At 45.7% G+C, this 72,089-nt stretch overlaps 2 protein-coding genes across 2 annotated transcripts; both read left to right on the top strand.

Moving 5' to 3' along the window:
* Positions 1-744: 744 nt before the first annotated feature.
* On the top strand, positions 745-31,426 carry LOC142195094 (uncharacterized). Its single transcript, XM_075264650.1, has 5 exons — positions 745-886; positions 1,017-1,196; positions 1,275-1,394; positions 5,239-6,468; positions 30,808-31,426. Exons 1-5 carry the CDS (start codon positions 809-811, stop codon positions 31,402-31,404), a joined length of 2,205 nt encoding a protein of 734 aa, XP_075120751.1. The 5' UTR covers positions 745-808; the 3' UTR covers positions 31,405-31,426.
* A 17,449-nt stretch (positions 31,427-48,875) lies between these two features.
* On the top strand, positions 48,876-71,406 carry LOC142191022 (uncharacterized). The gene is made up of 7 exons (XM_075262329.1): positions 48,876-49,186; positions 49,317-49,496; positions 49,575-49,698; positions 49,782-49,875; positions 50,130-50,224; positions 53,474-54,478; positions 70,641-71,406. The coding sequence occupies exons 1-7, from the start codon at positions 49,109-49,111 to the stop codon at positions 71,225-71,227; spliced, it is 2,163 nt and encodes a 720-aa protein (XP_075118430.1). The 5' UTR covers positions 48,876-49,108; the 3' UTR covers positions 71,228-71,406.
* Positions 71,407-72,089: the final 683 nt, after the last annotated feature.

The following is a 72,089-nucleotide window of genomic DNA, read 5'->3' as shown; positions in this document are numbered from 1 at the left end:
TAACTTTAAACTGCCGGGACCTGTGGAGGAGGAGCGGATTTGCAGCATGGCCGGGCTACTGCCACCACTGGTTTTCTTCAGCGGCAGGAGCGTGGCAATCTGCAGGCCCTGGCAGCTAAGACAGTCCCCGGCATCTGCTGTAATAGACTGGCGGATGCCAGGGAGTGTTTTAGCTGCCGGGGCCTGCAGTATTGTCACGCTCCTGCCGCTGCAGAAAAGCAGCAGTGGCAGTAGCGCAGCCATGCTGTAAATCCACTCCTCCCCCCACATTCGGACTATAAGACGCACCCTCATTTTCCTCCAAAATTTTGGGGGAAAAAAGTGCGTCTTATAGTCCGAAAAATACGGTATATGAATGTGAGACAGGGACAGATCTACAGGCAGGGTTAGCTAGGGATTACCTTTATTTAGGGGGGAATGTCACTCACCCAGCTCTTTGGGGCTCTATCTTGTCGGGATCCCTGTCAGCTTGCAATATGCGCGAGCTGACTTTTTCCCATAGGAATGCATTGACCAGCGTTGATTGGCCGAATGCCGGTACACTGGCCAATCAACGCTGGTCAATGCATTCCTATAGCGAGATATAGCAGAGCCCTTGCGGTTAGCCTGGCTACTCCAGACACCGGAGATGAAAGAGACATCAGAAGTAGGAGGTGGTGATAATAATGGGACTCAACTCTTCTCTTTATTCCATGGGATTCCGTGTAGTGATTACATTGTCTCATCTTCTCTCCATTCAGGTTCCTACAATATAGAATCCTCTCAGTATCTTCTATATAAGAGAATATTCCTGATTGATCCATCAAGGATGGAAAGAGACAGGAACAAGATGGCGGAAAGTCTATTAAATCTCACCCTAGAGATCATCTACCAGCTTACTGGAGAGGTGAGAGATTCTGATGATGTCATCATGACATCATTCTTATCTATAGTAATAACAGATGATATGACTGGAGAGGTGATGGACTCTGGACATGTATGTAGTGAGATTTATTAATGTGTCTCCCCATAACCAGGATTACACAGTAGTGAAGAAGACCTCTAGTGGGCGCTGTCAGACTCTTGTGTATGAAGGATATGGAGGAACCCTGAGCCCAATCCCGGGGCCTCCACCTCACCCCCTGATACAGGAGGAGATCAATGGACAGAAGATCCTAGACCTCACCCACAAGATGCTGGAGCTGCTGACTGGAGAGGTGACACTGCTGGGAATGCTGGGACATTATACAGTAACTGGAGGGGTCGGGGTGATGACTGTATCATTGTGTTGTCAGGTTCCTATAAGGTGTCAGGATGTCGCTGTCTATTTCTCCATGGAGGAGTGGGAGTATTTAGAAGGACACAAGGATCTGTACAAGGAGGTGATGATGGAGGACCAGCAGCCCCTCACATCAGCAGGTAATAGACATGACTATATACACATGGACTTCCATTATTTGTATGTACAGAATGAATTCAGTCCCTGTCTGTGTTTCCTACAGGTAGATCCAGTAAGAGGACAACACCGGAGAGATGTCCCAGTCCTCTTCTTCCACAGGATGATGATCAGGTAGATGGAGATATTCCCTATGATGTGTAGACGGGCTGTGAAGTCCTTGTGGTCAGTCTTGTTGTATCCAGCAGTATTATATGGTTATATACATGGGCGGTGTCATTGAGCCGCCATCTAATATGTTTATCCGGCTTCTCACAGACCTGCAGCTACTGTCAGGACATCTTTCATCTTCATACGGATTAATGATCTAGAACATTCTCTGTGACTTCCCCAATTGTCCGGTGACTTTTACATTATTTGTTTCCCAGATTTTCCATCAGGATAAAGATGTGAGCGACATGAATGCTATATCTATGAGAATAAAGGAAGAGCCCTATGTGAGTGGTGATGAGGAGTGTGAGGAGGACATTCCTACAGGGACCCGCCCAGGTGAGGAGTCACCACTATATAAAGCACAGAAGGGTCACTGATTCTATTCAGACATTGTTTAGACTATTTGTTCCCCGATTCAGCTAAAATACTAATAATACATGAATATAAATGTGATACCGCTATAGGGGGTAATTGTCATGGTTGTGTTATTGCCCGAGCAACCGTGCCACTGAATGCTTATTGCACCACTTTGGAAATGTGTGTAGAAAAGCTGTCCTTGGCGCTACAATGACTGACTAGGCCCTGCTTGAGGGTGTTGGTCAGCTGTACCCAAGCTAAGCTTGGCCCCAACAACTACTAGCTCTTTAAACACGAAGACCTGATAGACAGGTCAGGTGAGAGCTGAAAGAGGCTAGGGATTGGGTGTTACGGTCGGCAGGATATATTAAAAACCCCAAAAAACTAAATAATAAATGTATCCTGGGGAGCCCAATGGGCTCAGAACTGCAGGGCGTACTGGTGTGCACGAGGCCTGACAGTTAACTTTACTGCCGGGCTACTCCACCAACTAAAGCGCTTCTCTGTAACTTCTCACTGCAGAACCAAGCAGCCGCTAAATGAATACTTCACTGCTAGACTACACAACAATGACCGTGTGCTCCCAGCAGCTTACTAGGCCGCACCCACACCACAGCCCCCTGCTATGGAGTACCACAGATACCAGCCTGCCTAAGGTACCGACAGACTTTGAAACATATAACAGTGCTGGGCCAAACACACAGCTGCAGCACAAGTAACAATAAAGACTAGAGGCTAGCTAGGTGGGAATTTCCTGGGCAATTCTTGGGACAATTCTAACTAAAGCCCTACCTAGCTAAGGCAGTACTCTGCCAAACTAAGTACTGCACTGACATGCAGCATGTGGTATTTTGAGTTTTAGGCTAGAGCACCGAGCGTCCAAACCGGCCTTCTTAAATGGAGGCAAGAAGTGACCGATCAGCCCGCCCAGCTGCTTAAGCCAGATGCCGATAGGCTGACACCAGTGTCAGTCAGCAGACTGACCATGCCTATTGGCTGCAAGGGGATTAACCCCATGCATGTTGTACTGAACAGTCACAGCGGAAGAGGCTGCGACCCTGATATCAATGCCGCACCTACTGCACAGTCCTAAAACTGAGATGCTGGAGGTGGTCACCCCTAACAAAAGAATAGGTGCAGCTGCAAACAGTAGCAACTAGGATGGGATGTGCTGGAGAACTAACCGGTGCAGCACAACCACAAACACACAACAGGAATTGAGGAGAGGAAAAGTGGAGTAATGAGGAAAGGGTATCACAGAACAGGAGCAAAATAAACCTGAAGCCCTTACAAAAACTCACCAAAACAGTGATCGGCAACCAGAAATGAAGGACAGGGGTTGAGTAGAAATGTTGAGGGTAAAACAGATTCTCACACAAAACTCACACCACTTCCAATTCAGGCTCCTGAGACCATGCAACTCCCACAAAACACTCCTATCAAACTGGGCCAAGAATCCTAGTTGGTAATAACAAAAACCGGTGAGGACTGAAGTCAGCAGTCAGCCTTTTACAGATCCTGGAAAGACTTGATAGGTTGATGAGAATGTCAAACACCTGAAGCCGCATCTGCAGAGACACCCAGCCAGTTCAAGTATATACTGAGGCAGATGCCAAAGCACCAACTCAAAAGCTCAGTGGCAAAAAGAATGACCAGAAAGCCACAGGACACCGTCTCAAATCCCCAAACAAACACCACCAGAAAATACACAACAATTTTATAAAACAACTCAGGTCCTGACAGTAATAAATGTAGTATAAAATAGAACATACAGCAGGAATATGGACCTTAGATCGATGTGAATGAGGCAAATTTCTTCATCACCGGCTGTCAGTCCTCGTGAAGGGAAAGAATTTACCAGAATTATATAGCAGACTAGCAGAAGGACTCGGCTTCACACAGGTATATTTAATTTTTTTGTTTGTGTTGTGGCCATAAGCGTCATGTGATCAAGTGTATCTCAGTTTGAATATCAGTAAAAAACCTGCGATCGGTTGTTATGGAGACCTGGAGTAAAGCTGTGTGAATGTCAGCTTGTGTAATAGTGTCATCTACAGCGCCATGCCCCTTTTAGGTTGACATACAGCAGTAAAATAAATGGCTGGGGTTTTATGGAAACCTGGAGTAAAGCTTTGATGTGTGGTACTGTGTGCAGATGCGCGTATCTAATCCTCTGGTGTGTGTTACTGTGTGCTGAGCCGAATATATCTAATCCTCTGATGTGTGGTATTGTGTGCAGTGGCGTGTATCTAATCCTCTGGCGTGTGGTATTGTGTGGAGAGGCGCATATCTAATCCTCCAGAGTGGGGAACTGTGTACAGATGCACATATCTAATCCTCTGGTATGTGGAACTGTGTGCTGCCGTGTGTATCTAATCCTCTGATGTGTTTATCTCAGTTTGATTATCAGTGTTGGATTGTGCAGGTGGAGTGACCGTGTGTATGGCAGTTGGAATATGAGTGAAAGACTTGCAGGTTTGTATTGGCTAATGGGGGGTGATAAATTTGAGAGTGCTGTATCTGAGCAACGGTACATCCGAGCGAGATGCGGCCTTGTCTTAAACCTTCCTGGACACCTGAAGTATCTGTGTGCCAAATTTGGTGAAAATTGGTCCAGTCGTGTGGTCACGCATAAAGAACAGACAGAAAAATTCTTCTTCTGAATTCCTGAAGCAGATTCTACAAATGTCACTGTGTAAACCTCACCTTAGACCCCAATCACACTATGGAATCCAGACTAGAAAATCTGGTCTGTACATCAGTCACATTTCCCAGTCCGAACTCTGTCCACACACCAGGACTCCCCGTATCTTAGTGATCTATGACGCTAGGAGTCCCTGCTTCCTTGTGACTCCACAGACCCTACTACATACTGTGTGGGACAGCAGATCCGCGGTGAGTTCAGGCTGGGAAATCCAGCAGATGTGGTTTGGATTCTCTTGTGTGTATGGGGTGTAATACAGTAAGATTTATGGCATCCTACAGTATTATTCTACATAAGTGGCCATATTTAAGCAGCCATGGATTGTGTACACCTCTACAGTGACCTAGAGCAGTGGTGGCGTCTCCTGCCCCGCTTCATTACTATTCACTATCACTGACCTCCATCTCAGCACAGTGAATACTAATGAAGTAGGCCACGTTGCCGTCGTTTGCTGCCTGTGCCACTGACGTCACTTCTTCACACGGTCTGAAGCGTCTCAGGCAGCAGCAGCTCAGTGGGGAATATACTTATAAGGTTATGTTATTCAATAATAGTAACATCAGTTTTCTTCTTGTCAGATGACTGTACCAGGAGCTCAGAGGGACATCTGATATCTACAGATTATAAAGCAGAGGATCATGGGATCACCCAAGAGCCATATGAAGAACATGTCATTACCCCAGACATACCATCAGCCCTTCAGAATAAAGGTCTTTCTCCTAATCCATCACAGTCTGTTAAGCAAAATGAAAGATGCAGAAGGGGTGCTATACACCAGAGAATTTACACAGGAGAGAAGCCATATTCATGCCCAGAATGTGGGAAATGCTTCGCTCGGAAATCACATCTTCTTGAACATCAAAAATTACACACAGGGGAGAAGCCATATTCATGCCCAGAATGTGGGAAATGTTTTACTCAGAAATCTCATCTTGTTGAACATCAAACCTTTCACACAGGGGAGAAGCCATATTCATGCTCACAATGTGGGAAATATTTTACCCATAAATCAAGTCTTGTTAAACATGAAAGAACTCACAATGGGGAGAAGCCATATTCATGTCTAGAATGTGAGAAATGTTTTACTCAGAAATCAAGTCTTGTTCACCATCAAAGGATTCACACAGGGGAGAAGCCATATTCTTGCCCCGAATGTGGTAAATGTTTTACTCAGAAATCAAATCTTGTTCAACATCAAAGGATTCACACAGGGGAGAAGCCATATTCATGCCCAGAATGTGGGACATGTTTTACCTATAAATCAGAACTTGTTAAACATGAAAGAACTCACAATGGGAAGGAGCCATATTCATGTCTAGAATGTAAGAAATGTTTTACTCAGAAATCAAGTCTTGTTCACCACCAAAGGATTCACATAGGAGAGAAGCCATATTCATGTCCAGAATGTGGGACATGTTTTACTCGAAAATCAAGTCTTGTTGAACATCAAAATATTCACACAGGGGAAAAGCCATATTCATGTCCAGAATGTGGGAAATGTTTTTCCTATAAATCAGAACTTGTTAAACATGAAAGAACTCACAATGGGGAGGAGCCATATTCATGCCCAGAATGTGGGAAATGTTGTACCTCTAAATCACATCTTGTTCAACATCAAAGGATTCACACAGGAGAGAAGCCTTATTCATGCCCAGAATGTGGGAAATGTTTTGCTCAGAAATCAAATCTTATTGAACATCAAAAGATTCACACAGGAGAGAAGCCTTATTCATGCCTAGAATGTGGGAAATGTTTTACTAAGAAATCAAGTGTTGTTCAACATCAAAGGATTCACACAGGGGATAAGCGGATTGTAAATGTATTTTCAACCTGAAGTCATTATCCCATCTAGTTATTATGAAATCACTTAACTTATATTAACTATTTTTTAAGGTTAAATTATTTATTTTACTTTAACCCCTACTTGCATTCTCATGTACATGTATAGGGGAGAACGTGGGTAGTTACCACATTACCTCCTAGCAAAAAATCTGTGTCAAAAACAGCCTCACTACTCAATATATTGAAATAAAAAAGAGAAAACGCACTTACATGCCCCGGTTAGTAGAATTGTAGGAGTGATGAGATGGTGCACGGGATGTCTTCCCCCGTTGGATAGATCAAGATCCGAAGGAGTAGCAATATTCTGAGAATTCCCAGCACAAAACACTCCACGATGTCAATTTGTATAAAACTTAACTTTTATTCTGTGTCATGCTACAACCAATAAAAGAGTTTCTGCCACCATGATATGAAGATGGAAAAGGGTTCGTACCCTATCAAGCGAGCTCACAATCAGAGCCCATGGGATCACCGTGGGAGCCCAGCTGTATTTGACAGCCAGGCTACAATTGCAACTGTGGGGACAGTGATAACACCGAAACCTGCTATTTAACCCTTAAGATGATGTGGCAATTTTTCCAGGAATACGTCATTTCAGTGTGTAATATGTTGTGCTCAGCTTGTATCAGGGACAAATGCTCCAAAAACTGTTGTGCCTGTGATACCCACTTATCAGTATTTGGAGTGTGTGTCTCTGCTGACACAAGATAGGCACAACATATCGAGCCCTGAAATGGCTTATCTATGGAAAAATTGCAATTTTCACTTTTCATTATAAGCTGCGCATTCATTTCTGGAAATTAAATTAATGCAACATTGAACGGTTAAAAATGCTGACTGCACCGTCTGATAAATCCCTTCAGGGGTGTAGTTTTCAAAGGGGGGTTATGTGTCTGCCGGTTCTACAAGTGCATCTCAATAAATTAGAATATCATCAAAAAGTTTTTGTTTCTTTTTTAATAATTTAATCGAAAAAGTCATCCCCATATATTATATTGTATTATATTTTACAGTGACCCCCATATATTATATTGAGTCATTATAAACAGAGAGAACTTTTTCTTTCTGTTAATGTTAACGATTGTAATCTCAGAAAATTAAAATATTAAATAAGACCAAGTGTAAAAAAATTATATAACAGAAATGTTGGCCAAATGAAAAGTCTGTCCAGTAAATGCCCTCAATACTTGGTGGGGGCTCCATGAATGACGCCATCAATGTGACAATGTGGCCTGGAGGGATCAGCCTGTGGCACTGCAGAGCTTGTGTTATGGAAGCCCAGGTTGTATGATAGCAGACTTCAGCGCATTTCCATACATGTGGCCATAAACTGCCGCTTGGGCATACATCAGAGTGCAGATGTAAAGGAGTGCTTTGTGTTTTGTTTTGAATCTGCAAATACAACTTGGTGCCCAGAAAATCCCTCTAAATCTGTACTCCAAAAGCTAAAAAGCACAGAACTCCCCTTCTGAGCCCTGCTGTGAGCCCAAGCAGCAGTTTACACCCACATATACTACTTCTTTCTACCTGGTATAGTCCAATTAATAGTTTTAGGAGTGCAGGTCTCTGATGACACAACCTGGGTACAACGTATTGGATATGGAAATGGCAAATTACTAGAGATGAGCGAACAGTGAAATGTATGAAGTTCGATTCGAGTAGCCACTCAATACTCGACTGTTCAATCGAACATCGAACCCATTATAGTCAATGGGGAATAAATACTCGTTTAGGGGGAAACCACTGTTCGACTCAGGAGGGTCAGCAAGTCCACTATGACACCCCAGGAAATGATGCCAACACCTCTGGAATGCAACTGGGACAGCAGGCGAAGCATGCCTGGGGACATCTAACATGCCCAAGTCACTGTATTACGTCGGGATCCCTGTCAGCTTGCGATACGCTGACTTTTTCGCTTAGGAATGCATTGACCAGCGTTGACTGGCCAAATGCCATACAGAAGTACAGCATTCGGCCAATCAACGCTGGTTCTGCTGGAGGTTCATCTGTGAGGAGGCAGAGTCTAAGAATGGACCAGAATGGAGAATGCTGAGGACCGCTCTTAAACTCCGCCTCCACCGACAGAACCAGCTTTGATTGGGCGAATGCTATAGCATTCGGCCAATCAACGCTGGTCAATGCATTCCTATGCCGAGATGTAGCAGTGCTGGCCGTGCGCTCAGCATTGCTACACCGGAGATGAACCGCGCTGAACCCTGCTGCAAACTCAGCTCTGCTGCATCGGACTGCTACATTGAACACTGCTACACAGCTACATCGGCCAGCACTGCTACATTGGGCCATGCGCTCAGCTTGGCTACTCTGGAGTAGTCGAGCTCGGCCAATCAATGCTGGTCAGTGCATTCCTATGCCGAAATGTAGCAGTGCTGGCCGTGCGCTCAACACTGCTACACTGGAGATGAAGAAGAGATGAGTGTAAGCTGAACCTGCTGCCCACTCAGCTCTGCTGCATTGGACTGCTATATCGGACACTGCTACAATGTAACATCGGCCAGCACTGCTACATCGGGCCGTGCGCGCAACTTGGCTGCATCTCCGGAGTAGCCAAGCCGAGGGCACGGCCCGATGTAGCAGTGCTGGCCAATATAGCAGTGTCCAATGCAGCAGAGCTGAGTGTGCAGCAAGTTCAGCTGAACCTGCTGCACACTCAGCTCTGCTGCATCGTACTGCTACATCGGACACTGCTACACAGCTACATCGGCCAGCATTGCTACATCGGGCTGTGCCCTTACACCGCTGGTAGGGACGACAGGGAACAAGAGATTATGAATAGAGATGAACGAGTAGTGAAATATTCTATATTCGATATTTGTTTCGAGTAGCCCCTCAATATTCGACTATTCAACTGAATATCGAATCCCATTATAGTCTATGGGGAAAAAATGCTCGTTTCAGGGGGAACCACAATTCGACTCAGGAGGGTCACCAAGTCCACAATAACACCCCAGGAAATGATACCAACAACTCTGGAATACAACTGGGACAGCAGGGGAAGCATGTCTGGGAGCATCTAACACACCCAAGTCCCAGTATTACCCCACTATCACAGTCTATCCACTAGACACTTTCCACACTCAATAGAACCTCTATGAAAGTTGAAAAATACTTGGAAACTTTCTTTCCTCCACAATGGTATGGACAGAAACACAAATTTTAAGCTAAAGAAACATTAGCATGCACCCCTTTAAATCACGTTGCCCATGACAACCACAGATGGAATAGGCAATGGGAAATCCAACAGTACCCACCCTGAACTGTCATTGTTTATGTGTGTGTGATGTGGTGAGACCTCCAAAAATTACTTTTCTGGCCCTTGGGGTGAGTCCTCCAAAACTTAGCTTCAGGCCCTTCGGGTGAGGTGAGCCTTGTAGTAGCAGAGTTTTAGGCCTTTGAGGTGAATTGAGCCATGCACCAGCAGAGTTTTTGTTTTTGGCCCTTGGGTTGAATTGAGCCTTTAAAAAGCAGAGATTTAGTTTTTGGCCCTTTGGGTGAACTGAGCCTCTAACCATCAGAGTTTTTGGCGCTTTAATTTAGTTCAGCCTTGCACCAGTCGAGTTTTTTGCTCTTGGGGTGACTAGAGCCTTGCGACAGCAGAGTTTTAGTTTTTGGCCCTTGGGGGAACCCCAAAAAATAGTTTGCAGGCCCTTGGCAGGAGCCCTAAAAAAGTATTTTGCAGGCCCTTGGGGGGAGCCCTAAAAAATTATTTTGCAGGCCCTTCGGGGAGCCCTAAAAAAATATTTTGCAGGCCCTTGTGGAGAGCCCTAAAAAATTAATGTTTTTTTAAACTATTTGTTTACGGTAAAGGTGGTGGTGGTGTTGGAGGAGGAGGAGGAACTGAAGACCTGAAGCACACACATCCAACTTCATGTTGGGGTGCTTGACATTGGTGGACATGCAAATCCTGGGTCAATCCAGTGGCTGTTCATTTTGATCAGCGTCAGCTGGTCAGCTGAAGACCCTTTCTGATAGAACACTGGCAGCAGAGCAGGAAAGGACCTCCAAGGCGCAAAGCGCAAGCTTCAGCCACAAGTCCAACTTTAACACCCAATAAGTGTAGGGCACAGAGGGATCGGAGAGGACAGGGCTGTAGTTGGCCAAGTATTCCCGCAATATGCACCAATACTTGTCCCTTGTGGTGACACTAGGCCCCTCAGTGGCGGTAGTTTGGCGAGGGGGTGCCATTAAGGTGTCCCACACCTTGGAGCGTGCGCCCCTGGTTGGTGTGGACCAGATGGCAGTTGTTAACCTCTTGGAGGAACTGTCCTCTCTGCCACCGAGAGTTGATGGAAACATCTCCATCATATTTTGTACAAGTTGCATGTGGCAATCATAAATGCGACTGTCCCTCCTCTCTACCGGAATGAAAGATGATATATTATGTTTATACCGGAGGTCGACGATTGCAAAAATCCAGTATTGGTTGCTCTCCAGGATTTTGACAATGAGTTTGTCACTGGAAAAGCAGCCCAACAAGAAGTCAGCCATGTGTGCCAGGGTGTTAGTTGGCATGACTTCACTGCCCCTACTGAAAGGGTCACTGTCCATTTCCTCCTCTTCTTCCTCCCCTTCGCCCCATCTACGCTGAAGTAATGGGATGCACTGAATTTCCCTGCTAGACTCGTGTGTGACAATCATCTCATCTGCCACTTCATCCGTCATTATACGCTGAGAAGTGGACAGGAGTGTGCAGTGACTATCCTGCTGGGATGGGTCTGCTCCTATGCCCGACTCCTCAGCATGCAATGCGTTATCCCTGATGGTGATGAGGGATTCTTGCATCAAACACAGGAGCGGGATGGTTACGCTCACTAGTGTGTCGTCACAGCTGACCCTCTTGGTGGACTCCTCAAAGACGCGCAAGATCTCACATAAGTCTGCCATCCATGGTGCAGACACTGTGGGAGTTGACTTTGGGGAACCCTTGGGTTTTGGAGATGGTACTCCATCAAGGGTCTCTGCTGCTCACAGACTCTGCTCAACATGTGATACGTCGAGTTCCAGCGTGTGGGGACATCGCACAACAGTTGGTGTTCGGGCAGATGTAGGCGTTGCTGGAGGCTTCAGAGGCTAGCAGCGGCTACTGTTGGTTTATGAAAGTGGGCGCACAAGCACTGAACTTTCACCAGTAGCTCATGAACGTTGGGGTAGGTTTTTAAAAACCATTGCACCACTAAGTTGAAAATGTGGGCCAGGCATGGAACGTGTTGGAGGCTGGCAAGCTCCAGAGCCACTACCAGGTTCCGTCCATTATCGCACACGACCATGTCTGGGCCCAGGTGCAGCGGCGATAACCACATTGCTGTCTCATTGAGGAGGGCATCCCTCACCTTGGAGGCAGTGTGCTGTCTATCCCCCAAGCTATTGAGCTTGCTGACGTCTCCCCACGCCTTCTCCTACACATCATACACACAACTCTGCTACATACACATCACACACAGCTCTGCTACATACACATCACACACAGATGAATCTGCAGAAACCTCTAATATCTGGTCATTTGACTCCTCCCACACGTGACATCATCTCAGGTCCTGTGAGCAGACGGCTGCTGTACCCGAGGAGGTAAGTGCTCGCTCCCAGCCCTTCTCATACATTCAGTCTCCCTTCTTGTGGCCCTGTTGGATTAGATTGTAGTCCAGACAGAAATGTGGGAGATCTATCTGTGACAGTTGTGGCTGTTCCAAGAGATCGATGGACGAACCATCACTTGTTGTGACTGAAGCTGCAGGGAAAGTCAGTGTCATCTGTACAAGTGTCAGCTCCGTATCTTTGGACTCTTCCTCACCTTCTTGAGGGTTTCTTCCCCTCCTTAGTGGGTAGCACGGCTCATTCTACTAGAGCTGCTGGAGCCTCCTGGGCTGTTCGGCATCAGGTTTTGCTTCTTCCAGATCCAGTTTGTGTTGCAACACCCCGGGCAGCACTGAACACCCCTCAGCCAGTACGCTTGACGCTGGTCACAAACTCCCATGGCAGAATGGGCCGGCTCCTTCTACTTCTCTAACCTAATTCCATGGGGTCAGAGTTATCTGCTGGAACATAGGAGCCCTCTAGTTATGTCTGTTCCTGCTGGTGCAGCCGGTGAGTGTCAGTGGCCTGTTGTGGGTCTGCTTGGTGTTGCTAGGTGAAACATTTCTGGTTCCTCATGCTCCAGATACTGTACTGGCTGCTGATGCTGCTGCTCCTCCTCCGGCTACTTGTCGCTGAGGCACTGGCAGAGGAGTCGGAGTGTCTCTCAGTATGAACACATCCCAAAATGGCCCCGTCCTCCTCAGCTAAAACCTTATATCATGTCTTTGGCTGCGAGGCTGTCAGGTGATGCGAGAACCCCAGCCCACGTCTCAGACACGTGTCTCCTCAGTATTCGCTCTCCGCAGTGCACATTACAAAGGACATTTTAGTAGTTCAGTATTTGGTATCTGTTTTGTTATAGAATGAACAATTTGGAATATTCGGATTGACTTCAGCTCATAACAAATTGGTTCACTCATCTCTACTATGAACCCGTTGTGGCATATGATTCTCCACAGTTTCCATGTTGGTTATTCCCAATGGTGCCATTTCTCCACTCACAATACACTTTCACCAAAGCAGCGCACGAACAGTTCACAACCTGCGCTGTTGGAGAAATACTGTCACCCATGGCCATACATCTAGAGATGAGCGAATACCGTTTGATCGAGTAGGTATTCGATCGAATACTACGGTATTCGAAATATTCGTATTCGATCGAAGACCACGCAGTATTTCACAGTAAAAATTCGATTCCACTCCCACCTTCCGTTGCGCTTTTTTGACACCAATAACTGTGCAGGGGAGGAGGGACAGGACTTTATAAGAATAGTGGGTGTCAGATCCGGTTCAGATGCGACTTGGATTTTGATAGGGAGAAATGTCTGCTCAGGGTTAGCTAGGAATTCGCTTCATTTAGGCAGGAATATTAAACCAACAGCTCTTGTAAGAGCTAAACTGCATAAAGAGTGTGTGTACACCATCAGTATATATACACCATCAGTATATACAATCTTCTTGCAAATAATTTTCTCAAAAGCCCTTATTAGGGCTCCAATTCCCTACCACCTTTTATACTTGCTATACGCTCTCTCTCTATATATTTGCTATACAGTATATACAGTGTATTCTTGCTATACAGAACACTTGTATACATGCTCCAGGGCCGACGTCACGTTGGCATGATAGCCGGGAGCCTTTACAAGGCTCCCAGGCTTGTCTGCAAATTCTCTCTTTTGCAGGCTGGTCTATGCAGCCTGCAAAAGAAAGGATGATTTTTTGCAATGCGTTAGCATTGTAATACATTGCATTAGTGATCAGACCCCCTGGGGTTCAACACCCCAAGGGGGTCTAATAAATGGAAAAAAAAATAATTTAAAAAAGTAAAAAAATATAAAAAAATATAAAAAGTATTAAAAATTCAAATCACCCCCCTTTCCCTAGAACACATATAAAAGTAGTTAAAAACTGTGAAACACATACATGTTAGGTATCCGAAATCGCCCGCTCTTCAAATCTATAAAAATATTTTTCCTGTTCGGTAAACGCTGTAGCGGGAAAAATAGTCAAAAGTGCCAAACCGCCGTTTTTTTACAGTTTTGATTCTGATAAAAATTTGAATAAAAAGTGATCAAAGCAATAACATTTCCCGAAAATGGTAGAACTAAAAAGTACACCCGGCCCCGCAAAAAAAGACGCCTTATGCATCCCCGTACACTGACGTATAAAGAAGTTACGGCCGTCGGAATATGGCGACTTTTTGAAAAAAAATTTTTTAACACAGTTTTGGATTTTTTAAGGGGTCAAAATGTAAATAAAACCATATAAATTTGGTATCCCTGGAACCGTACCGAAACACAGAATACAGGGGACATGTCATTTTGGCTGCACAGTGACCACCATAAAACCAAAGCCTGTAAGAAAGTCGCAGAAATGCATTTTTTCTTCAAATCCACCCCATTCTGAATTTTTTTCCTGCTTCCCAGTGCATTATATAGAATAATTAATGGTGGCATCATGAAGAAAAATTTGTCCCGCAAAAATTAAGACCTCATATGGCTCTGGGAGTGGAGAAATAAAAAAGTTATGGGGTTTAGAAGGAGGAGTGTCAAAAACGAAAATCAAAAAAAGCGGGAAAGGATTAATTTGTCTTCAATGGAAAACCACAAAAAGAATTGTCAAAAAGCCAAATTGGATATAATTCAACACCAAACATAAAAAGGGGGTGGACAAAAGTATTGACACTGTTTGAAAAATCATGTGATGCTTCTCTAATTTGTGTAATTAACAGCACCTGTTACTTACCTGAGGCACCTAACAGGTGGTGGCAATAACTAAATCACACTTGCAGCCAGTTGAAATGGATTAAAGTTGACTCAACCTCTGTCCTGTGTCCTTGTGTGACCACATTGATCATGGAGAAAAGAAAGAAGACCAAAGAACTGTCTGAGGACTTGAGAAGCAAAATTGTGAGATAGCATGAGCAATCTCAAGGCTACAAGTCCATCTCCAAAGACCTGAATGTTCCTGTGTCTACCGTGCACAGTGTCATCTAGAAGTGTAAAGCCCATGGCACTGTGGCTAACCTCCCTAGATGTGGACGCAAAAGAAAAATTGACAAGGGATTTCAACGCAAGATTGTGCAGATGGTGGATAAAGAACCTCGACTAACATCCAAACAAGTCCAAGCTGCCCTGCAGTCCGAGGGTACAACAGTGTCACCCCGTACTATCCAGTGTCAGCGTCTGAATGAGAAGGGACTGTATGGTAGGAGACCCAGGAAGACCCCACTTCTTACCCACAGACAGAAGCCAGGCTGGAGTTTGCCAAAACTTACCTGAGAAATCCAAAAAACGTTTTGGAAGAATGTTGTCTGGTCAGATGAGACAAAAGTAGAAAAAGGCATCAACATAGAGTTTACAGGAAAAAAAAGAGGCCTTCAAAGAAAAGAACACGGTCCCTACAGTCAGACATGCTGGAGGGTCCCTGATGTTTTGGGGTTGCTTTGCTGCCTCTGGCACTGGACTGCTTGACCGTGTGCATGGCATTTTGAAGTCTGAAGACGACCAACACATTGCGTAGCATAATGTAGGGCCCAGTGTGAGAAAGCTGGGTCTCCCTCAGAGGTCAGGGGTCTTCCAGCAGGATAATGACCCAAAACACACTTCAAGTTAGCACTAGAAAATGGTGGTGAGAGAAAGCCCTGGAGACTTGTAAAGTGGAAGCAATGAGTCCAGCCCTGAATCCCATAGAACACCTGTGGGGGAGGGGGAGAGATCTCTTGGTGGCAGTTTGGAGAAGGCCCCCTTCACATCTCAGGGGGGACCTGGAGCAGTTTGCCAAAGAAGAATGGTCTAAAATTGCAGCAGAGCCTTGTAAGAAACTCATTGCTGGTTACTGGAAGCGGTTGTGCGCAGTTATTGTGTCTAAAGGTTGTGCTACCAAGTATTAGGCTGAGGGCGCCAATACTTCTGTCCAGCCCATTTTTAGAGTTTTGTGTAAAATGATCAATGATTTGACTTTTTTTTCATTCTCTTTTGTATTTTTTCATTGCAAGCAAAATAAATGAAAAGAGTTTGTGCTTGTAATCATTTTCTGGGGGACACCGAGGATTATCTGACAGAATTGCAGGCCAATACTTTTGGACAACACTGTATATACTTGCTATACAGTGTTTACTTGCTATACAGTATGCTTGTATACATAGGTTTGTGCGCCCAATATACATTTCCCATCTCCTGTACCATACCGGTTGGAAGCAAGGTGTATACTTGCTATACAGTATATACAGTACTTGCTATACGCTCTATATTTATACCTGCTATACAGTATATACAGTGTATACTTGCTATACAGTTCGCTTGTAATCAATTAGAAATGCGTAAGGCTAGCACAAAAGGACGGGGCATGGAAGTGCAGCTGGGGGCCAAGGCCACGGTCAAGCTACTGTGGATCCAATGCCTACTGATGAGAGGCAGCCAGCATTGCACCTCATCCACAATCCTTGGCTTGATGGCTACATTAAGCAGGGTGCAGGGTAGAACTCTGACGTGGCCCGAGCACCAGGAACAGGTGTTATAATGGCTAGCGGATAATGCTTCCAGCATTTCCACCAGCCAGTCAGTCACTACCTCCAGTCATGTTCATACCCAAGAGTCTGCCCTTCTTCCTCCCAACATGCCCAATCTTCCCAGCAGTCATCCCACCCTTGCCGCCTTCCAGTAGCTGTTTTGGGTCCTTTTCTACTCTTCGACTTTGTTCAACTACTTCCCGAATCCCAGGAGCTAACAGACAACTTTCTGTGTCATGATCCCCAAACACTGGAGCATCTGCCATCTCCTGGCGATTTTGTGGTTGTGGACCCGCAATCAGCGTTTCTCGTCCTCAGTGATGATGATGAGGCACAGTTGCCATCAGGGCAGGTTGTTGTCATGTGCGGTGTGCAGGAAGAGGAGCAGAGTGAGGAATTGGAAGAGGAGGTGGTGAACGACAAGGCAACCAACCAGGACAGGGGTCATGTTTAGTGGGGAAAGCAGTGTACATGTGGAGTCAAGCACAGCACCAAAAATGGTGGCTAGAGGCAGAGGACAGTTGCTTCAGAGAAGCCAGAGCCAACAAGGCCCAAGATGTTCCCTGTCCTAGCCACTCGCGAAAAACTCCCCCATCGAGGCCATGTTCCTCGATGGTGTACAGATTTTTCAATGTGTGCGTGGAGAGCAAACTGAGTGTGTTTTGCACACTGTGCAACTCAAAACTAGAGGCTCTGAGAAGAGCAACCTGACTACCTCAGGCATGCACCATCATTTGGAAGGCAAGCACTCAGACTCAGACCTTCCGTGACCTGATGGCAGATGCAGCACCTCGCTATGCTGTCCCTAGCCATCACTATTTCTCTTAGTGTGCCATCCCTGCCTTGCACCAGCACGTGTCCCATAACTTCAGGCGGGCCCTGAGTTCCGCGCTTTGCGCTAAGGTCCACTTGACCACCAATGTGTGGACAAGTGCATGCGGACAGGGACGCTACATCTCACTCAAGGCACACTGGGTGAATGTAGTGGAGGCTGGGACCGGGTCGCAAACTAAGGCGGCCTACCTCCTCTCCCCGCCCAAGATTCCTGGCAGGGGTTCTCAACCATCCTCCTCCTCCGCTGTAACATTGACCTCAGCTGTGAGCTGGAAACTCTGCAGCCTTGGCATGGAGAGATGCCAGCAGGCCGTGCTGAAGCTCATCAGCTTGGGTGACAGACAACACACTGCCCCCTGTGGTGAGGGATGCCATCCTAGAGGAGACGGCAATGTGGTTTTCACCGCTGCACCTGGGCCCAGACATGGTCGTGTGTGATAATGGCCGGAACCTGGTAGCGGCTTTGGAGCTTGCCAGCCTCCAAAACATTCCATGCCTGGCCCACGTTTTCAACTTGGTGGTGCAAAGGATTTTAAAAACCTACCCCAATGTGCCTGAGCTACTGGTGAAAGTGTGGCGCTTGTGCGCCCACTTTCGTAAGTCTACAGTAGCCGCTGCTAGCCTCAAAACCATCCAGCAATGCCTACATCTTCCTGGGCTTTTGTGCGACGTCACCACATGTTGGAACTCAACATACCATATTTTGAGCAGGGTGTGTGAGCAGCAGAGACCCTTGATGGAGTACCATCTCCAAAACCCAAGGGTTCCTCAAAGTCAGCTCCCGCAGTTTCTCCACCATAAGTGGCCATGGATGGCAGACTTATGTGAAATCCTACGAGTCTTTGAGGAGTCCAAGAGGGTCAGCTGTGACAACGCATTAGTGAGCGTAACCATCCCGCTCCTCTGTGTGATGCGAGATTTCCTCATCACAATCAGGCATAACACATTGAACACAGGAATCTGGGATAGGAGCAGACCCATCTCAGCTAGATACTCAGAGCACACCCCTATCAGCTTTTCAGCGTGGAATGATGGAGGAAGAAGATGAGGATGAAGTGGCAGATGATGTCATTCTCACACACGAGGCTAGCGGGGAAGTTCAGTGCATCCCATTGCCTCAGCGCGGATGGGGTGAAGAGGAAGAGGAGGAAATGGAGAGTGATCCTTCCGGTGGGGGCAGCGAAGTCATGCTGATTAACACTCTGGCACACATGGCTGAATACATGTTGTGCTGCTTTTCCAGTGACAAACGCATTGTACAGATCATGGAGAGCAACCAATACTGGATTTTTGCAATCCTTGACCCCCGGTATAAAAATAGATAACAATAGAGGGGTGGACCAATCGCACTCATGATTGCCACAAGCAACTGGTGCAGAATATGATGGAAATGTTTCCATCAACCCTCACTGGCGGCAGAGAGGAGAGTTCCTCCAAGAGGCTAACAACTACAAATCTGGTCCACACACCAGGGGAACCACTCTCCAAGGTGTGGGACACATTAATGGCACCCTCTGGCCAAGCTACCACCACTGAGGGGCCTAGTGTCACCAGGAGGGAAAAGTATAGGCGCATGTTGCGTGAGTACCTGGCCGACCACAGCCCTCTCCTCTCCGATCCCTCTGCGCCCTACATGTATTGGGTGTCGAAGTTGGACCTGTGTCTGGAACTGGCGCTTTATGCCTTGGAGGTGCTGTCTTACTCTGCCGCCAGTGTTCTATCTGAAAGAGTCTTCAGCGCAGCCAGTGGCATCATCACCGATAAGCGCAGTTGTCTGTCAGCTGACCGCCTGACGCTGATCAAAATGAACAGCCAATGGATTGACCCAGGATTTGCATCTCCACCAGTGTCAAGCACCTCAACATCCCCCTCCTCCTCCACCATCACTGTTGATAAACAACATTTAAAACCATCCCATTAAGGTTTACCTGAAGTGCCTAATATTATGCTCCGACAATGCTCCTAAAAGGCTCAATTCATCCCAAGAGCCTAATACTCTGCTGGTAAAAGGCTCAACTCATCTCAAGGGCCTAAAACTCTGCTCTTACAAGGCTCAACTCACCTCAAGGACCTAAAACTCTGCTCTTACAAGGCTCAACTCACCTCAAGGACCTAAATCTCTGCTACTACAAGGCTCAATTAACCTTAAGAGCCTAATACTCTGCTGGTACAAGGCTCAGCTCACCTCAAGGGCCTCAATCTCTGCTGGTTCAATGCTCACCTCACCCCAAGGGCCTGAAGCTAAGTTTGGGAGGGCTCACCCTAAGGGCCTGAAAAGTAATTTTTGTATAGATCAGCTTAAGGGCCTCTAACTTACCGTATATACTCGAGCATAAGCCGACCTGAATATAAGCCGACCCCCCTAATTTTACCACAAAAAACTGGGAAAACTTATTGACTCGTGTATAAGCCTGGGGGGGGGGGGAATGCAGCAGCTACTGGAAAATTTCAAAAATTAAAATGGTCGGAGTTTTTGGGTGCAGCAGTTGCTGGGTGCTGGGAAAGGGGAGGGGGTGTTTTGGTTGTCTGTCTGCCTCTTCCCTGAGCTTGAGGACTGGGTTTTTTTCCCCCACTTGGAATTCAGCCTGGCTGAATATAGGGTATCTGCAGTGCTCCTATTAACCCCTTCCTGACGGAATAGGAGCACTGCAGATACTCTATATTTAGCCTGGCTATAGTCAGACTGAATTTCAAGTCGGGGGAAAAAAAAACAGTCTCAGGGAAGGGGCAGTTAGAAAACTTTTTTTTCCAGCTACGGTGTTTACCGTACAGGAAAAATATTTTTATGGATTGGTAGAGCGGGCCTTTTCGGACACAGGGATACCTATGTCTTTCACAGCATTATTTTTATATGTGTTCTAGTGAAGGGGGGGTGGTTTGAATTTTTTATACTTTATTTTTTATTTATTTTTTTACTTTAATTTTTTTTTTTTTTTTTTTTTTGCATTTATTAGACACCCTAGGGGTCTTGAATCCCAGGGGTCTGATCACTAATGCAATGCATTACAATGTTAATGCAGCCTGCAAAAGAAAAGCACTGCAGCCGGGGAGCCTTTACAGAGGTGCTGAGGGAGATCCCTGGCCGCCGGAGCTGAAGGGGGATCCACGGCAGGAGCGCGGACCTGAAGGAAGACCTCGGCCGCCGGACCTGAAGGGGAACTGTGGCCGGCCACCGGCAAAGGCGCTGAGGGGAATCCCCGAAAGACTCGGCTTCCTGGATTTCCCCTCAGCGCTTCTGCCGCAGTTCCCCTTCAGATCCGACGGCCGAGGTCTTCCTTCAGGTATGCGTTCCTGCCGAGTATCCCCCCTTCAGCTCCGGCGGCTGGGGATCTCCCTCAGCACTTCAGGGCCGCATTTGAGAGAGCGGTTGGGTCCGCTCTCTCCAGGGGCAGAGCGGTCGCCATTATAGCTACAGACTACAGCTACCGTAGTTACAGACCTGGCATACAGACACCGGGGCGGGTGCCGGGCCCATTTCAAACTACAGAAGTACTTACGGTACTTCTGCTAGAAGGCCCCGGTACTTCTGCCAAGAGCGTGGAGATGCTGCTGCCCGGCACCCGCCCCCATGTCTGTATGATGGGTCTGTAACTACGGTATTACCATAATGAGCCGAATATAAGCCGAGGCGGACTTCTTCAGCACAAAAACTGAGCTGAAAAACTCGGCTTATACTCGAGTATATACGGTATACCACATCACACACACATATACAATGACAGTAATGGGTGGGGGCTGTTTGATTTCCCCCTTGCCTATGCCTTCTGTGGTTGTCATGGACAATATGATTTAAATGGGTGCGTGTTAATGTTTCTTTAGCTTAAAATTTGTCTTTCTGTCCATACTAATGTAGAGGAAAGAAGGTTTCCAAGTATTTTTCCACTTTCATAGAGGTTCTATTGAGTTTGGAAAGTGTCTAGTTGTTAGGCTGTGATAGTGGGGCAATACTGGGACTTTGGCGTGTTAGATGCCCCCAGGCATGCTTCCCCTACTGTCCCAGTTGTATTCCAGAGGTGTTGGCATAATTTGCTGAGGTGTCATAGTGGACTTGGTGACTCCAATTACTCGAATTTTAATTTCCCCTGAAATTAAGCACAAGCATTTTCTCCCCATAGACTATAATGGGGTTCGATATTCAATCGAATAGTCGAATATTGAGGTTCTACTCGAATCGAATATCGAATATTTTACTATTCGCTCATCTCTACTGACAACAAATAATCATCCAAATTGCAACTCTGATAAATCGCCCCCTTTACCCGAGACAACAATGAGATTCTGTTCAGCCTATCACACACCTTATATACCCACCAAGCCGGCCCACAACAAGTCACTCCCTTCCTGAGCTACACGCTGCCGACGTCAGAAGTAGGAGGTGGTGATAATAATGGGACTGAACTCTTCTATTTATTCCATGGGATTCCGTGTAGTGATTACATTGTCTCATCTTCTCTCCATTCAGGTTCCTACAATATAGAATCCTCTCAGTATCTTCTATATAAGAGAATATTCCTGATTGATCCATCAAGGATGGAAGGAGACAGGAACAAGATGGCGGAAAGTCTATTAAATCTCACCCTAGAGATCATCTACCAGCTTACTGGAGAGGTGAGAGATTCTGATGATGTCATCATGACATCATTCTTATCTATAGTAATAACAGATGATATGACTGGAGAGGTGATGGACTCTGGACATGTATGTAGTGAGATTTATTAATGTGTCTCCCCATAACCAGGATTACACAGTAGTGAAGAAGACCTCTAGTGGGCGCTGTCAGGCTCCTGTGTATGATGGATATGGAGGAACCCTGAGCCCAATCCCGGGGCCTCCACCTCACCCCCTGATACAGGAGGAGATCAATGGACAGAAGATCCTAGAACTCACCACCAAGATACTGGAGCTGCTGACTGGAGAGGTGACACTGCTGGGAATGCTGGGACATTATACAGTAACTGGAGGGGTCGGGGTGATGACTGTATCATTGTGTTGTCAGGTTCCTATAAGGTGTCAGGATGTCGCTGTCTATTTCTCCATGGAGGAGTGGGAGTATTTAGAAGGACACAAGGATCTGTACAAGGAGGTGATGATGGAGGACCCCGGCCCCTCACATCAGCAGGTAATAGACATGACTATATACACATGGACTTCCATTATTTGTATGTGCAGAATGAATTCAGTCCCTGTCTGTGTTTCCTACAGGTAGATCCAGTAAGAGGACAACACCGGAGAGATGTCCCAGTCCTCTTCTTCCACGGATGATCAGGTAGATGGAGATATTCCCTATGATGTGTAGACGGGCTGTGAAGTCCTTGTGGTCAGTCTTGTTGTATCCAGCAGTATTATATGGTTATATACATGGGCGGTGTCATTGAGCCGCCATCTAATATGTTTATCCGGCTTCTCACAGACCTGCAGCTACTGTCAGGACATCTTTCATCTTCATGCGGATTAATGATCTAGAACATTCTCTGTGACTTCCCCATTTGTTCGGTGACTTTTACATTATTTGTTTCACAGATTTTCCATCAGGATAAAGATGTGAGCGACATTAATGTTATATCTATGAGAATAAAGGAAGAGCCCTATGTGGCTGGTGATGAGGAGTGTGAGGAGGACATTCCTACAGGGACCCGCCCAGGTGAGGAGTCACCACTATATAAAGCACAGAAGGGTCACTGATTCTATTCAGACATTGTTTAGACTATTTGTTGTTCCCCGATTCAGGTAAAATACTAATAATACAGGAATATAAATGTGATACCGCGATAGGGGATAATTGTCATGGTTGTGTCATTGCCCGAGCGACCGTGCCACTGAATGCTTATTGCACCACTTTGGAAATGTGTGTAGAAAACCTGTCCCTGGCGCTACAATGACTGACTAGGCCCTGCTTGAGGGTGTTGGTCAGCTGTACCCAAGCTAAGCTTGGCCCCAACAACTACTAGCTCTAACTAATACCTGAATATAAATGTGATACCCCTATAGGGGGTAATAAATGTAGTATAGAATAGAACGGACAGCAGGAATATGGACTTGACATCGATGTGAACGAGGCAAATTTCTTCCTCACCAGCTGTCAGTCCTCGTGAAGGGAAAGAATTTACCAGAATTATATAGAAGATTATTTCAGGTAGCGGAAAAATAATCCTCCTGCTCGATCTTCAGGCAGATTCCACCTCAGAGCTCTATGGAAATAAATGGGAGGTGGAAAATCCGGCCTGGCCAGTAAGAAATCTGATGGACATTCGGGGGCTGATTTGGTAAAGCGGAAAAATTCTTCTTCTGAATTCCTGAAGCAGCTTCTACAAATGTCACTGTGTAAACCTCACCTTAGACTCCAATCACACTATGGAATCCGGACTAGAAAATCTGGTCTGTACATCAGTCACATTTCCCAGCCCGAACTCTGTCCACACACCAGGACTCCCCGTATCTTAGTGATCTATGACGCTAGGAGTCCCTGCTTCCTTGTGACTCCACAGACCCTACTACATACTGAATGGGACAGCAGATCCGCGGTGAGTTCAGGCTGGGAAATCCAGCAGATGTGGTTTGGATTCTCTTGTGTGTATGGGATTGTTGTAGTCGAATTGACTATATCATGGATCAATCAGTCAGTCCAAATTAATAAGCATGTTTAAACTACTAATAATGACACAGACACTGAGTTCCATATCACATCAGCCATGCTAGCCCCTTAGCCCAGCTCAGCACAACTGGCTCTTTATTGAAAGTACACACACTTTAGAGACAAAGAAAGGAGGGGTCACTGCCCCCCTTGGCATTCCTGAGTTGCTGTCCATCTCCCATTGGCTCCAAACTTCAATGTCCAGCCAGACACCTCCTTGCTCCAGTCTGTGGAATTCTATTACAGGGTGTGTCAAATAAGAGTCAAGCTCCATCTTGGTTTCAAAGTCCTTTGTCTCAGAACTGTAGGAAAAATTAGTATTTCCAAAACACATCATACATATAAAGTATATGAAACTTGATTCATGTTCTCAGACTTGACATTCCCCCCTAAATACTAATTTTTCCCTGAGCTTATGAACCCCCTGATCTGTTCCAATGTGTTTCGATCCACTTCACCTCTTACATGACAACTTATCCCTTGTAGATAAGCTCCCACTTAAAGGGCTTTCACATAGGAAGGTCAGATCCTAACTGTCCCTAAAGCAACTCCGTGTATTCTCGAGGGGAAACTGGACCATAAACATGCTTCTTTCCATCTATCTAGTTTCGACCAACTTTTACTGCCATCTGTGTCTCACTGGGCAAAGTATGTTTACGCTTAAACACCATAACATAATCACCAACTAGAGATATGACACCAGTGCAGCTGCTCACTGTGTCGGGCTTACAGTCACGCACAAGATTCCCCCTTCTGGCTAAAAAATCTTGCCAATAGGTCCCCAACCTACGACTGTAAAACTATCTGCCCTATCTCTCTTACTCCACCAGGGAGCGACCTATTCCAAGTCTTTAAGAGACTTACTACTTAACTACTATTTCAAATCCCTAGCGGATTTGAAAGACTTTAAGAGTCCTACTGGGACGCCTGCCCTCTCTCCGTTCTTGGACTGACAGCCCCTGTCCCCGTAATCACGTTATGGCATTAAAGCAACACCTTTCCTAAATGAACAGACGGCTTCCAACTATCTCACTTCACTTAAACTTTCTCACTTACATCATCATACACTTTAATTATCTCCATATCAGCCTCAAGTCTCATTGTCTAAACCCACAACCTCGGTTATCATCCCCTTTAGACACGGGAATACACAGATTAATATCACTAAAAGGATCAGTCTCTATGTTGCATAAAACATAACAGGAACATAAGGCAGATTCATCCAACAGTCCTTGATATTTCTCCTCTCAGGATCTCATATCTCATCTCTTTATCTCCATCCAATCTTTGGGTTTAGTTCATAAGTTCCTTCCACTGACTCAGACTCTGGAGGGAAGGGAAAAACTCAAGAATATAAATTAATCATATGTTTTTGATAATTCATCACATAGTCAGTCTGCACATCATATTACATCTGAGACAATTTTGAAAAACACAATCCAAATATAGAACTAAGGCTAATTTCTCCTGTCTAGAATGTACCTTACAGGAAAAACAAATACATGCGACAAATACTTTCCAATACTCTGGGAACTGCATAGGGGTGTGAAACACTTATTATATACCCATATAATAAATTCCATTATCACTTTGATGCTCTCGGGGATCTTTACTCACACTATTTCTTTCAGTAGCCGTCTATCTGCAGTCTCGTTTATGGTGATTTTCTTCACCAGATATGCCCCAAGCCGTCCCGAAGAGAGACAACTACACACAAGCACGTACTCATACCGTCTCACCTTTAGTAACTGTATATAGTTAACCTGCAATCCCTGGAACAGGTACAAGGGCTTCAGGCCTGACTCTTTAGCCTAACGCATGCCATATGGGCTTACATATATATCTGACTATAGTGATGCCAGATCCTGCAGCTGCCCATGCTCCGCTCACCAGGTCACACATGGCTTCTCCTAAACAGTGCACTTAATAAGAAGCTGCTTATGCCATAAGTGGGAACAATGTTCTCAGTACATACTCTCTTACCACCAGACACCAGGACTTGTACCTCCTCTTTCCAAGTCTCCTTTCCTCCTGGACCATTCTCGGTGCATCAGTGTCGTAAAACCTGAAAAGTGAGCTAAGAAGAGTTTGGGTGACCCCTGTAGTTACATGTCCCCTAGGCTTGTGCAGCTGGGCTAATGGCAATGTCTGCCCACATGCTACCTCTACTTTCTTTCATATCAGCCTTGGTGTGTGCCATGACTTCTGACTATACCCACCTGTGAGCAGCAGCAGAATCTCCATCACACAAAATGTTCTTGCCCTCCAGATCGGACCATAATTCTACTATATCAAACACCTACCCTCAGACATTGTACCATATTCCAGTGATGTCTTCAAGTTCAGCTGAAACCCATGGAGACCCATAATAGGTCTCCTTACGCTTGGTTTACCTCATATATGGTGACTGTGGCATATCTGATGCAGGATCCACCATCTTTCCCAAATCAAGAAACATCAAATCTGCAAAGAACTAAAAAAATCAACGTTAACAATAGGTTCATAATTCAAATAACTAACAGTCTCTTGTGACATATAATCATGTTGTTCTATTCTATATTGTCAGCAGAAAATACTTATATATTTCAGTTACTCCCCCCTTGAACCTATTGTTAACAACTACAAACAGTAATAAACAGGATGGGGCGTGCTAGAAAACAAATAATTTTAGAAACAACTCAGGGCCTAATAGTGAGAGCAGGGTGGAAAGGTTACATGAGGAACCATCACAGCAGCCACTGTTATCTCTGTCTGCAATACAAGATTTACGACCCCCTGCTGTTCCTGTGTTAACAGCAGCTTCTCCTGCAAGCAAGCGTTAGCCCCCCTCCCTTTGACATCTGTGTGTGCGTAGGACTACAGGATTCAGCAAGCTCCAGGCACACTTCTTAAAGGAACAGAAACACATTCATACAATCTCATTAGCAGAGAAGGCAGAAACACTGAACAAAGGATCACAGCAGTCTCCAGATCACATAACACAATTACACACAAAGAACATTACACAGCAGACATAGAGGTGGCTTCTAATTCACCTAGTATAGAACAAAATAAGTTTCCTCTCTTTTTACTTCCTAAAACCAAAACATCATTACAAAAATAATCTGTGCTACATCTTTTTATCAATCACCACACACACACACACACACACACACACACACACACACACACACACACACACACGTTGTTTTAAAATTTCAAAACTTGGGACACCTTTCTAAATTTTCATAACCGTTATCCTACAATGGGGAACAATCCTGATTAATAGGAATATGGTTCATCACAAAAGAACACAGAATGTAACCAAGCAGAGTATACTGTGTACGTCTGGGAGGGTCCTGTGTTAAAATCAAAGATGGCGTCGAAACACCAGGGCGACACCCCTCCTCCTGCATTCCATTGTGGAACAATGACACCAAATCCTTAATGGCGGATAGTGAATGTTTACACAGTATAGGTGTGGATATATATATACTGCTGAGACAAAGAAAGGTGTGATTAGCATAATTAACAGAACAGGACACAATATAAAGTTACAACACACAACCATTGGACATAGACACAAAAAGAAGCTTCATAAATAATATATAAACACAGAAATACATAAGGAAAATTAGAATATCCTTTGTTCCCTGAACTCTCGCACAAAAATTTCAACTTGGGAGAAAACCCCAACTTGTGGATTGCGGAGGCGACGAAAGGGGAGTGGCCAGTTCCCCCTGCGTGATCTCCCATACCCATGCTATAGAGATTCAAAACTTTTCACTATCATCTGTTTGTTTCCCTTTCATTCAGATGCAACAGTTTAAATGACAATAACAGACAAACAGAATATAACAGAACCATCATATACTTGGATATATCCCTGTATACACATAGTCAGTGCATTTGACTGAGATTAGCCCTTTGTGTGCCCAACCATGTTCCTTTGAACACCATGCAACTTTATGAACATTTGCATAGCAAACCCCACTTTATAATCACCACAGATGTTCAGAACCTCTTAAACTATACTTTTGCAAGTTACTTTACTAGATCCCAACCAAAGTTTAAACGTATAATCCTCTAAACATCATAATAGTGGTATACAGTGAGGTCTTTTATAGCTGAACTTGTCACTGGTTTTACAAGGATTCACATTCAACTTCCAAAAATCCCTCTCTTGCTATAGTACACGCCTCTAAACCATGCTGTGAACATTCCATTGTCTCTCACTACTCCTCTGGGACTGACTACAACTTCACGTGCTGTTAACCTTTTCATTGCCTGTAACATGCGGCTTGCCTGTTCTCTTCACAATAAAATCATGGGGGTTATTCATGTCCCACAGGGACAGGCTCTTTCGACTTAAACATGGACCATATACATTCTCAACTTTCAGATTCAGTCCATCTACTGAGAACCCTGACTGATTGAGCCACATGAGACACAAAGCAGTAATGCCGAGTTCTAATTACCTACCAGAAAAGAGGTCCAGAAAGCCCGTCCCATATGGGCCTCAGGCATCGGACCCATCTGAACACCAAATCTACGATCCATCACTTCCCGATTCACAGGTGGGGATACATATATATATAATATAAGTAAACTCACCGTGATCAACTGAGATTCCGGACTCTCATCGGAAAATGACGGGGTTCAATTAAGGTGACGCGGGTGTGGGTCAGAGCCTCTCTGGACCTCCTTCTGCGTAGTCCTCACACGGGGCACCAAATTGTTGTAGTCGAATTGACTATATCATGGATCAATCAGTCAGTCCAAATTAATAAGCATGTTTAAACTACTAATAATGACACAGACACTGAGTTCCATATCACATCAGCCATGCTAGCCCCTTAGCCCAGCTCAGCACAACTGGCTCTTTATTGAAAGTACACACACTTTAGAGACAAAGAAAGGAGGGGTCACTGCCCCCCTTGGCATTCCTGAGTTGCTGTCCATCTCCCATTGGCTCCAAACTTCAATGTCCAGCCAGACACCTCCTTGCTCCAGTCTGTGGAATTCTGTTACAGGGTGTGTCAAATAAGAGTCAAGCTCCATCTTGGTTTCAAAGTCCTTTGTCTCAGAACTGTAGGAAAAATTAGTATTTCCAAAACACATCATACATATAAAGTATATGAAAGTATATGAAACTTGATTCATGTTCTCAGACTTGACAGGATGTAATACACTGTCTACCAGTAAGTATTTGGACACCCATGCAAATGAAGATATCTGTGGTCATATTATACGTCACGCCTTCCACCATTAAATAGGAAACAGCATTGGTATTAGTCACATGTACGATGCCACGAAGTGTAGAGTTGTCTGATTTCGAGAAAGGGGTAATTGTTGGCTACCACTGAAATGGTCGATCCTTTAGGGAAATAGCAAGCAAACTGAATTACCCAAAATCGACAGTGGCCTATGTGATTACACAGTGGAAGGTGAGCGGTGATTGTCGGAATGTGCGCCAAGTCGGCAGCCCCCCGAAACTTGGAGATAGAGACCGACAGGTGCTGGCCAAAGAAACTGCACCCAATGGATGGCTCACATACACCAGGAGTTTCAACATCTGGTAGTATTGTGTCGATCATCCGTAAGGAAGCATCTGCTGGGCTCTACCAACTATTGAATAAGAATAAATGTTGTTTTTCTATTCTAGCACAGATGTCCAAGTACTTATTGGTATAGTAAGGTTTATGGCATCCTACAGTATTATTCCACATAAGTGGCCATATTTAAGCAGTCATGGATTGTGTTCACCTCTACAGTGACCTAGAGCAGTGGTGGCGTCTCCTGCCCCGCTTCATTACTATTCACTATCACTGACCTCCGTCTCAGCACAGCGAATACTAATGAAGTAGGCCACGCTGCCCTCATTTGCTGCCTGTGCCACTGATTTCACCTATTTGCACAGTCTGAAGTGACTCAGGACCTGAAAGCTCAGTGGGGAATATACTTATAAGGTTACAACAAAAATAGAAATAAGGGGGGCACTCACCCAAAGCGTCATTAAAACTTTTATTTCACTTCATTAAAAGCAACAGTGGGAGAGAGGCATGCAAAAATGAAAAACATCAGTGACGATCATTTCGCACCTCTCAGGTGCTTTTTCATACTAAGCTTGAAAAAGCACCTGAGAGATGCGAAACCATTGTCTCTGCTGTTTTTAATCTCTGCATGCCTCCTTTCCACTGTTGCTTTTAATGAAGTGGAATAAAGCCTGAAAAGTTTTAATGACACCTTGGGTGGGTGCCCCCATTATTTCTATTTCTGTTGTGGACTTGTGTGCTATTTATCTGGGAGTGGTTACACCTGATCACATGCTATATATATTTTTTCCTCCTGACATGTCTGCCGCTGTATAGCGTTTTTTGCAGTGCCACCTCTACTGTTTCTGAGTGTTTTGTATACTTATAAGGTTATGTTATTAAAAAATAGTAACATCCATTATCTTCTTGTCAGATGACTGTACCAGGAGCTCAGAGGGACATCTGATATCTACAGATTATAAAGCAGAGGATCATGGTATCACACAAGATCCATATGAAGAACATGCCATTACCCCAGATATACCTCAAGCCCTTCACAAGAAAGGTCTTTCTCCTAATTCATCACAATCTGTTAAGAGAACTATGAGATGCAGAAGGAATGATACCCATCAGACAATTCACACAGAGAAGAAGCCATTTTCATGCCCAGAATGTGGGAAATGTTTTACTCAGAAATCAAGTCTTGTTGAACATCAAAAATTACACACAGGAGAGAAGCCATTTTTATGCTCAGAATGTGGGAAATGTTTCACTAAGAAATCAGATCTTGTTAGACATCAGAGAATGCACACAGGGGAGAAGCCATTTTCATGCTCAGAATGTGGGAAATGTTTCACTCAGAAATCAGATCTTGTTAGACATCAGAGAATGCACACAGGAGAGAAGCCATTTTCATGCTCAGAATGTGAGAAATGTTTTGCTCAGAAATTTGATCTTTCTGATCATCAGAGAATTCACACAGGAGATAAGCCATTTTCATGCTCAGAATGTGAGAAATGTTTTGCTCGGAAATTTGATCTTTCTGTACATCAGAGAATTCACACAGGTGAGAAGCCATATTCATGCCCAGAATGTGGGAAATGTTTTACTCTGAAATCAAATCTTGTTCAACATCAAAGAACTCATACAGGGGAGAATCCATATTCATGTTCACAATGTGGGAAATGTTTTACATTTAAATCAAGTCTCAATGACCATGAAAGAACTCACACAGGGCAGAAGCCATTTTCATGCCCAGAATGTGGGAAATGTTTTATTCGGAAATCACATCTTGTTAAACATCAAACATTTCACACAAGAAGAAGCCATATTTAGTCCCAGAAAGTGGGAAACATTTTACAGCTAAATCAAGTCTCATTAACATCAAAGAACTCACACAGGAGAGAAGCCATATTCATACCCAGAATGTGGGAAATGTTTTACTCCAGAAATCACATCTTGTTGAGCATCAAATGAGTCACAAGCTCCAACTATTGCCTTCCTGAATACCGATTTGAAAATATTCACGAAACTCCTGGATAACCAGTGGACCTGATTAGCAACCTCAGTCATTACTCTACCCCTATCCTCCTCCTCACTTTAGATGCAGAGTATCCCTTTGACTGTGTGGACTGGTCCTTCATGTTGGCCACGCTGAAGGCCTTCGCTTTTTCGGGAGCCTTCCTCATGGTGATCCGGTGCCTTTACTCTTTCCTGACTGTGGTGATGAAACACCCCCACTTGTCGTCCAGTTCCCTCCCCATTACTAGATGTACCAAGGTTGTCCCCTCTTCCCCTTTTCTTTGTTCTCTGTATTGAACTGCTGGTGGCCAGGATACAGCACTCCCCAGATATTAAGGTCTCCCTTTTCACAGACTGGGTCCTCCTTACCTCCCATCATACTATCCTGCTGTGAGTCATAGATGACTAGAACTATTTCTCCATCTATAAGATAGACTTCTCTAAAACCAAAGCACTGCCTATTAATATTCCCCAGGTTCTCCTGATTGTCCTCTGAAGTAACTACAATTTCTAATGGTGATCGGCTTCCCTCCACTATCTGGGAATCCAGATCACTCGCTCCTACAGCTCTCTTTATTCTGCTAACTACCCTAGTCTTTTCCGGGCGCTCCGGGCTTTGTTAGACAAGTGGAAGCCTTTGCATATTTCCTTACTGGGATGCATTTTGGTGGTTAAGATGACGCTCCTCCAGAAATTGCTTTATTATTTTTCGACCCTGCCGGTAGCTGTTCCAGCACAAAACTACAGTATGTGGCTTAGGCTTACAGTGAGCCATTTGCTAGTTTATATGGAATGCCAAGTGCCACCACATTCCCAGGTTGGTCATGTTGGTTGGGAGGGGGCAGGGAAGTCTGGCTGTCCCACACATCCTTCACTACTATTGGGCAACCCATCTGTGGAATATTCGTTTCTGGATGGCCTGGGTGGTGAAATTGAAAAATTGTGGCTTGCACCTGTGGGTTGCCCTTCCCCCTCGCCCTATTTCCCCTTTCCTCCTGGGCCCCATTTGTTTCATGAAGGCACTGTGTGCTACCTGGGGGGATGGGGTGTATCATAGCCAGCAAAAGAACTCAATTATATGAACTTCAGGCCTGATGAAAGGTGTCCTTGGCCCGAAACATTGCTTATCGATTATGTTCTAAAGCTCTATGATTTTGCGAAGTTACAGTGCGGCTTCTTGTCATACATGGAGTCTGATATGTTGTAATAAAATATACAAGATCAAAGAAATCATTTGCAGTGCCGTCCATCCTTTTCCTAAGAACCTGACAGATATGAATGACACAACCTGAGACCAACCCTCTGGAAGATCACATGGTAAAGTCATGTGTCCGGCTTGAGGAAGAAATGAAGAAGGAGACCAGCTATAAGAATTGTGGGCATGGGAGTAGAAAGAAAAATCTCTGTCAGCTGGATGGGGAATCCGCAAATCATCACACATACAGTCCCTGACAGAAGTTCTGTTGCTTATCCATGTTGTGGAATCTAAAGCTTATAAAATGAGTTTAAATTCAGATATTGTTTTTAGAAATTACTCATATGAAAACTGAAACCTTCCCACATGTTTTTTTTTTTTTTTTTGTAAAATAAACAAATAAATAAAATAAAATAAATTGGCTTCATTGCTGAAATATTGATCATTTAATAGTCAGATTTTGGCAAGACAAAGATTTTGTCGCCCACATAAAGTAATGTGAAAATCAAACCAATAATTCAGTTCAGATACAAAGATATATTTCCTAACATTGGTGAATGAAGTTGTGGAGCTATTAGAGCCAGATTTAATATTTTGTGTGACTTCCATGAGCTAGAAGGACGGCATCCATGCGTTTCGACAATGATTCATACAATGTAATGATGAAGTCATCAGGAATAGGGAAGAATGCCGTCTTACATGTGTCCCAGGGGTCATCAAGATTCTTTGGTTTTGTCTGCCAAGCTTCCTCTTTCATCCTACCCCAAACATGCTCAATGGTGTTCATGTCTGGTGACTGGGCTGGCCAGTCCTGGAGCACCTTCATCTTCTTTGCCTTTTGGAACTTTAATGTAGAGATGGATGTATGAGATGGAGCGCCATCCTGATGATTGGGAATGTAAGAGGAAGCTAATACTTCTTGATATTTTAGGCTATTGATATTGCCTTCCACCTTGCAAATGTTTTGCACACCCCCATACTGAATGTAACCCTAGACCATGACCTTTACACCACCAAACTTAACTGTTTTCTGGTTGTATTTTGGATCCATACGGGATCCAGTAGATCTCCTGCAGTATTTGCGGTGGCTGTGGGGTAATCCACCTTCTGCCACTTTTCCAGCGTCCATCTGTTTAGCAGGCTGTGGGCCTTTCATTGCCTTTTGTTCAGTGATGGCTTCTGGGCACTGATTCCACCATGGAGGCCATTTGGAGACAGAATCCTACAAACTGTTCTAGGTGACACAGGGACTTGAGGTGACCAGGCCTGTTGGAGCTCTGCTGCAGTGGAATTGGGCCTGGCTTTTGATTTTCTAACCAACAAACGTTCCTCCTGCGCAGTTGTCTTGCGGGGTCTGCTGGACCTGGGCTTGTCAGAAAAATCTCCAGTCTGGTCAAATCTTTATTTAATTCTTTGTACGTGACACTGAGACACATTAAAGGTGCGGCCACCTCTGCAGTGGATCTGGTCTTCAGCCTCTTGATAATCAAGACTTTGGTCGCAGGGTTGATTTTTGGCTTGTTGTCAGAGGTGAAGGTCTGGGGTGCTGGAGTTCTTCTTATACACACCCACTAATTAACCGATCAATTAGTGAGCTCCGGGGAGGCTGTAAATTAGGATTGGGGGCATTATATGACAAGGTGACAAAACTTTTGTCTTGCCAAAATCTGACCTTTCTGTGTTCATTAAATGATCAGTATTTCGCCAGTGAAGCCAATTTATTTTCTTAAGAAAAACACATTTGGGAGGGTTTCAGCTTTCATAGGAGTCATTTCTAAAACCAATAGATGAATTTAAAGTCAGGTTATAAGCTTCTGATTCCACAACATGGATAAGCGACAGAACTTTTGTCAGGGACTGTAAGAGTTGAGTACAAGAGTTGGCGGAGCTTGTTTAGGGTGCTGTAGGGGATCTGGGACCTGCTGTTACATTTGCAATCAGAACTGAAGGGCAGAGTAGAAGTGTGGAGGGACAAACCAGACTCACACACAAGGCAACACTCACACCACTTCCTAGTCAGCAATAGTTTCCACAAACAATCCTCCTCCCTGAACCACGAATTCTTGTTGGTTACAACGAAAACCGGCAACTAGTGGAGCCAGCCCTCCTCCTTATACAGGACCCAGAACCATCCGATAGGATGATGGTAATGACCAACACCTGAGGTTCGATCCAAAGTACCTCAAGTATATTCTGAAGGCCAAAACTCTATGCACAAACAGAATGGTCTAATGGCAAGGAAATCACCAGAAGACCCCAGAACACTGGGTCAAATCCCCACCAGAAACACACAAAAATTTTATACAAGTATTCAGGTCGTGACACCTGCCTGCTGAGGTGTCAATTAGAGGGTTTATGGGGAGGTTAAAGTCACCACACAGAATGAGGTGATCCTTAGCGAAAGACTGGAGGGCAATCAGAGCAGAAATGAGGAAGGGGACCTGATTGGAGTTGGGCACGTACAGGTTAGCTATGGTATACATTGCTCCATATATTTCACAGACGATATAAAGGTATCTCGCATCCTGATCTATCAGGGAGTTCGATATCGTAACTGAGAGATTTATGTTAATAAAAAGTAGCTACCCCTGTAGTCTTACCCTGTACACTACTGCTGTGCGACCACAGAGGGAAGTAATGGTCTTTGATCATAGGCATACACTCCGCTAGAAAATGTGTCTCTTGCAGGCAGAGTATCTGTATTTTGTGCTTATGAGCATCATACAAGACCTGAGGCGACAAAAAAACAGAGGTGATCGATAAATGGGCGCTCACCTTATTATGTTGTGTGGGTCACAGCAACCTTGAGGGTGTGTCAATCAATGAGGACAGAAGGGGGTAGCAGCTAAGAAAAACGCCACGGGTACGTCAGGACAGCAACAATGGCGGCCCAGCGTCCTCCAAGGAACAGGCAGAAAGCAGCGCTCACCCTTGACAGGGCATCAGCATTTCCCAGTAATTTCCCTGGTCTGTATTCCACACTGAAAGAAAAATTCTGTAAGGACAGGAACCATCGGGTAACTCTAGCATTTTTGTCCTTATTCATCTTCATCCATGTAAGGGGAGCATGGTCAGTGACCAATTTAAACTTTCTACCCAGGAGGTAATATCTCAGAGCATCCAGCGCCCACTTAATGGCCAAGCATTCCCTTCCCACAATAGCATAGTTTTTCTCAGCGGGGGACAGCTTCCTGCTCAGGTACATTACTGAATGCTCCTCACCATTTACCACCTGGGACAGCACCGCTCCTAGACCTGCATTTGAGGCATCTGTCTGCACCAGGAACTACTTCCTAAAGTCAGGGGCTATCAGTACTGGCTGCTGGCATAGAGCTTGCTATAACCTCTGGAACACCTCCTCTGCCTCTGGTGTCCAGTGGATCATCACTGACTTCCCACCTTTCTTCAGGTCAGTGAGAGGAGCTGCAATAGAGGCAAAGTTTGGCACAAACCTCCGGTAGTAGCCCGCAATGCCAATAAATGCCCTGACTTGCTTCTTAGTCAGTGGTCTTGGCCAGTTCTGTATTGGCCTCCACTTTATTGATTTGGGGCTTTATTACCCCTTTGCCAATGACATAGCCCAGGTACTTGGCTTCCTCCAGCCCTAAAGCACATTTCTCAGGGTTGATAGTAAGGCCTGCCTCACTTATGGAGCCCAGTACTCCTTGCACCTTACAGAGATGACTTCCTCAGTCTGGACTATGAATGACCACAACGTCCAGGTAAGCCGCTGCGTAGTCACGATGTGGCCACAAGATCTGGTCCATCACCCTCTGAAAGGTAGCAGGAGCTCCATGCAAACCAAATGGCATAATCCTGTACTGGAACAGACCTTCCGGAACAACAAAGGCTGGTTTCTCTTTGGCTTCCTCTGACAAAGGTATTTGCCAGTAACCTTTTGTCAGGTCCAGTGTGGTTATGTACCTGGCATTACCCAACTTCTTAATCAGCTCATCAACCCTGGGCATGGGATAAGCGTCAAATTTTGAAATTTCATTCAGTTTTCTAAAATCATTACAGAACCTCCAAGTACCATTGGGCTTTGGTATCAAGACAATTGGGTTAGACCACTCACTTTTAGACACCTCAATCACATCTAACTCCAGTATACGTTTAAGCTCAGATGACACCACCTCCCTACGTGCCTCTGGTATTCTGTAGTGTTTGAGGTTTACTTTCCTCCCAGGTTCTGTCACTACATGGTGCTCTATCAGGTGTGTACGCTCTGGTAGATCGGAGAACTTGCGTCTATTCTTCTGCAGGAACTCTTTTGCCTCTTGTTGTTGGGGCACTGAGAGGGTCTCATTCACACGGACTGGAGGGATTGGTGGCAACGAATCACCCACCTCTGTATTTGAGGCCACCAAGGATTCCCTCTGGTTCCAGGGCTTAATCAAATTCACATGGTAGATTTGAAGAGGCTTCCTTTTCCCTGGTTGGTGAACCTTGTAGTTGACTGGCCCCACTTTTTCCACAATTTCATATGGGCTTTGCCATTTCGCTAAGAACTTGCTCTCCACAGTAGGCACCAAAATAAGGACTCTGTCCCCTGGGTTAAACTCTCGGACTCTGGCAGAACGATTGTAAATTCTGCTTTGGGCCTCTTGTGCTCTTTGCAGATGTTCTTTTACAATTGGCATGACTGTTGCAATGCGATCCTGCATTTGAGCTACATGCTCTATGACACTACGGTATGGGGAAGCCTCCGTTTCCCAGGTTTCTTTGACTATATCTAGTAAGCCCCTGGGGTGTCTACCATAGACTAATTCAAAAGGGGAAAAACCTGTAGACGCTTGTGGAACCTCTCTAATAGAGAACATCAGGTATGGCAACAGGCAATCCCAGTCACGACAATCTTTTTCTACCACCTTTTTAAGCATATGCTTGAGAGTCTTATTAAAGCGCTCCACTAACCCCTCTGTCTGGGGGTGATACACAGAGGTCTGTATGTGGGTAATATTAAACAGCTTGCATAGCTCTTTCATCACCTTTGACATGAACGGTGTGCCTTGGTTGGTCAGTATCTCTTTAGGTATGCCTGTCCTTGAAAACATATAGAATAACTCATGGGCAATACCCTTTGATGTCGTATTACACAAGGGAACCACCTCAGGATAGCAAGTAGCGTAATCTAAGACAACCAGAATATATTGGTGACCTCTAGCTGACTTGACTATTGGACCGACCAAGTCCATACCAATCCTTTCAAAAGGCAATTCAATGATGGGCAGAGGAATCAAGGGACTACGGAAATATGGGGCTGGAGCATGTACCTGACACGTACAGGGGCGTAACTACTGTGGTAGCAGCAGTAGCAGCTGCCACAGGGCCCGGGCCATTAGGGGGCCCGGTGACAGCCGCTACCGCTGCGGTTTTTTTTGTTTTGTTTTTTTTTAAAAGTCCGTTACGGGCCCTATTCACTTGCCGATCCTGGCTGGGCCGGGATCGGCAAGTGACACCGCGGGGCCCACAGAGGCTATCATTATACTCGGGGGTCTTTGCAGACCCCCGAGTATAATGATCGGCGCACCGGGAGGGGTAAGGTAACATAAAAAACAGTGTTACTTACCTCTCCACGATCCTGCCAGGCTTCCGTCATTCGTGTCTGACGTCTCTGACGTCACATGACCCAGGCCAGCTTCCCGGGTCATGTGACGTCTGACGTCATTAAAGCTGGACAAGAGCGGACAGGACAGCCGACAGGAACAGGTAAGCAACTGTCTCTGTTCTTTTAATGGTTTTAATCCCCCGGGTCTCCGATTATTATACTCTGGGGTCTTTTCAGACCCCAGAGTATAATAAATGTTTATAGGTGTCCACAGTGGGACATATGGGGACACTATGGGGGATAATACTGTGTGTGCAGGGGACACTATAGGGGTTAATACTGTGTGCAGGGGCACTATAGGGGTTAATACTGTGTGTGCATTGGACACTATAGGGGTTAATACTGTGTGTGCATTGGACACTATAGGGGTTAATACTGTGTGTGCAGGGGACACTATAGGGGTTAATACTGTGTGTGCATTGGACACTATAGGGGTTAATACTGTGTGTGCATTGGACACTATAGGGGTTAATACTGTGTGTGCATTGGATACTATAGGGGTTAATACTGTGTGTGCATTGGATACTATAGGGGTTAATAATACTGTGTGTGCAGGGGACACTATAGGGGTTAATACTGTGTGTGCATTGGACACTATAGGGGTTAATACTGTGTGTGCATTGGACACTATAGGGGTTAATACTGTGTGTGCATTGGATACTATAGGGGTTAATACTGTGTGTGCATTGGATACTATAGGGGTTAATACTGTGTGTGCAGGGGACACTATAGGGGTTAATACTGTGTGTGCAGGGGACACTATAGGGGTTAATACTGTGTGTGCAGGGGACACTATAGGGGTTAATACTGTGTGTGCAGGGGACACTATAGAGGTTAATACTGTGTGTGCAGGGGACACTATAGGGGTTAATACTGTGTGCATTGGACACTATAGGGGTTAATACTGTGTGTGCAGGGGACACTATAGGGGTTAATACTGTGTGCATTGGACACTATAGGGGTTAATACTGTGTGTGCAGGGGACACTATAGGGGTTAATACTGTGTGTGCAGGGGACACTATAGGGGTTAATACTGTGTGTGCAGGGGACACTATAGGGGTTAATACTGTGTGTGCAGGGGACACTATAGGGGTTAATACTGTGTGCATTGGACACTATAGGGGTTAATACTGTGTGTGCAGGGGACACTATAGGGGTTAATACTGTGTGCATTGGACACTATAGGGGTTAATACTGTGTGTGCAGGGGACACTATAGGGGTTAATACTGTGTGTGCAGGGGACACTATAGGGGTTAATACTGTGTGTGCAGGGGACACTATAGGGGTTAATACTGTGTGCATTGGACACTATAGGGGTTAATACTGTGTGTGCAGGGGACACTATAGGGGTTAATACTGTGTGTGCAGGGGACACTATAGGGGTTAATACTGTGTGTGCAGGGGACACTATAGGGGTTAATACTGTGTGTGCAGGGGACACTATAGGGGTTAATACTGTGTGTGCAGGGGACACTATTGGGGATAATACTGTGTGCAGGGCTTACTAAGGGACATAATAGAGTGCGGAGGAGGGGGTCAGTCGAGGTCTTCGGCATCGGTTTGGGGAGGGGGGGCCCCATGTCAAAAGTTCGCCACGGGGCCCCACCATTCCTAGTTACGCCACTGGACACGTAGGACAGGACGCAGAGTAGTCCTTCACTTCCCTGTACACGCCTGGCCAATAAAATCTTTGGAGAATCCTCTCTTGTGTTTTCTCCGCCCCTAGGTGTCCCCCAAACACATGATTATGGGTCATATCAAGTACCACACGGCGGTATGGCTTTGGTACAAGAAGCTGCTCCACAATTTCCCCATTACTTTTTGCAACCCGATACAAGAGGTCATTATTCATAGCAAAATGTGGGAATTGGTGGTCGGCGTCAGGTTCCTGAGGCACATTGTTAACAACTGTCACATTATCACGAGCATTAGCAAGAGTAGGATCTCTCAACTGTGCAGTACCAAAATTATCCGGTGAGACCTCTAATTCAGGTATATTAGGCTCAGGGGCTGGGGAAGAGACATCATCTTCCTCTCCAGCTAGGACCTGTAAAGGAAAGGGGTCACTCTCCTCATGCACTTTGGGCGTAGGCGGGGTTTCCACCTTTGGCTGTGTGGTTTTACCTTTTCCCCACAAATCCCAGAACAAAGGGAAATCACGTCCCAAAATCACATTATGTATAAGGTTTTTTTATAACACCCACTTCATAATAACCAGATCCTACTATAGTCTCTATTGTGACCTTGGACATGGGGTAATCCTTGACATCCCCGCGGATGCAACAAACACTCATACATTTGTCCGGGATAAAGTCCCCAGCTATCAAGCTGGCATGCACCCGAGTGACCAGGCTACCAGAGTCCAACAACGCCTGGACAGAATGGCCATTTACCACAACTTGGCAGACCTGAGACCCAGTCTCTAGTCCCGGTGCTGCAGCACAGACAGGTCTGGCAAATAATGATCGACGCCCACCAGCATCACAGTCCATTGGCTCAGAGGTGAATGGGCACTGGGCAGCAATATGTCCCCGCTCATGGCATCTCCAACATTGTGCCAGCCCTGGTTTCTCCAGCAGAGAGTCCCTTCTTCATCTGGTGGACTGCCTAGAAAACCCATCACGAGCTCTTTTCCCTCCGCTCTCAAATAACGGAACAGTCTGTCCGGGAGGTGCCCTCCGCCGGGTGTTCTTGGGGAATGGTCGCACTGTAGGGTCATCACGGAGTTCCGCCTCAGTCGCCAGGTATCTCTCCAGAAGGCTGATGAGCTGGTTGTCATCTTTGGGGTCTCCATGTCCAACCCAGCGCTGCAACGCAGGAGTAAGAGCTTTGGTGAACCGGTCAAGGACCACCTTCTCCACCATCTTTGCAGGGGTACAGGTGTCTGGTTCCAGCCACTTTTTCACCAGGTGAATCAGGTTGTACATCAGGGATCTTGCATGCTTGTCCATATGGTAGCTCCAGGTATGTACCCGCTGGGCACGAACAGCAGTGGTTACCTCCAGCCGAGCAAGAATTTCTGCCTTTAGTTTATCATAGTCCTGGACATCTTGCTGGCAAGGGTCATGATAGGCCATCTGGGCTTCACCGGTCAGATAGGGTGCAATGACGTCTGCCCAGTCCGTAGCTGGCAGTTTTTCCCATTCGGCCACTCTCTCAAACATAGTCAGGAAGGCCTCCACGTCATCATCTGGGGTCATCTTTTGCAAAGCTCTTTGCACAGCCCGCTTCTCATCTCTGTGCTCCACAGGTCTTTGTGGGCTAGTGACGAAAGTCTCTTTAAGGATAGCAATTTGCTCCATCAGCAAATGATTCGTTTGTTCTTGCTGCACAGTGAACTGCACGAGATGCTTCAGTATCTCCTCCATAGTTTGGGTTTGTATAGCGGCGGCAGCCTTCACCCAGGACATAAGAAAAAAAATTTCTCCAGCCAGAATTGTTACCTCACCTAGAAGAACAGAAATCCAAAAGCCAGTAGAATCACTCAGGACACAGCTCCAGAAATATGACTTCTTTCTTGGCTCTCCAGCCAAGCTCTGCCCACGGTGTTGCTGCTGGACAGAGCACTTTAAACACGCAAAAACGGCTGAACGGATTTGGATGAAATTTGCCACATAGATATTCTGTAACCTGGCGTAACACATCGGCTACTTTTTATCCCGGTAAATGACATGGCTTCACCACTGTTATGAATTTATGTTCACATACTATATTACATTGCTCTTGGCAGCAGCTTATCTCAGGATTATAGCAAGCTTGATGAAGTGTTTTTGACACGAAACGATCGTCGCTTTGCTCTGAATGACTTTACACCTCCTTCATGTATGCTGATTTTTTAAAGAAGATGTAATAAAGTCTTTTGTGGATTTTACAACGCTGTGGTGAGAGCCCTGCTATTTTTGTTATTTCCTGTGACTTGATCTGTTTTGCAGAGAGCACCACCTTACTCTAAATAGAGCAGCGTTCACCATCCTATTCACCCCTGGTCACATTTATAAGATTTTCTCTGGTAATAAGGAATGCCCTGTGCCATAGCGCCTCCATTGTTTTTTTCTTTTTGTGTTTTATCTCAGATTCTGATAAAGCTAGGTTTGTTATCTCTCTATGTAAACAGACAGCTAACCCTCAATGGATTCTGTACATGCATTTGCATATGATCTGCTCCAGGCAGTGCTGACACACTGGATGAGAAAACACCTTTAATCCAAATTGGCAGTTTGCTACTTTTAAACATGCCGGGAAAAAGAAAATATAATTTGTCGCAAAATTCTAAAACAGCGAGAGCTATGAAGGAAGCCAGAAGTTACAGAGTTCGCCTTAAGCGGAGCTCAGGGTATCATCGAAGCCAACAACACGCTCATTATATGGCGTCCCAGCAATCTGCTGAGATGCCGGAACAATCACAGGCACGGAGCGAGGAACAAGTTCAGCAGCAGGACAGCTTGAGAGCTGCCGAAACGCCGGAGCAGGCAAACCATCAACGGCAGTAATTTGCTGAATATAGGCGTATGAAGCCAACAACCCGCAGACGAAGTCGCGGGCAGAGGCTAGTAGGTCAATAATGCACTCATATACCTTTAGCAGTTTTGAGTGATTTCTGGGTGTCTCAGGGAATTTCCGCTAGATACATGTTACACACACAATTCAGATACATACATGTCACACGAAGACGGCTCCACTTCATACACGTCACACACAGACGGCTCCGTTACATACACGTCACACAAATAGCTCAACTACATACACGTCACACAAACAGCTCAACTACATACACATCACACACAGACGGCTCCGCTACATACACGTCACACACAAACAGCTCAACTACATACACGTCACACATATACAGCTCTGCTACATACACATCACACACAGACAGCTTTGCTACATACACATCACACACACAACTCAGTTACATACACGTCATATACAGACAGCTCCACTACATACATGTCACACACAGACGGTTCTGCAGAAACCTCTAATATGTGACTCTGTGACTCCTCCCACACAGGTGACATCATCACAGGTCCTTTTTCTCACTAGGATTTAGTATCTTCTGCACAGACCTGGTCATGTGACTCCTTGACTCCTCCCACACCTATGACATCATCACAGGTCCTGTGAGCAGACGGCTGCTGTACCCGAGGAGGTAAGTGCTCGCTCTCAGCCTCTCTCATACATTCAGTCACCTTCCTTGTGGCCCCCACACACTATAACATCCTCTTTGTGGCCCTCACATGCTATAATATCCTCCTTGTGGCCCCCACACACTATAACGTCCTCCTCGTGGCCCACACACACTATCATGTCCTCCTCGTGGCCCCCACACACTATCATGTCCTCCTTGTGGTCCTCACACACTATAATGTCCTCCTTGTGGCCCCCACACACTATAATGTCCTCTTTGTGGCCCCCACACACTATAATGTCCTCCCTGTGGCCCCCACACACTAGAACATCCTCCGTGTGGCCCCCACACACTATATTGTCCTCCTTGTGGCCCCCACACACTATATTGTCCTCCTTGTGGCCCCCACACACTATATTGTCCTCCTTGTGGCCCCCACACACTATAATGTTCTCTTTGTGGCCCCCACACACTATAACATATTCCTTGTGGCCCCCACACACTATAATGTCCTCCTTGTGGCCCCCACACACTATAATACTAACATACATACAGTGTGACAGGTCTCTGTAGTCTTTAATCAGTTACAGTAAAACTTTTTACTTAAAACTTCAGAAAAAGTCTCTTATTTTGTGGATTCCAGTAATTCTAGTGGTCTCAGGACTCGGCTGCTTTAAAGGGTTTTTTTTGAGGACCTCAATTTACCTTGATTGATCCCCCAGATTCTTCATCATGGACCCAGGGGTTCCGGTCTTTTTCCGAGGTCACATGATCAGAAACTATCCCTGACCCCCGCTCCTCTCCTGATCTCCCTGGTAATTTACCTGTGCTATGGGGCTGGCTTTACTATAGTCGGCCATAGTGAATTCCAATCTTCTTCCCATAAGACAACAGCTCTATTGGTAGATTTTATACTCTGAGACTCTTTTACAATTTAAGCGTCTTTCTATGAATCTCGGTTTTTGGTATTTGTTGCTAATGTTTATGGAGGATTCTTGTACCAAAGTCCTCCTCATTGTCCATGAAGCCGCCTCAGTCTGTGATGGATCCTCTGACTTGGTTTCACAGACCTCCAATGTTCTCGCTATACTTGGCTGTGAACCAAAGGATTAGGAGTTTTACACTGTTTGCAGCAGTGTTGCCAGTTGGTACGGTGTGTCACATGACCACTGCTACCTGTGATTCCAATGACCTCTTGTGACGCACAAGTTGGTGTCATTACCGTGGCCACTGATTTTGCCATAACAAGCTATCCAAGAAAGACCTGTTGGGGTAAGAAGGGACCCTGAGATTTGTTGTTGAGTTTCTAATTAGGTAATCAATACGAGCTTAGAGAATGCTCATGGACACGTGTTGTCTGCAGAATGAATTCTATTTATTGAGAAGTGTCAAGGTACAGTGAAGGAAATAAGTATGTGACCCCTTGCTGATTCTGGAAGTTTCCTCACTGACAAAGACATGAACAGTCTATAATCTTAAAGGTCAGTTAATTTTAACAGTGAGAAAATATCAAAAATAAAATCCAGAAAATCACATTGTATAAATTTTATATATTTATTTGCCCCCTACCAACCATTAAGAGTTCTGGCTCCTACAGACTAGTTAGACGCTCCTGTCTTATGTTGTCACCTGTGTAGAAGACTCCTGTCCACAGACTCAATGAATCAGTCAGACTCTCTACAACATGGGCAAGACCAAAGAGCTTACTAAGGACGTCAGGGAGAAGATCATAGACCTGCACAAGGCTGGAATGGACTACAAGACCATAAGTAAGACTATGCTGGGTGAGAAGGAGACAACTGTTGGTGCAGTAGTAACAAAATGGAAGAAATACAAAATGACTGTCAATAGACATTGAACTGGGGCTCAATGCAAAATCTCACCTCCTCGTGGGGTATCCTTGATCATGAGGGGGGGGGGGGGGCCTTGGTAATGACTTCAAGACAGCTGGAACCGCAGTCACAAAAAACCCCATTGGTAACACATTACGGCGTAATGGATTAAAATCCTGCAGTGCCCTCAAGGTTCCCCTGCTCAAGAAGACCCATGTGCAGGCCCGTCTGAATGAACACCAGGATGATTCTGAGAGTGATTGGGAAAAGGTGCTGTGGTCAGATGAGGCAAAAACTGAGCTCTTTGGCATTACCCCAACTCACCATGTTTGGATGAAGAGAAAGCTGCCTATGACCCAAAGAAAACTGGCCCCACTGTCAAGCATGGAGGGGGAGACATTATGTTTTGGGGGTGTTTCTCTGCTATTGTGAGAGGCGTCAAATACACCACACTTGCCCGTGTTTGACAACTTGTATATCCTGAATGAGTACTATTGTATATAGTTGCACACTGTATCCTGATTACATTATATTGTATGGATTAATACCTGGTATTGCCGTTTATCACAAGATACCCCTGTTTTACCCCCTGCTGTTCCTCTACTTATTGATAAAAAGAAGTTTTCCTCAGGAAGCTCTGATGTGGCCATGTTAGTTGGTCTCCTAGTATCTGTGAAAGGCAGAGATGCTGGGATAGGACCTGTCGCCATCAGCTCTAGAGAGCGTTCTGGCAGAACCGAGAACTGCTCTGGGTGAATAGAGACGACCTCTTCTACACTCCTCACCTTAGATGGGAGAAGATCGTGCAGGAGAGTGATGCTGGGGTGCAACGAAAGCCAGGCCTTGTGATGAGGCGCATCGGAACTTTGACTGAATGTATGACTGTCTAGAAGCACTGCTGCTCGCAGTGGAAGTGACCCCGCATCATCAGAAGCTGTTTCAGGTGGAAAGATCCATGACCCAGGTCAGTAAGCCTAAGCTCAGGTCTCCCATGTGGCGGTGGTCTACAGCGTGCACACAACAATACTTAGCTTGGCGCCAAAGTGTAGGATTAGGGTGTTAAGATAAGATAATCCTTTAATAGTTCCACAGTGGGGATACTCAGCATGTTACAGCTGCATAGTAATACAGATACAGGATAATACACAGTAATATATTACAGACGTAGGAACGCATATGCTAAGAAGAGAAGATATACTAGGAGTCCATAGCAGCTAAGGAACAGAAGAAGAAAGAAGGAAGACTTCATAGTCATAATCATTAGTTCTCTGTGCGGAGTGTCTTCGCTTGGTCTGATGTAGATTATACATCCTGGTCGCGGTTGGAAGGAAGGACCTGCGATAGCTCCTTCTCACACTTGGGATGAAGCAGACGGTCACTTACAGTGCTGCCAAGTCCCATCAAGGTCTAGCACTTTCTATGGACACTCAGTTCAGCCTGTTGCTATTATAGACAGTGTCTTCAGTTTATTATTTACATTAAGTACTCTGGATTCTTCACCATTTCCTGTTGCAAACTAACCTCGGAGGATCCTGTACATTTCCTGTGATATTACGAAGTCCATCAAATTGCCTGTTTCCACTTGCTCAGGATTGGACACTGATATTCCCTAGGTGTGATCAGGGAGGTCTGGGTTTACAGGTTTCTATAAGTTTGTTTCACTAGTAAGCCCGCTTTACACACAAAACACTTCCTTATTTATTTTCCCAATGGCAGAGCCGACTACGCATGCTTAGAAGCTTGATGCCCAGTGCCGGAAGAAGACGCGGAGAGTTGTGTTCCAGACGAAGATAGAGACATCGCTGGAGAGTTCTCCCTGAAGCATTGGGGAAGCCCTGAGTGCTGTTTGAGCGCTGGGGACCGCCCCCAATGCTGCAAGAGAACTCAATTGCGTACAGAAGAAAACAGGGATTTCTACCGAACGTTGGCATGGAGAAGACATCTAAAGGTAGGAGAAGAATAGCCTTTCTTAAGCCTATTCCTACATGTTAGGAAGAATAAATGCAATTTTAATGATTGAATCGCCCTAACCGTGGTCTTGGTAAAATACGTTTTTAGCTGAGCTGGTATTGGGTTGTTCTTCACGTCTGAGACTTTGCTGTTTGCTGGGGAGCCCACACCTGTCACGGTTTACACTGAGGGGACAGGACTACTTCACCGCATCAATGAGAGAATGCATGGAGCCATGTACTGTAAAATCCTGAGTGACAACCTCCTTCCTTCCGACAGGCTGGGAAGTCAATGGAGTCAATTGATACAAGATGGCGTATTAACTCTAACAGTCCTAAAAGTGGCTTTTAGTTGGGTTAAAGGGGCTCTATCAGCAAAATCATGCTGATAGAGCCCCACATATGCGTGAATAGCCTTTAAAAAGGTTATATTAAACTACCCCCCAGTTTTAAAATAATACCCTAAAAAAGAATGTGATCTACTTACCCATTGTGCATGGTGGGCGGGCATTCAGGGTCCGCCGTCTTCTTCATCCACGCCTTCTCTTCCTGCGATGTCCTCAGGTCCCGTCTTCCTCCGGCACTCGCGAACTGACATTGTTAAAAAAAAATGGCCTGGGCGCATGCGCTGTAGCATGCTGCTTCTACTACGGACGCTTTGTGTCCAGCACTGGGATGGCTGCTGGTTCCACCGCAGGGTAGATCGGAGGCCTCTGCTGGAGTTTGCGGAGGTTCCGGTTTTCCCCTGGCGCTAGAGTCAACACGGGGTTCACGGGGATCATATTCGTGTATCTGCGGCATCAGCTCCCCTAGCCATAAGCCTCTCCTGTTCTCTGTCTCCTATCTCCTGCCTCCTTACCCTGTACCTGGATTCTGTGGATGTGTATGACCCGGCTTGCTATACAGACCTCTCCTTCGTGTTCCTGATTTGGCACCTTACTGACCTCCTGTGTATGACCTTTTGGCTTTCTTCTGACCACCCTTTTTGGATCCTGATTTGGCTACTCTGCTAATCTCCTGTGTATGACCTGGCTTTCTTGACTTTGCTTCTGCCTTCTGCTACCACATGACCTCCAGTTATCGACTCGGCTTGCTTGACCACAAATATGTTCCTTGGGTATCTGCGTGATTTCCCTGGATTACCCTCCTTCTCATTTGCAACTCCAGTCCATTCTGCTCTCCAGGACTTTACTCTAAGGTGTCTGGGTCCTCCTACTTGGGGTATGCTGGGTGTGCGTCGCTCTCTGGGCAGTTGCGGATCCGGGCCTCGGATTTTAATCAACTCCAGCTCCTCCATCAGGAGATCTGGCAAAGAACTCTGGGGCCTGGTTCTGCTCCGGTTTGGAGAGCGTAGCACACCCAGGAATGTTATTGCCTCAGTGCTTGGGGATTCTAGTCGCCCAGGACTGACAGAGTTATTTGTTGCATCAGGTTCCTATCAACAACCTGCGCTGTTGGAAAAATACTGTCACCCTTGGCCCTCAGCCAATAATCATCTCTTTTCCAACTCTGATAAATCGTCCCCTTTACCCGAGACAACAATGAAATTCTGTTCAGCCTATCACACACCTTATATACCCACCAAGCCGGCCCACAACAAGTCACTTCCTTCCTGAGCTACACGCTGCCGACGTCAGAAGTAGGAGGTGGTGATAATAATGGGACTCAACTCTTCTATTTATTCCATGGGATTCCGTGTAGTGATTACATTGTCTCATCTTCTCTCCATTCAGGTTCCTACAATATAGAATCCTCTCAGTATCTTCTATAGAAGAGAATATTCCTGATTGATCCATCAAGGATGGAAAGAGACAGGAACAAGATGGCGGAAAGTCTATTAAATCTCACCCTAGAGATCATCTACCAGCTTACTGGAGAGGTGAGAGATTCTGATGATGTCATCATGACATCATTCTTATCTCTAGTAATAACAGATGATATGACTGGAGAGGTGATGGACTCTGGACATGTATGTAGTGAGATTTATTAATGTGTCTCCCCATAACCAGGATTACACAGTAGTGAAGAAGACCTCTAGTGGGCGCTGTCAGGCTCCTGTGTATGAAGGATATGGAGGAACCCTGAGCCCATTCCCAGGGCCTCCACCTCATCCCCTGATACAGGAGGAGATCAATGGACAGAAGATCCTAGAACTCACCAACAAGATGCTGGAGCTGCTGACTGGAGAGGTGACACTGCTGGGAATGCGGGGACATTATACAGTAACTGGAGGGGTCGGGGTGATGACTGTATCATTGTGTTGTCAGGTTCCTATAAGGTGTCAGGATGTCGCTGTCTATTTCTCCATGGAGGAGTGGGAGTATTTAGAAGGACACAAGGATCTGTACAAGGAGGTGATGATGGAGGACCAGCAGCCCCTCACATCAGCAGGTAATAGACATGACTATATACACATGGACTTCCATTATTTGTATGTACAGAATGAATTCAGTCCCTGTCTGTGTTTCCTACAGGTAGATCCAGTAAGAGGACAACACCGGAGAGATGTCCCAGTCCTCTTCTTCCACAGGATGATGATCAGGTAGATGGAGATATTCCCTATGATGTGTAGACGGGCTGTGAAGTCCTTGTGGTCAGTCTTGTTGTATCCAGCAGTATTATATGGTTATATACATGGGCGGTGTCATTGAGCCGCCATCTAATATGTTTATCCGGCTTCTCACAGACCTGCAGCTACTGTCAGGACATCTTTCATCTTCTTGCGGATTAATGATCTAGAACATTCTCTGTGACTTCCCCATTTGTCCGGTGACTTTTACATTATTTGTTTCCCAGATTTTCCATCAGGATAAAGATGTGAGCGACATGAATGCTATATCTATGAGAATAAAGGAAGAGGCCTATGTGAGTGGTGATGAGGAGTGTGAGGAGGACATTCCTACAGGGACCCGCCCAGGTGAGGAGTCACCACTATATAAAGCACAGAAGGGTCACTGATTCTATTCAGACATTGTTTAGACTATTTGTTGTTCCCCGATTCAGGTAAAATACTAATAATACCTGAATATAAATGTGATACCGCTATAGGGGGTAATAAGTGTAGTATAGAATAGAACGGACAGCAGGAATATGGACTTGACATCGATGTGAACGAGGCAAATTTCTTCCTCACCGGCTGTCAGTCCTCGTGAAGGGAAAGAATTTACAGATTATTTCAGGTAGCGGAAAAATAATCCTCCTGCTCGATCTTCAGGCAGATTCCACCTCAGAGCTCTATGGAAATAAATGGGAGGTGGAAAATCCGGCCTGGCCAGTAAGGAATCTGATGGAGATTCGGGGGCTGATTTGGTAAAGTGGAAAAATTCTTCTTCTGAATTCCTGAAGCAGCTTCTACAAATGTCACTGTGTAAACCTCACCTTAGACCCCAAACACACTATGGAATCCGGACTAGAAAATCTGGTCTGTACATCAGTCACATTTCCCAGCCTGAACTCTGTCCACACACCAGGACTCCCCGTATCTTAGTGATCTATGACGCTAGGAGTCCCTGCTTCCTTGTGACTCCACAGACCCTACTACATACTGTATGGGACAGCAGATCCGCGGTGAGTTCAGGCTGGGAAATCCAGCAGATGTGGTTTGGATTCTATTGTGTGTATGGGGTGTAATACACTGTCTACCAATAAGTATTTGGACACCCATGCAAATGAAGATATATGCGGTCATGATGTAAATCATGTCTTCCGCCATTAAGTAGGAAACAGCATTGGCATTAGTCACATGCAAGATGCCACGAAGTGCAGAGTTGTCTGATTTCAAGAAAGGAGTAATTGTTGGGTACCACCGAAATGGTCGATCCTTAAGGGAAATAGCAAGCAAACTGAATTACCCAAAATCGACAGTGGCCTATGTGATTATACAATGGAAGGTGAGCGGTGATTGTCGGAGTATGCCCCAAGTCGGCCGTCCCCTGAAACTGGGAGATAGAGACCGATGGGTGCTGGCCAAAGAAACTGCACCCAATGGATGGTTCACATACACCAGGAGTTTCAACATCTGGTAGTATTGTGTCGATCATCCGTAAGGAAGCATCTGCTGGGCTCTACCAACTATTGAATAAGAATAAATGTTGTTTTTCTATTCTAGCACAGATGTCCAAATACTTATTGGTAGACAGCGTATAGTAAGGTTTATGGCATTTTACAGTATTATTCCACATAAGTGGCCATATTTAAGCAGCCATGGATTGTGTTCACCTCTACAGTGACCTAGAGCAGTGGTGGCTTCTCTGCCTCCGTCTCAGCACAATGAATACTAATGAAGTAGGCCGCGCTGCCCTCATTTGCTTTCTGTGCCTTTGCCTTCCGTTCTTCACACGGTCTGAAGCGTCTCAGGCTGCGACAGCTCAGTGGGGAATATACAGTGTTGGCCAAAAGTATTGGCACCCCTGCACTTCTGTCAGATAATACTCAGTTTCTTCCAGAAAATGATTACAAGCACAAACTCTTTGGTAATATCTTCATTTGTTTTGATTGCAATGAAAAAACACAAAAGAGAATGAAAAAAAAAAGTCAAATCATTGATCATTTTACACAAAACTCCAAAAATGGGCCGCACAGAAGTATTGGCCCCCTCAGCCTAATACTTGGTAGCACAACCTTTAGACACAATAACTGCGCACAACCGCTTCCGCTAACCAGCAATGAGTTTCTTACAAGGCTCTGCTGGAATTTTAGACCATTCTTCTTTGGCAAACTGCTCCAGGTCCCCCCTGAGATGTGAAGGGGGCCTTCTCCAAACTGCCATCAAGAGATCTCTCCCCCTCCCCCACAGGTGTTCTATGGGATTCAGGGCTGGACTCATTGCTGCCACTTTACAAGTCTCCAGGGCTTTCTCTCACCACCATTTTCTAGTGCTGACCTGAAGTGTGTTTTGGGTCATTGTCCTGCTGGAAGACCCCTGACCTCTGAGGGAGACCCAGCTTTCTCACACTGGGCCCTACATTATGCTGCACAATGTGTTGGTAGTCTTCAGACTTCATAATGCCATGCACACGGTCAAGCAGTCCAGTGCCAGAGGCAGCAAAGCAACCCCAAACCATCAGGGACCTCCGCCATGTCTGACTGTAGGGGGCGTCTTCTTTTCTTTGAAGGCCTCTTTTTTTTCCTGTAAACTCTATGTTGATGCCTTTTCCTACTTTTGTCTCATCTGACCAGAGAACATTCTTCCAAGACGTTTTTGGCTTTCTCAGGTAAGTTTTGGCAAACTCTATCTTGGCTTTTTTCTGTCTCTGGGTAAGAAGTGGGGTCTTCCTGGATCTCCTACCATACAGTCCCTTCTCATTCAGTACGGGGTGTACGGATAGTACGGGGTGACACTATTGTACCCTCGGACTGCAGGGCAGCTTGAACTTGTTTGGATGTTAGTCGAGGTTCTTTATCCACCATCCGCACAATCTTGTGTTGAAATCTCTCGTCAATTTTTCTTTTCCGTCCACATCTAGGGAGGTTAGCCACAGTGTCATGCGCTTTAAACTTCTTGATGACACTGTGCATGGTAGACACAGGAACATTCAGGTCTTTGGAGATGGACTTATAGCCTTGAGATTGCTCATGCTTCCTCAAAATTTTGCTTCTCAAGTCCTCAGACAGTTCTTTGGTCTTCTTTCTTTTCTCCATGCTCAATGTGGTACACAAGGACACAGGACAGAGGTGGAGTCAACTTTAATCCATTTCAACTGGCTGCAAGTGTGATTTAGTTATTGCCACCACCTGTTAGGTTCCTCAGGTAAGTAACAGGTGCTGTTAATTACACAAATTAGAGAAGCATCACAGGATTTTTCAAACAGTGCCCTTTTTTATGTTTGGTGTGGAATTATATCCAATTTGGCTTTTTGACAATTATTTTTGTGGTTTTCCATTGAAGACAAATTAAATGAAGATAATAATACCAAAGAATTTGTGATTGCAATCATTTTCTGGAAGAAATGGAGTATTATCTGGCAGAATTGCAGTGATGCCAATACTTTTGGCCAACACTGTACATGTCACACAGACAGCCCCACTACATACATGTCACACACAGACACATCTCTGCTACATACATGTCACACACAGATGGCTCCGCTATATACACGGCACACACAGACAGCTCTGATACATACACGTGATACAAAAATAGTAACATCAGTTTTCTTCTTGTCAGATGACTGTACCAGGAGTTCAGAGGGATATCTGATATCTACAGATTATAAAGCAGAGGATCATGGTATCACACAAGATCCATATGAAGAACATGCCATTACCCCAGATATACCCTCAGCTCTACAGAAGAAAGATCTTTATTCTAATTCATCACCGTCTGTCAAGCAAAATAAAAGATGCAGAAGGGACGTTATACATCAGAGAACTCACACAGGGGAGAAGCCATATTCATGCCTAGAATGTGGGAAAAGTTTTGCTCGGAAATCACGTCTTGTTGAACATCAAAAATTACACACAGGAGAGCAGCCATTTTCATGCCCAGAGTGTGGGAAATGTTTTCCTCTGAAATCACGTCTTGTTGCACATCAAACACTTCACACAGAGGAGAAGCCATTTTCATGCTCAGAATGTGGGAAATGTTTCACTAAGAAATCAGGACTTGTTAGACATCAGAGAATGCACACAGGGGAGAAGCCATTTTCATGCCCAGAATGTGGGAAATATTTTGCTCGGAAATTTGATCTTTATGCACATCAGAGAACTCACACAGGGGAGAAGCCATTTTCATGCCCAGAATGTGGGAAATGTTTTACTCAGAAATCAAGTCTTGTTAAACATGAAAGAACTCACACAGGGGAGAAGCCATATTCATGTGCAGAATGTGGGAAATGTTTTACTCAGAAATCAAGTCTTCTTGAACATCAAACAACTCACACAGGGGAGAAGCCTTATTCATGCCCAGAATGTGGGAAATGTTTTACGGCTAAATCAAGTCTCATTGACCATCAAAGAACTCACACAGGGCAGAAGCCATATTCATGCCCAGAATGTGGGAAATGTTTTACTCAGAAATCAAGTCTTGTTCAACATCGAAGAACTCACACAGGAGAGAAGCCATATTCATGCCCAGAATGTGAGAAATGTTTTACGGCTAAATCAAGTCTTGTTCAACATCAAAGAACTCACACAGGGCAGAAGCCATTTTCATGCCCAGAATGTGGGAAATGTTTTATTCGGAAATCACATCTTGTTGAACATCAAACATTTCACACAAGGGAGAAGCCATATTTAGTCCCAGAATGTGGGAAATGTTTTACTCTTAAATCAGAACATCAAATGAGTCACATGCTCCAACTATTGCCTTCCTGAATACTGATTTGAAAATATTCACAAAACTCGTGGATAACCAGTGGACTTGATTAGCAACCTCAATCATTACTCTACCCCTACCCTTCTCCTCAGTTTAGATGCAGAGAATCCCTTTGACTGTGTCAACTGGTCCTTCATGTTGGCCACACTGAAGGCCTTCGCTTTTTCGGGAGCCTTCCTCATGGTGATCCGGTGCCTTTACTCTTTCCTGATGGTGGTAGTGAAACACCTCAAGTTGTCTTCCGATTCCCTCCCCATTCATTACGGGATGCACGAAGGTTGTCCCCTCTCCCCCTTATCTTTGTTCTCTTTATTGAACTGCTGGTGGCCAGGATACAGCACTCCCCTGTTATTAAGGTCTCCCTTTTCACAGACTGGGTCCTCCTTACCTCCTCTTATACTAACTTGCTGTGAGTCATAGATGACTAGAACTATTTCTCCATCTATAAGATAAACTCCTCTAAAACCAAAGCGCTGCCTATTAATATTCCCCAGGTTCTCCTGATTGTCCTCCGAAGTAACTACAATTTCTAATGGTGATCAGCTTCCGTCCACTATCTGGGAATCCAGATCACTCGCTCTTACAGCTCTCTTTATTCTGCTAACTGCCCTAGTCTTTTCCGGGAGCTCTAGACTTTGTTAGACAAGTGGAGGCCTTTGCATATTTCCTTACTGGGATACATTGCGGTGGTTAAGATGATGTTCCTCCAGAAATTGCTTTATTATTTTGCTACCCTGCCAGTAACTGTTCCACACACAAAACTATGTGGCTTACAGTGAGCTATTTTCCAGTTTATATGGAACGCCAATTGCCGCCACTTTCCCAGGTTGGTCATGTTGGATGGGAGGGGGCAGGGAAGTCTGGCTGTCCCACACATCCTTCACTACTATTGGGCAACCCATCTGTGGAATATTCCTTTCTGGGTGGTAAAATTGAAAAATTGTGGCTTGCACCTGTGCATCCCAACTCTCTTGTGGGTTGCCCTTCCCCTCACCCTCTTTCCCTCTCTCCTCCTGGGCCCCATTTCTTTCATGAAGGCACTGTGGGCTGCCTGGGGAGATGGGGTGTATCATGTCCAGCAAAAGGACTCAATTATATGAACTTCAGGCCTGATGAAAGGTGTCCTTGGCCCAAAACATTGCTTATCGATTATGTACTCTATGATTTTATGAAGTTACAATGTGGCTTCTTGTCATACGTAGAATCTGATATGTTGTAATAAAATATACAAGATCAAAGAAATAATTTGCCGTGCCGTCCAACCTTTTCGTGAGAACCTGACAGATATGAATGACACAACCTGAGACCAACCCTCTGGAAGATCACAAGGTTTGAGGAAGAAATGAAGAAGGTGACCTGCTATAGGAGTTGTGGGCATGGGAGTAGAAGGAAACATCTCTGTCAGCTGGATGGGGAATCTGCAAAGCATCACACAAAAGCGTAGAGTACAAAAGTTGGCTGAGCTTGTTTAGGGTGCAGTAGGGGATCTGGGACCTGCCTGCTGAGGTGTCAATTAGAAGGTTTATGGGTATGGGGGGGTGGGGTGGTTGATTTGGGGTATAACAGTCCGTTCAGTCTCATCTTCCTCTTAGTTGGTGGCCGCTATAGGTGGGGTGTGGTGGGTGGTTTGGGGTATAACAGTCCGTGGAGTCTCATCTTCCTCTTGTTTGGTGACAGCTGGACACGTATTGGGTAGCGATCTCCACACTGGCCTCTTCTTCTCTCAGTAGGATGTAGAGTTTCCTCTTCTCGTCTGCAGATATGAAGTCTGGGATGTGGGCATAGAGTCTTTGGAAGTAGACGGCCCTCACAGCTGAGTATTTGGTGCAGTGTAGCAGGAAGTGGGTCTTGTCTTCTAGGGCCCCCTGGTCACAGTGCTGGCACAGTCTGTTCTCCCGTGGTTTGTACGTCTGCCTGTATCGCCCCGTCTCCATCTCCAGGTTGTGGGCGCTCAGTCTGTACCGGCTCAGGGTCTGTCTTTGTTTGGGGTGGGGTATTCTCTCCGGGTAGGTGGCCATGGTGCCACTGCATCCCTTTGCAGTGACTGGCACACAGTGAGTTTCTTGGAGTTATTTATTGCGCTTCTCCATTCCTCGATGTACCGCTCTTTGTCTCTCTCAATGAGTCCTTTTATTTGAGCCTTGTTCAGGGCATGTTGGGGGTTTTGGCTTGGCAGATGGCTGATGCTTGGTTGGGGGGATATCAGTTTTTCTCGGGGCTCTGTGGCTCAGCCAGGCTTGGTGGTGGTAAGAGCCGGGACTGCTGCCCTGTATGTGAGTCCAGAATGATAGCGCCCTCTTCTGCATGGTGAGCCATAGGGGGAGTCTGCCTATTTCTGCCCGGCATCCCATGTTGGAGGTGCTGCAGTGAGTCTCAGGAGAGAATTGAAGATGCCAATAAGTGTAGGCACCAGGTCAGACTTCTGGATAGCTTCCAGAAGAACGCAAATCTGTATATTATTGCGGCGGTTACAGTTTTCTGTTATCTCTATGAGAGATGAGTTTGCAGTGATGAGAAGTATGGACTGCGGAAGTCTGATGCAGGGTGTGGAGCGAGGCCGTCACTGAGGACTGGAATGTTCCAGGGAAGTCACCCTGTACTGCAGATCAGAAATGTCAGATTTAACCACTTGTAAGTCCTGGCACCATGCGCGCTTCAGGTCGGTAGCTAGACTGTCTATATCCCTTTTACTTAAGGTGAGTAGCGCCTGTAGTTCTGGATGTTTCTGGAGAGTGAGAGTCGCCTCCTCTGGTGGAGGTAGGTGAGATACAAAAGAAGATGCCTCAGTACAGTGAGTAGTAGGTGCAGTATTGCCACTCAGGTTCTTCTTACAGGTGACAGGGGGTCTGCTTTTTCTCCAAATGATAAGTCAGAGCCTGATAGGGGAGATGGGGTCACAGCGAACTGCTGTCTTGGTGTGGAGGAGAGGTATAGGGACTTCTTAGAGAGGGGGCTGACACAAGCAGAGGGCTGGGAGCCTTCTGGTCTAAGTGATGGAGGGGTCAGAAGGAGTCCCTGGGACAAACCCTCAGCCTCTCTTTTATAGTGAAGCAGAGGTACCTCTCAGTGAGCCGGCAGGGCGCAAATGTAGGATCAAAGATGGCAGCCCTGACGCTTCCAAACCGGCCTGTCTGAGGATCCGCGCTTCTTTCCCAGCGGGAGAAAGTAATTTGATATGGCAACCACCAGTGGTAGGAAGGAGGAGGGATCCCCTGCTGGTCTTCTGGCCCTCGGCTTGTCTGTATCTGTTTTGAGAACCTAAGTAATAGAGATGAGAAACTGAGGAACGTTCCAACCTTTTCCTCTAAATAAGACAAAAGAGCAGAACTGCAAATCTTAAGGTTTAAGCAAACTAATATATAAAAAACAAAAAAAACTTTGCAAGTCTTCAGTAGGTGATACATGCATGCAGGGTTCCTCTGTCCGCTTGAGAAGTCGGACATCTTCTCTTGCGGACAGGGAAGGACGGGCACGGAGTGCTAAAGAACGCACCCGATGCCCATTCAAGTGAATGACAGGTGTCACGGACACATCTAGTGTCCGCTCCTAGTGTCCGTGACAGATTTTGAGCGGACACTACATGTCGGACACCGACGGTAGTGTGAACGCTCCCTAAGTGAGTCGACCAGTCTGCACCAACATTGGGGACGTGTAGAAGAGACCTGGGGTCAGATTTCGGTCTAGATAAAGAAATGGAATCATTACAGTCTTTACTTATAATATGGAATTGCTTTTCTATTGGAATCCCATAGTATATATCCTATTAATTTTATAAATGTGAAATGTTTGTGAGTTTGTGACTTTGGATGTTCGAATGTTTTGCGGTCAATCACTCAAAAACCGCTCCACCGATTTGGCTGAAATTTTCCACAAACATAGTCACTACACTCGATTGCGCAATAGGCTCCTTTTCGTCACAATAGCGCACATACATTTTTCCCAGGACCCCCACAAAACCCAAACACACATCACTATCTCTGCAATCTCACACACTTTGGACCATAGTAAGCCACAAAATTCATATTACCCTCTACAGCAGAGGTCAGCAACCCCTGGCACACATGCCAAGAGTGGCACTCCTGCCATATTTTACTGGCATACCAGCAGCACAGGACCTGCAAGAGTTAAATGAAGTCCGTGCTCTGCTAGAGCTGAGGCATAAGGACACTTCTCTTTGAGAGGGGTGCAGGAAACCCAGGGGGTGGAGCTTAATCGCTCAAGTCTCTGCCTGCTATAGTGATAGCTCCTGCCATCTGCACCCTGCAAACATTCCTGGAGAAGGACAGGAAGCTGCTAGCAAACTGAAAGTAAGAAACACACAGCTACCTTCCTTTAGTTCCTATTCTCATTAATGTCAGCCATTTGGGGTTATTAGTTTAGTCTTAGTAACTCCATGTGCCTCACACATTAATAGGAATAAACCCCATCATGTCCCTCATATTAACCCCTGTGTGCCCCATATGTGGCATATATGTGAGACATATGGAGGTACTAATAAAAGACCTCAGTAATGAAGATACTTAATTATTACCTCCAAGTACTCACATATCAGTAACTAGAGACGAGCGAGTACTGTTCGGATCAGCCGATCCGAACAGCACGCTCCATAGAAATGAATGGATGCACCTGGTACTTCCACTTGGACATGGCCGGCGCGCTTAACCCCCCGCGTGCCGGCTACGTCCATTCATTTCTATGCGAGCGTGCTGTTCGGATCGGCTGATCCGAACAGTACTCGCTCATCTCTATCAGTAACTCTTACACAGGGGTTAATGTGAGGGACATTATGGGGTTAATTGCTATTAATAAGAGGCGCATGGAGTTACTAAACTGTCATGCACAGGGCCAGACTTTATGTTGCTTGCTCAAGAGTATCCTGTGCCCAAAACTTACATGTACTGGCGCAAAATAACAAATCATACAACGTCGTATATCGAAGTATATTAACCTGAAATACCTCTGTCCCAAAGACACCATGTACAGTTTCGCAGAACACCCTACAGCAGCTGAACTACAAATTACATTCAACACAAAAATCTCACGTATTCTCAGAATTACAGCAAAAACAAGATACACAGTTACATTCCATATCCCATACCTTATACACAGTACAAAAACCTTACCCGTGCCTGTATTTACCCACTTCTACAATCACCGCAGACGAAGTCGCGGGTACCAGCTAGTATATACACTCACCGGCCACTTTATTAGGTACACCTGTCCAACTGCTCATTAACACTTAATTTCTAATCAGCCAATCACATGGCGGCAACTCAGTGCATTTCGGCATGTAGACATGGTCAAGACAATCTCCTGCAGTTCAAACCGAGCATCAGTATGGGGAAGAAAGGTGATTTGAGTGCCTTTGAACGTGGCATGGTTGTTGGTGCCAGAAGGGCTGGTCTGAGTATTTCAGAAACTGCTGATCTACTGGGATTTTCACGCACAACCATCTCTAGGGTTTACAGAGAATGGTCCGAAAAAGAAAAAACATCCAGTGAGCGGCAGTTCTGTGGGGGGCGGAAATGCGTTGTTGATGCCAGAGGTCAGAGGAGAATGGCCAGACTGGTTCGAGCTGATAGAAAGGCAACAGTGACTCAAATAGCCACCCGTTACAACCAAGGTAGCCAGAAGAGCATCTCTGAACGCACAGTACGTCCAACTTTGAGGTAGATGGGCTACAGCAGCAGAAGACCACACCGGGTGCCACTCCTTTCAGCTAAGAACAGGAAACTGAGGCTACAATTTGCACAAGCTCATCGAAATTGGACAATTGAAGATTGGAAAAACGTTGCCTGGTCTGATGAGTCTCGATTTCTGCTGCGACATTCGGATGGTAGGATCAGAATTTGGCGTCAACAACATGAAAGCATGGATCCATCCTGCCTTGTATCGGTAACGGTTCAGGCTGGTGGTGGTGGTGTCATGGTGTGGGGAATATTTTCTTGGCACTCTTTGGGCCCCTTGGTACCAATTGAGCATCGTTGCAACGCCAAAGCCTACCTGAGTATTGTTGCTGACCATGTCCATCCCTTTATGACCACAATGTACCCAACATCTGATGGCTACTTTCAGCAGGATAATGCAATGCCATGTCATAAAGCTGGAATCATCTCAGACTGGTTTCTTGAACATGACAATGAGTTCACTGTACTCCAATGGCCTCCACAGTCACCAGATCTCAATCCAATAGAGGAGCATCTTTGGGATGTGGTGGAACGGGAGATTCGCATCATGGATGTGCAGCCGACAAATCTGCGACTGCAACTGTGTGATGCCATCATGTCAATATGGACCAAAATCTCTGAGGAATGCTTCCAGCACCTTGTTGTATCTATGCCACGAAGAATTGAGGCAGTTCTGAAGGCAAAAGGGGGTCCAACCCGTTACTAGCATGGTGTACCTAATAAAGTGGCCGGTGAGTGTATATACACTGCTAATTCCTTCATTGCTGACCTTACATGTGGCCTTATGATCTAGTTAATTGGTTCCATCAAGTCCACAAAATAATGTTTTAGGTAAATGAGTCAAAGCAGGTGATAGAGAGAGATCTGATGTTTAGGCCACATAATGTTCTGTAGGGGGAGGCCCCACGTAGCGACTGTACCCCAAAATCACAGCGGGAAAGACCACGGCAGAAATGCATTGTGTTTCTTTCCCTTTTATACTTATACAGAGGACGCCGGTGTTTCCATAGATATAACTGACATGCTGCGATTTTCTGCAATATGTGGATGGGTCGGCCGGAATCTGTCACTTTGCAGATAATGTAAAACGCAGTGTTTTCTCATCATGCCTCTGAAAACGCCCCTCCACTGTTTATGCTCCGTATGCCCTCCTCCTCTAGAACGGAGCGGTACTGCGCATAACCGAGATTTCAACAGCCGGAGCGAGAATGGAGAAGACATAACTAAGACTATGACTAAGAGTCGCATTGTCTCAGAACATGTTAGATTTTTAAGATTTTTTTTTTTTTTTTGTATTTTTCACTTCTTTGTTTCACTTTTTCTATGCATGTATTTTTTATTTTTTGATACATGGATTAAAAGTTAAACTTTATGTACTCAGCAAGATGTCGGCTAATCTTTTTTCTATACGAAGACAGGGCGGTACAGGAGGAGGGCATAAAGAGCACAGTGGAGGGGCATTTTCAGAGGTATGACGCGGGGGGGGGGGGGGGGGGGGGTGCTCAGAGGTACTGGGGAATGCCCAGGGTGCTCCGTGAGGCTGATTTACAACTTCTTCCTTCTGACTCCTAGTATTTTTCTTCTATCTGCTATTCTGAGATTATGTGTCTCCTTCCGTAATATATTACTGTTATTATCCTGCTTCTGTAACACGCTGAGTATCCCCATGGTGGGACTAATATCCATGTCACACACAAAAGACTTAGCTACATACACAGCACACACAGCTCTGCTACATACACCGCACACACAGCTCTGCTACATACACATCACACACACACAGCTCTGCTACATACACCGCACACGCAGACGACTCTGCAACAACCTGTAATATCTGGTCATGTGATTCTCTGACACCTCCCACACATGTGACATCATCAAAGGTCCTTCAGCTCACCAGGATTTCTGAACAGAGAAAGCTATAAAAGGAGGATATGATCATGTGACTTCTTAACTCCTCCCACACCTATGACATCTACACAGGTCCTGTGAGCAGACGGCTTCTGTACCCGAGGAGGTAAGTGCTCGCTCTCAGCCCTTCTCATACATTCAGTGGCCCCCACACACTATAATGTCCTCCCTGTGGCCCCCACACACTATAATGTCCTCCTTGTGGCCCCCACACACTATAATGTCCTCCCTGTGGCCCCCACACACTATAATGTCCTCCCTGTGGCCCCCACACACTATAATGTCCTCCTTGTGGCCCCCACACACTATAATGTCTTCCCTGTGGCCCCCACACACTATAATGTCCTCCCTGTGGCCCCCACACACTATAATGTCCTCCTTGTGGCCCCCACACACTATAATGTCCTCCCTGTGGCCCCCACACACTATAATGTCCTCCCTGTGGCCCCCACACACTATAATGTCCTCCCTGTGGCCCCCACACACTATAATGTCCTCCCTGTGGCCCCCACACACTATAATGTCCTCCTCGTGGCCCCCACACACTGTAATGTCTTCCCTGTGGCCCCCACACACTGTAATGTCCTCCCTGTGGCCCCCACACACTATAATGTCCTCCTTGTGGCCCCCACACACTATAATGTCCTCCTTGTGGCCCCCACACACTATAATGTTCTCCCTGTGGCCCCCACACACTATAATGTCCTCCTTGTGGCCCCCACACACTATAATGTCTTCCCTGTGGCCCCCACACACTATAATGTCCTCCCTGTGGCCCCCACACACTATAATGTCCTCCTTGTGGCCCCCACACACTATAATGTCCTCCCTGTGGCCCCCACACACTATAATGTCCTCCTTGTGGCCCCCACACACTATAATGTCCTCCCTGTGGCCCCCACACACTATAATGTCCTCCCTGTGGCCCCCACACACTATAATGTCCTCCTCGTGGCCCCACACACTATAATGTCCTCCTTGTGGCCCCCACACACTATAATGTCCTCCTTGTGGCCCCCACACACTATAATGTCCTCCTTGTGGCCCCCACACACTATAATGTCCTCCCTGTGGCCCACACACACTATAATGTCCTCCCTGTGGCCCCCACACACTATAATGTCCTCCCTGTGGCCCCCACACACTATAATGTCCTCCTTGTGGCCCCCACACACTATAATGTCCTCCCTGTGGCCCACACACACTATAATGTCCTCCCTGTGGCCCCCACACACTATAATGTCCTCCTTGTGGCCCCCACACACTATAATGTCCTCCCTGTGGCCCCCACACACTATAATGTCCTCCCTGTGGCCCCCACACACTATAATGTCCTCCCTGTGGCCCCCACACACTATAATGTCCTCCCTGTGGCCCCCACACACTATAATGTCCTCCTCGTGGCCCCCACACACTGTAATGTCTTCCCTGTGGCCCCCACACACTGTAATGTCCTCCCTGTGGCCCCCACACGCTATAATGTCCTCCCTGTAGTCCCCACACACTATAATGTCCTTCTTGTGGCCCCCACACACTGTAATGTCCTCCTTGTGGCCCCCGCACACTATAATGTCCTCCCTGTAGTCCCCACACACTATAATGTCCTCCCTGTGGCCCCCACACACTATAACGTCCTCCTCGTGGCCCCCACACACTATAATGTCCTCCTCGTGGCCCCCACACACTATAATGTCCTCCCTGTGGCCCCCACACACTATAATGTCCTCCTCATGGCCCTGTTGGATCCTACAATAAACTTGAGACTGGGCAGGAGATTTCCCTTCCAGCAATGACCCTAAACCTCCAGCCCGAGCTCCAGTGAATGGTTTCGATCACAGAATATTCCGCTCTTAGAACGGCCCAGTCACAGTCCAGACCTAAATCCCATTGAGCATCTGTAGCATGACATGAAAATTGCTGTTCACAGACGCTCCATCCAATCTGGCTGCAAAGAAGAAGGGGCAGAAATCTCATCTCTAGATGTGCAAAGCTGGTAGAGACCGAGCCCAAAAGACTTGTAGCCGGAAATGTAGCCAAAGGCGGCTCTACAAAGTATTGCTATAGGGGTGTGAATACTTTTACAAGCCCCTGTATCGGTGTTAGATCTCTGGATGGAACATTCTCCGGGACACTCATTCCTCTCATGTCCCTACAGCGGGGCCCATTCTCTACGTCCTCTATACCATCATGTAAGATTCTGCTCATTTCAGTAAGTCACAAACCTACAGATTCCCGTTGGCCACTTTCTCCTCTGCATTAGTCACTTGTTGTTGCACGTTGCGTACTAGGCTGTAATACTTCCTCTTCTGTCAGGGTCAGGGAGGACTGTACAGTTAGTTCCAGTGTGCTGGTAATATCAGGGGCCGAGTGTCTTCACCTCTATGGCCAGTAGATTGTAGTCCAGACAGAAATGTGGGAGATCTATCTGTGACAGTTGTGGCTGTTCCAAGAGATCGATGGACGAACCATCACTTGTTGTGACTGAAGCTGCAGGGAAAGTCAGTGTCATCTGTACAAGTGTCAGCTCCGTATCTTTGGACTCTTCCTCACCTTCTTGAGGGTTTCTTCCCCTCCTTAGTGGGTAGCACGGCTCATTCTACTAGAGCTGCTGGAGCCTCCTGGGCTGTTCGGCATCAGGTTTTGGTTCTTCTAGATTCAATTTGTGTTGCAACACCCCGGGCAGCACCGAACACCCCTCAGCCAGTACGCTTGAGGCTGGTCAAAAACTCCCATGGCAGACTGGGCTGGCTCCATCTACTTCTCTAACGTAATTCCATGGGGTCAGAGTTATCTGCTGGAACATAGGAGCCCTCTAGTTCTGTCTGTTCCTGCTGGTGCAGCCGGTGGGTGTCGGTGGCCTGTTGTGGGTCTGGTTGGTTCTGCAAGGTGAAACATTTCTGGTTCCTCATGTTCCAGATACTGTACTGGCTGCTGCTGCTCGTCCTCCGGCTACTTGTCGCTGTGGCACTGGCAGAGGAGTCGGAGTGTCTCTCAGTATGAACACATCCCAAAATGGCCCCGTCCTCCTCAGCTAAAACCTTATGTCATGTCTTTGGCTGCGAGGCTGTCAGGTGATGCGAGAACCCCAGCCCACATCTCAGACACGTGTCTCCTCAGTATATTCGCTGCGCAGTGCACGGAACAAAGGACATTTTAGTAGTTAAGTATTTGTTTAGTTAAAAAATTTAAATTTTAAATATTCGGATTGACTTCATCTCGTAACGAATCGGTTTGCTCATCTCTACTTTGAACCTGTTGTCACATCAGTGGCACGTGATTCTCTACAGTTTCCATGTTGGTTATTCCCAATGGCGCCATTTCTCCACTCACAATACACTTTCACCAAAGCAGTTCACAACCTGTGCTGGTGGAGAAATACTGTCACCCTTGGCCCCACAGCCAATAATCATCCCTTATGCAACTCTGATAAGTCGTCCCCTTTACCCGAGACAACAATGAGATTCTGTTCAGCCTATCACACACCTTATATACCCACCAAGCCGGCCCACAACAAGTCACTCCCTTCCTGAGCTACACGCTGCCGACGTCAGAAGTAGGAGGTGGTGATAATAATGGGACTCAACTCTTCTATTTATTCCATGGGATTCCGTGTAGTGATTACATTGTCTCATCTTCTCTCCAATCAGGTTCCTACAATATAGAATCCTCTCAGTATCTTCTATATAAGAGAATATTCCTGATTGATCCATCAAGGATGGAAAGAGACAGGAACAAGATGGTGGAAAGTCTATTAAATCTCACCCTAGAGATCATCTACCAGCTTACTGGAGAGGTGAGAGATTCTGATGATGTCATCATGACATCATTCTTATCTATAGTAATAACAGATGATATGACTGGAGAGGTGATGGACTCTGGACATGTATGTAGTGAGATTTATTAATGTGTCTCCCCATAACCAGGATTACACAGTAGTGAAGAAGACCTCTAGTGGGCGCTGTCAGGCTCCTGTGTATGATGGATATGGAGGAACCCTGAGCCCAATCCTGGGGCCTCCACCTCACCCCCTGATACAGGAGGAGATCAATGGACAGAAGATCCTAGAACTCACCTACAAGATGCTGGAGCTGCTGACTGGAGAGGTGACACTGCTGGGAATGCTGGGACATTATACAGTAACTGGAGGGGTCGGGGTGATGACTGTATCATTGTGTTGTCAGGTTCCTATAAGGTGTCAGGATGTCGCTGTCTATTTCTCCATGGAGGAGTGGGAGTATTTAGAAGGACACAAGGATCTGTACAAGGAGGTGATGATGGAGGACCAGCAGCCCCTCACATCAGCAGGTAATAGACATGACTATATACACATGGACTTCCATTATTTGTATGTACAGAATGAATTCAGTCCCTGTCTGTGTTTCCTACAGGTAGATCCAGTAAGAGGACAACACCGGAGAGATGTCCCAGTCCTCTTCTTCCACAGGATGATCAGGTAGATGGAGATATTCCCTATGATGTGTAGACGGGCTGTGAAGTCCTTGTGGTCAGTCTTGTTGTATCCAGCAGTATTATATGGTTATATACATGGGCGGTGTCATTGAGCCGCCATCTAATATGTTTATCCGGCTTCTCACAGACCTGCAGCTACTGTCAGGACATCTTTCATCTTCATGCGGATTAATGATCTAGAACATTCTCTGTGACTTCCCCATTTGTCCGGTGACTTTTACATTATTTGTTTCCCAGATTTTCCATCAGGATAAAGATGTGAGCGACATGAATGCTATATCTATGAGAATAAAGGAAGAGCCCTATGTGAGTGGTGATGAGGAGTGTGAGGAGGACATTCCTACAGGGACCCGCCCAGGTGAGGAGTCACCACTATATAAAGCACAGAAGGGTCACTGATTCTATTCAGACATTGTTTAGACTATTTGTTGTTCCCCGATTCAGGTAAAATACTAATAATACCTGAATATAAATGTGATACCGCTATAGGGGGTAATAAATGTAGTATAGAATAGAACGGACAGCAGGAATATGGACTGGACATCGATGTGAATGAGGCAAATTTCTTCCTCACCGGCTGTCAGTCCTCGTGAAGGGAAAGAATTTACCAGAATTATATAGTAGAGAAAAATAATAATACATTTTATTATTACGGAAGGGTTTACGTTAGAAATTGTGATCGGCCTGTCTGATAAGATGTGTCTTTAGTTTGCGCTTGAAGCTGTAGAAATTGGGAGTTAATCTGATTGTCCGGGGTAGAGCATTCCAGAGAAGTGGTGCAGCTCGGGAGAAGTCTTGTATACGAGCGTGGGAGGTTCTGATAATAGACGATGTAAGTGTTAGGTCATTGAGTGAGCGGAGAACACGGGTTGGGCGGTAGACAGAGATGAGGGAGGAGATGTAGGGAGGTGCGGCATTATGGAGAGACTAGTGGATGAGAGTGATAACTTTATATTTTATTCTATAATGAATAGGCAGCCAATGTAGTGACTGGCACAGACCGGAGGCATCGCTGTAGCGTCTAGCCTGATAGATGAGCCTGGCCGCTGCATTCAGAATAGATTGTAGAGGGGAGAGTTTAGTGAGGGGAAGACCGATTAGTAAGGAGTTACAGTAGTCAAGGCGAGAATGAATCAGAGAGACAATAAGTGTCTTTAGTGTATCTCTGGTAAGGAAAGGGCGTATTCTGGAGATATTTTTGAGGTAGAGGTGACATGAACGTGCGAGTGATTCAATATGAGGGGTGAAGGAAAGGTCTGCATCAAACATGACCCCGAGGAAGCGGGCCTGCTGCCTAGGAGTTATAGTAAGGCCTGAGAATATATGCGATACATCAGGGACAGATCTATTAGATGGTGGAAACAGTAGTAGTTCAGTCTCAGAGAGATTTAGTTTCAGATAGAGCGAGGACATGATATTAGAGACAGCAGAAATACAGTCAAAAGTGGTGTTCTGTATGAGTGCAGGGATGATATCACGGGAGGACGTGTATAATTGGGTGTCATCAACATAAAGATGGTACCTGAAGCCAAATCTGGCGATGGTTTGTCCAATGGGGGCTGTGTAGAGAGAAAAGAGCAGGGGGCCTAGGACCGAGCCCTGAGGAACCCCAACAGCAAGGGAAAGAGGGGAAGAAACCGAGCTCGCAAATGATACACTGGAAGTGCGGTCTGAGAGATAAGAGGACAACCAGGAGAGCGCAGTGTCCTTGAGGTCGAAGTTGACGGTCAACAGTGTCAAAAGCTGCTGAGAGGTCCAGAAGAATAAGAAGAGAGAAGTCACCATTGGATTTAGCCATTAGGAGATCATTGGAGACTTTTGTGAGAGCCGTTTCAGTAGAGTGCAGAGTGCGGAAACCAGATTGTAAGGGGTCAAGCAGAGAGATAGCAGATTAAATGGGAATAAACCAGGCGTTCCAAAAGTTTAGAGATGAAGGGGAGGTTAGAGACGGGTCGATAGTTAGCAGCACAGGATGGGTCCAGGGACTGTTTTTTCAATAGCGGGGTTATAACAGCATGCTTGAAGGAGGATGGGAAAATTCCAGAAGAGAGAGAGAGGTTAAATATTTTAGTAAGGTAAGTCGTGACAGCAGGCGACAGAGATTGGAGAAGGTGCAAGGGGAAGGGGTCACTAGGTAGTAGGGCGAGATGAAGAAAGTAGCTGGGAGACTTCCTCTTTTGTAACAGGTTCAAAAGATGAGAATGGACAGTCTGAAGTGCAGTAGGTGAGGGGATCAGTACTATGGTAGGTGTGGGATTCAATGCCACCTGGGGCTTGGGCAGTTATATCCTGACAGATTTTATCATGGAAATAAGTGGCAAGATCATCGGCACTAAGGTTTGTGAATGGCCTCTGCACCTTGGGTGTGAGTAAGGAGTGAAAAGTTTCAAAAAGCCTTTTAGGGTTGCTGGAGAGAGAAGAGATGAGGGCGGTGAAATGGTCTTGTTTGGCGAGGTAAAGGGCAGAACTATATGTTTTAAGCATGAATTTGAAGTGGAGGAAATCTGCAGGTGAACGTGATTTTCTCCAGAGACGTTCGCCACACCTAGAGCACCGCTGAAAAAATCGTGTCTGTGGAGTGTGCCAGGGTTGCTGCCTCCTATGTGGGACTTTACGAGTGGAGGGGGGAGCCACCTCATTAAATGTATTTTTAAGGGTTTCATTATAGTGACTGGTGGGCAGATTTGGACAGATGATTGAGGAGATGGGGGAAAGAGAGGACTGTAGAGTATTTGAGAGGTTCTGGGTGTTGATAGCACGCAAATTCCTATATGTATGATGGGTAGGTGTATCTTGTGAAGGGGAGAGGGCACTGATGGTGAGAGACAGAAGGTTATGGTCAGAGAGGGGCAGAGAAAAGTTAGTAAATTTAGAAACTGTGAGGAGTCGATGGAAGTCGATCAATCGTGTTGCCATCTACATGTGTGGCGGAAGAAGAACATTGTGAAATACCAAGAGAAGTGGTTAATGAGAGAAACTGTGAGGCAGCTGGGGAGTGAGGGGTGTCAATAGGGATGTTAAAGTCACCCATGATGAGGGTAGGAATGTCACTGAATAAAAAGTGGGGAAGCCAAGAAGCAAAGTGGTCTAGAAATTGGTAGGGTGAGCCAGGTGGACGGTAGATCACGGCTACACGTAAGGAGAGTGGGTGGAAAACTCTGATAGCATGGACTTCAAATGAAGAGAATGTGAGTGAGGGTACCAGTGGAATGGACTGAAAAATGCACTGTGGTGACAGAAGTAAGCCTACCCCACCACCCTGCCTCTTATCAGGCCTAGAGGTATGTGAGAATTGTGACAGAGTAGCAGGGAAGGCCGTATCTGCCTGTTGGATCCAGGGCTCAGTAAGGGCGAGCAGGCTGAGGGATTTATTTCATGTAGCAAAAAAATAATCCGCCTGCTCGATCTTCAGGCAGATTCCACCTCAGAGCTCTGTGGAAATAAAAAGATTTATGGCATCCTACAGTATTATTCCACATAAGTGGCCATATTTAAGCAGCCATGGATTGTGTTCACCTCTACAGTGACCTAGAGCAGTGGTGGCGTCTCCTGCCCCGCTTCATTACTATTCACTATCACTGACCTCCGTCTCAGCACAGTGAATACTAATGAAGTAGGCCGCGCTGCCGTCGTTTCCTGCTTTTTCCACTGACTTCACTTATGTTATTCAAAAATATTAACATCAGTTTTCTTCTTGTCAGATGACTGTACCAGGAGCTCAGAGGGACATCTGATATCTACAAATTATAAAGCAGAGGATCATGTTATCACACAATATCCATATGTAATACATGTCATTACCCCAGATATATCCTCAGCCCTTCAGACGAAAGATCTTTCTTCTAATTCATCACAGTCTTTTAAGCAAAATGAAAGTTGCAGAAGGGACGTTATACATCAGACAACTCACACAGGAGAGAAGCCATATTTATGCCCAGATTGTGGGAAAGGTTTTAACTTTAAATCAGACTTTGTTAAGCATCAAAGAATTCACACAGGAGAGAAGCCATTTTCATGCTCAGAATGTGGGAAATGTTTTACTCAGAAATCAAGTCTTGTTGAACATCAAAGAACTCACACAGGAGAGAAGCCTTTTTCATGCCCAGAATGTGGGAAATATTTTGCTCAGAAATCATACATTATTAAGCATCAAAGAATTCACACAGGAGAGAAGCCATATTCATGCTCAGAATGTGGGAAACGTTTTATCTCTAAATCAGAGCTTGTTAAACATCAAAGAACTCACACAGGGGAGAAGCCATTTTCATGCTCAGAATGTGGGAAACGGTTTGCTCGGAAATCAGACCTTGTTCATCATCAAAGAATTCACACAGGAGAGAAGCCATATTCATGCTCAGAATGTGGGAAATGTTTTATCTCTAAATCAGAACTTGTTAAACATCAAAGAACTCACACAGGAGAGAAGCCACACTCATGCCCAGAATGTGGGAAACGTTATGCTTGGAAATCAGACCTTGTTAATCATTATCAAATTCACAAAGGGGAGAAGCAGATTGTAAGTGGATTTTCAACCTGAAGTCATTGACCCATCTAGGTTTTAATAAGGAACTTATATTCACAGTTTTATTTAGGTTAAATTATTTATTTTACTTTAACCTTTTCATGCATTCTCCTGTATGCGGAAGAATGTGGGTAGTTATTGCGGCATCCCCATGTATGTTATGGTGATCAAGAGGGCTCAGAAGCAGGGCCTATGCGATCGCCGTAGGAGCCCAGCTGTATCTGACAGCCTAACCCGTTGCAGCATTGGGGACAGTGATACAATTGATCCCCGCTGATGAACCCTTAAAATGCCATGGTCAATAGCGATTGCAGTATCTTAAGTGTTTGTTTAGTGACACAATGCCGTTGCACCGTCAGGATCTAATGTGAGCTGTAACTAATACATTTCTCGTTAACCCTTGAGATCGGGAAGGGGGGGGGGAGGGGATATATTCATCTTCTGCAGCCCGGAGTTTGGCCAGTGACCCCAGACTGCTAGTAGCTCTCAGCACCTGGTTGATCCTGCCCAGAACTGAGGAAGTCCACCTATGCATCTACATAGGCTGACTTCCTCTATAGACCGCAGTACAATTATATTGCAGTTTAGAGGGCTGAACCAGCGATCAGAGCGTTGCTTATTCAGGTTTCTTAGTGGGACATGTAAAAAAGTTAAAAAAAAAAAAAAAAAAAAGTGACATGAAAAAAATAAAATAAAAAATAAAGCAAGGAAATAATGATTTTTCACCCTCTTGTCCTAAAAACAAGTCATATCTACCCCAAAACAGTACCAATAAAAAGCACAGGTCATCAGGACAGAAAATAAGACCTCAACCGACTTTGTCGAACAAACAAAAAAATGTTGCACATCTCAGAAGATTGAGAAGCAAAAACAATTG

This window comes from Leptodactylus fuscus, chromosome 1, assembly GCF_031893055.1.
Source record: "Leptodactylus fuscus isolate aLepFus1 chromosome 1, aLepFus1.hap2, whole genome shotgun sequence".
Taxonomy (NCBI): Eukaryota; Metazoa; Chordata; class Amphibia; order Anura; family Leptodactylidae; genus Leptodactylus; species Leptodactylus fuscus.
This window is presented reverse-complemented; position numbering and strand designations above follow the sequence as displayed.

Coding starts and splice junctions, on each gene's coding strand:
- LOC142195094 (XM_075264650.1), top strand. CDS start 809: ATGGAAAGAGACAGGAACAAGATGGCGGAAAGTCTATTAAATCTCACC. Junction 887..1,016: donor TCTACCAGCTTACTGGAGAG/GTGAGAGATTCT, acceptor CCCCATAACCAG/GATTACACAGTAGTGAAGAA. Junction 1,197..1,274: donor TGGAGCTGCTGACTGGAGAG/GTGACACTGCTG, acceptor TTGTGTTGTCAG/GTTCCTATAAGGTGTCAGGA.
- LOC142191022 (XM_075262329.1), top strand. CDS start 49,109: ATGGAAAGAGACAGGAACAAGATGGCGGAAAGTCTATTAAATCTCACC. Junction 49,187..49,316: donor TCTACCAGCTTACTGGAGAG/GTGAGAGATTCT, acceptor CCCCATAACCAG/GATTACACAGTAGTGAAGAA. Junction 49,497..49,574: donor TGGAGCTGCTGACTGGAGAG/GTGACACTGCTG, acceptor TTGTGTTGTCAG/GTTCCTATAAGGTGTCAGGA.